Here is a 72089-nt window from a genome sequence, read left to right as displayed (position 1 = left end):
ATACTTACATCGTGACGCATCTATGGAGATGCGTCACGGTGCAATGCCCTGCGCCACATGAAACCTGCGTCAGGTTTCATGTGGGCGTTTCCACGCAGAGGGGGGCGTTCCGTCACAAGAACACCCCTGAAAAGTGACTCAGTGAAATCTACAAGATTTCACTGAGTCACTTTCCCAACGCTGATGCGTCAAAACCCTGCGCCTGCTTGAAGCAGGCGTAAGGCTTGACGCACCACGTTAGAGATAGGGCAAGTTGGAACAGTGCTGGAGTTGCGTGCAGCACGCAGCACAACTTCAGCGCTGCGCCAACTTCACGCCCTAGATGCGACACGCATCTGTTCATTCCTGCGCCATGGTGCGCCGCATTGTAAATGCGGCGCATCATGGGTGGCGCAGGGATGAACTTGAGTGCCGTATCTTTCCTGGCGCATCTCTGCAGATTTGCAGAGATGCGTCAGGCAACATATATCTGCCCCAAAGAGTATAGATGAGATCTCGAAAGTGGCAGAATACAGTAGTGATTTGTTTGATGCAAAGTAGAAGAGGTTCAAGGAGAAGCTGATTATTGCTCAAAAAAAGCAACTTGAGAGAAATGACCGAAATCAGTAAATGGGTTCAGATATGGGATATGTTCAATGACTCAGATGCAAGGCAAAAGAAAGGGAAATGAGCAAATAGGTAAATGCAGATAAAAGGGGGTAGAAAAGACATGATGGTGAACAATCTTGGAATTAATATAAATTCTGAAAATTAACACCGCTTGTAACATCAGTGGTAAAATTGGGAACTGGAAACAGGAATGTAGGCAACATCCAGATAGGATTTAGAATGAATTTGTTTCCCAAATGCACAAAGAAATGCATTGTCCATGGTCCCTTTCCAATTGACGACTGTGCAGTGTATGCATGACCAGAAACTGTTTCAAATGGCAATGCCTTCTGTTCCAGTGCTGCAGCAAAATATTAAGAACAAAATGCCATTTGGTGCAGGATACCAACATAATCTTTTGATTCTGAGTAATGCTTCTTCTCAGTTTTCTCCAGGGAGTAATTCACAATGATGTTGCCTGAACGATGAGGAGGATTGTGTACTTGGAGCAGGATCAGAGGTAGACAGGAGTGGTTTATGCATTCATGGTGAAGTCAATGGTCTCCCCATTTAAGTATTGATTGATACGTGGGCACCCGTTTTTATCATCAATAGTTTGCCCTCTAAAAGTCCCAAACCCATTTTTGTGGTCAAGTCTACTGCCCATAAGGCTAGAAAAGATTTGGTGACTCTTGGAAATAACAATGCTGATCATGTTGCAAGATATTGTGCACTTGAGGATGAAACAGTGGGCAGTGAGAATGATGATTCAAGAGTACACTATACAGAATGTAGAAAATGTGAAAATGTTATTTTTAAATTCAATCCAGACCTTACTGGGTGAGTTAAGAGAGCTTCTGGAGGAAGCTACAAATGATGAAAAAATAAAATGGGAAAAATTGGGTTCCAAGAGAAATCATCAAGATCTGTATAATGCCTCTTAAAATAAATATATTCTCCCTGATGCTTTGCTATATCCTATTCCTAGGTATTTCCACAACCAATCACCTCCAGGGCAAGATAGTATGATTCATACATTTAGAAAATATTGAAAAAATACACATTTTGGAAATGTTGCTGAAAATTTGTGCCTTGGGTATTTGAAATGTCAGTTAAACAATCAGTGAAAAAATACATTGGCTGTGATGAATCATATTGGCAAATCAGAAGACCCATTTAAAAGACTCCAAGTAGACTTTGTTGAAATGCTAGTTTGTAATAGCTTAAAACATATCTTGGTCATTGTCTGAATGTTTTGTATATGGGTTGAAGTTGAAGCATACCCCACCCGGAGGTCAGATAGCCTTACAGCTGCTAAACCTTTGTTGAAGGAATTACTACCTAGATTTGGTCTTCCAACTTCTATTGAGACAGATCGTGGATCACATTTTAAGAACGAGGTATTGTGGTACAGAATCTCGTTTTCTGTCATTACTAATATGACATTCTTAGCCTGATGTAGCTGCATACACGTACATTCATAGTTATGTACCATTTAGTGTTAATAACGAAGAGTAGCTTTTGTTCCTTCTTATAGGTTAGGTTGCACATTAGTTAGAGAAACCACACTAACGCCATTTCGCATTTGTCGACTCAGGCCTGGGTAGTGATCACCCGTTGTTTTTCATATTACCGAGTGAGTCCCAATTAGTTGAGTTACAAGACAGCTGAATTCACAATGTTTTTCTCTGCTCTAAGGCCCAAGGTCGCATCTGGCTTTAGAGGTGATAAGCACATTCTTGCCGGCGCCAGGCTGTTACTCCCATGTACCGAGACGAAAGGAAGTTACCCTTTCTGACCTTCCCCATAATAGCAGAAACAGACTTCTGAGCAGGCTTTGTGTGCCATATATGGTTCTCCCTTAAGATCCTGTACCTATTGGGAGGTTGCCAAACATGGTTATTTCATGTAATGTAACTAAGGTATAAATGACTTGTCTCAAGTGTAAATCGTCAGTCTTCTCGGCGCACTGATTTTGGTATGGACGAGGGGGCTCCTCTGCGCAGAAAACGATTGCTATTTCTTCACTGCCAACTGACTGGTGATTTGGTAATGTTATTGGGCTATTGGTAAGTGTGGCCTTTCTCAATATTTTTCCAGTACTACAGTATAACAAATTATCTAGACTGGCTTTTCAAATCAATCCAAGGTTTCATTATAGCTATTCTCCTCAGTCTTCTGTGTGGTTGAGAGAAAGGAAACCCTCAAGAACAAATCGGCAAAAATGTGTTCCTCAACTGGTTTAAAGTGGCCTGATTCACTTCCTCTTGTGCTAATGAACATCAGATGTACCCATGAAAAAAGACCGGTCTATCACCGAGGGTAAGTGATCATGGGCAGAGCAAAGAGATCGACATATATCTTCCTCTGCATTAGTGTAAAAAACTGATGACATGCTGCTAGATTAATGCAAAGAACTGGCTAATAAGGCACAATCTGTCTCTCACCTGGTAAAGGTGGCAACAGAGACAATAAAAGACCTCTTATGCCACGGACTGAATCCAGAAGACTAGATAGTGGTCTGAAACCACATCAGGAAGAACTGCTTGGAGGAGCGATGGTGTGGACTCCATCAGGTAATCTTGACAATCAACACTCCAGTTAAGTGTGCAAGAATCCCGCCGTGGATACACACTGCTCATAAAAAAAGAGTGAAGGCAGCAGACGAGGTGGTGAAAATAACCACCGTTTAGAGTCAAGCAGCTCTGTGAGCTAAGTCAAGCAGTATGGATCCAGAGGGGAGCGACAATTCTGGTGAAAATGTTGAAACTGGTGAAAATTAAGTCATTAAAGTCCAGATGAGTAAAAGTGAGAGTTCTGGTGAAGAACCTGGTACGACTACCAGTGGTGAAATATTCCAGTTTCAAATCAGGGATCAGAATGAAGAGCTGTTGCAATGTCAAAGGCATGAGGGGCAGCAAGAAGAAGTAGTCTCTCATCCAAACAGTGAAAAACTGCATTTGGAAATTTGTGTCATAGGAACTATAGTGAATCACGCAATTGAGATTAAACCTTGTTCAATTCCATCAGTGAGTGAAAAATGAAGTGAAGGAGATAAAACAGAAGACAATAAGTCACTGAAAAGAACCTCCAAAAAAAAGATTGTCAGCCCGAGAAACGAGAGAAACTAAAACCAGTCAATGAAAGTCCTAATGCAATTGAGTTAGGCTCAGAAAATAGCAGAAGTGAATCACCTTTTGCTATACGACCAGTAAGAAATAGAACACCAAAGCGAGAGTATCCATCATGTCAATGGCTATATCTAGCTATAGTGTCAGAAGAAGAAGAATCAGAGACAGAGATCTATAGCCCACAAATCATTGTTGGACTCGACTTTGATTGTCTGTAACCTTTTTTGGAGAACCAAGTTCTTGGTCTGCATAGGTCCTTATAAAGGCCCCTGTTGTTCATTTGAATTGTGGTGTTCCACAGAGTTCTTCCTCATCTCCGCATCAGTTTAACATCCAAATCAGACCCCTTATTCAGGGCCTTGGCAAACTGAATTGTAAAATATATAATTATGCAGATGACTCAGCGCTTTTGTTTAGATGAGATGGCTCCCTCTTCTCTCAGAGAAACTTCTAAAATACCATGCGTTTTATATGGGATTGGATGAGAACAAACTTTCCAAAACATAGTGCGGAAAAAACATGAGATTGTTATTCTGAACAACAAAGTCGATATTTGGAATCATTCCTTTTGGCCTACTGAGATGGGGAATCCTCCTGTCCCCAAAACGTCTTCAAAATGTCTTGAAGTCATTATTGATAACATGATCTCCCTAAGAAATCAGATTGACTCTGTGATTTTGTCCTTCTTCTTTAACCTTCAAATAATTAAAAAGATCTCTAGGTTTCTCACCCAGGAGGATCTGATTTGGCACTTATGGCATTAGTAGCCTCCAGACTGGATTGTGCCAACTCCTTATATATTGGCCTTCCAAGAAATCAATGTGGAAGTCTACATATTGTTCAAAACTAAGCAGACAGAAAATATTTAGACAACACAGAAGTTGCCATATTACTCCTGAACTGAGAGATCTTCACTGGCTTCCACTGGAACAAAGGATTCTTTTTAAAACTTGCTATATCACTTTCAAGCCCTATTAGATGAGTGACCTCAACTCATTTAAACCAGATTCAAGAACTACATCCCAGCCCACAAACTCTCTCCTCCTCTTCTAACTTACTGATTATCCCTAAATTCACAAAGAAAAAGATGGGAGGTATTAGATTTTCTATGCAAGCTCCCATGATTTGGAATTCACTGCCCTTAACAGTAAACAGTTTGATGGACTATTTGAAATACAGGAAAGAACTTAAGACCTGGCTATTCTTGCAAGCATTTCAGCTCAATTAATTTGGATTTTGGCTCATGGATTGGATATATAACCTTGCTGTGCATCAGCGCCAAGAAACCTTATGGTAAATGTGTGATTTACAAATTCAAGGTAACATAACATATAACATAACATAAAATTGTCAGTAAAGCTATGAAAGTGAGTTTGAAAGAGAATCAGAAGTACAACCATCATAAAATGTTTAATGACTGGAAAGATTGACATTTAATGAAAGAATACTTATTGAGCGAGAGCAATGGAAAGACTTTTAGGAACACCCACTCACACATATATGTGGAAAGAAAACTATACCCCAGAATTCAAACAGACCAACATTTACCTTATCCAGTTTTCCTCAGATTAAATTGTGCATTAGGGCACCCCTAAACATCAATTAGCTAGTAACACAGACCAGGGAAGGACAGGTAAGAGACAAGTAATAAAGAGGCAGCTGAGAGAGAGTGGGGATACAGGTGTAAGAGGTTAAAGACTAGTGAAAAAGATTTTTCAGCGAGAAGAGTCAGAGGGTAGGTTAGACATTCAGAAGAGGTGCAATGTAGAGACAATGTTGAGAGTGAGACAGAGAGAGACAGCTCTGGGAGAAGGGAATACAGGTGTGGGATACAGTCACAATAAACAGGCAAGTTAGACGGACAGCTGTGAGAGATGAAGAGGTGGAAAGGTGAGAAAATTACAACTGAAAGGGAGACAATTGAGCGAATAGTGATAAAGTGACAGAGCCAAATGAAAGACAGGGTGGTTATGCATTGTAGAGTGAGAGGGATAGAGTGGTGATAGGACAGAGATGTGTTAGATAACACAGCTGAGGAAGAGGTGGGGAGAAGGCATGGTGAGATATATAGAAATTATATTAATACTGAGACATGTGAGAAAAAGAAAAGGGAGTAAGCGAGGTGAGAGGCAAGTGAAAGACAGGTGAAAAAGAGACAGAACAGGTGAGATAGGGGAAAATAGTGAGATATTGTAAGACGATCAGCAGGAAAAACAGTTGGGCTAGACAAGTAGACAGGAGGGGTGAGAAAGAGTGACATGTGAGAAAAATAGATGAGATAATACAAAAGGCTGAGAGCTGTAAAACAGACAGATGAGGGGAAGGTGAACAAGCCAAAAGTCATTTTACACTATCTTCTGTGATGTCATCAGAAAAAAAACGACATGTGATGCCACGTCCGCTAACCCTGGTAGTTTGGTGAATTGAACTGGCCACTAAAAAGAGACATGACTCAAAAAAAGAGTTCTCACCTATCAGACAGTACTTGGGCGCTGACTCTGTTAGACAGCACAGTAGCTTTCTGATGGGCGCATAATTAATCTAGATTAGATGAACAACTCAAATTGAAACAGAAGTGGGCATTATAAGAACTATAAAAATGATATTGTGGTCCCACTCATCTTAAGTGGATGTACGGTGAAACCCTGCAAGCATTTACGACGCATGCCGTAACAACTCCGTCTCTACCTTGATTTCGACATTAGCACGCATTCCATTACCAGGCAAGTCATTAAAAATGATTTGTCTTGGGGGGGGGGGGGGACACTGGGCTTTGTAATGTAATGTAAATGTAATATAAATAAACATAAATCAGTCAATCAATCAGGGAATTGTGAAGCACGCTACTCACCCGTAGGGGTCTCAAAGCGCTTGAGGGTGGGGGCAGCTCGGGTCTGTCGAAGTGCCAGGTCTTGAGTGTCTTCCAGAAGATGTGAAGAGTGGGGGCGTGTCTGAAGTTGATCAGGAGCTTGTTTCAGGAGCGTATTTACCCGAAGCTGTTTTGGCGCTAGCGTTCAAAAAAGAAAAACCACCAGAGCCTACATCAGAGCTGATAATATTATTCATCTATTTTTGAGAAAAGCCTGGTCTTGAGGAATTTTTCTGAAATAGCACACATTTGACTGGGATCTTAAGTTCAACAGCAGAGTATTCCAGAGTTTGCTAGCACAAAAGGAAAACCTCCTGCTTTTATCTTGCTTTATTTGTTCTGAGAACAGCCACTGGTCTAAAAGACCTTTATCTGAGCATACAACCAAGTGAATACCAGATTTTATTTTTTAAGTATTCTGGTCCTGTCATATGAAGAGATCTATGGCCCGATGTAGGAGCCCTAATACTGGTCGGAAACGGCCGATTTCGGTCGTTTCCGACCGGTATTAGGGTTTTCTAATGTAGGAGCATGCTTTACAGAATCGGTATTTTACCGAATCTGTATTTACAGATTCGGTAAAATTACCGAATCGGTAAATACAGACTCGGTAAAAATACCGATTCTGTAAAAGCACATGTAGGTAGCACATCTTTGAGTGCCGCAGGCCTTTCAGATTCGGTATTTTACCACCCAATCCAATTGGGTGTTAAAATACCGAATTCAGGTGTGCATGCACATGTGTGCAAGCACACATAGCCATGTGACAGACAGACATGCTCTTAGGGCATGTCTGTGTGCCACATGGCGCACATGTCAATTTCTGGGGTGCCAGAGGGTGTCAAAGTGACACCCCCTGCACCCTTGCAGAATTCGGTATTTACCGATTCTGTAATTACAGAATCGGTATTGCCCATTGATTCCTATGGGCTTCAAGGCCCATAGGAATCAATGGGCAATACCGATTCGGTATTTACAGATTCTGTAAATACCGAATCTTAAAGATTCGGTATTTACAGAATCTGTAATACCTACATCTCCCCCCTTCATATTTACCGACTCTTAAATACCGAATCGGTAAAATTCGGTATTTAAGAGTAGGTAAATATGAATTACCTACATCTGGCCCCTAGGCACAAAAAATAGTGCTTCAAATGAATCCTTTCCCTAACTGATAGCCAGTGGAGGCTCTGCAAGTATTGAGAAACAGAGGCACATTTTAGAATTTTCAAAAGCAGCCTGGCAGTTGCATTTTGAAAAGATTGACTTTTTTTACCAGATGCTTCTGAGAACCCGTATACAAGGCATTACAATAATCAATCCCTGTAATGACAGGTGCCACAATGACAATTTTTAGTTATGAATGGAATAATGGTCTTTAGAGTCCTAATCAGGAAGAAACACTAGACAGTGGCATGACTTATTTGTTGTGAAAATATTGTGTGTCGTTTGCATAGAAGATAAGTAAGTATGGGCTGAAAATTCGGGAGTTGGCGATTTTTTTTGTTTTGTTCGCGCTTCAAAAATACAATCTCGCGCGCGGAGTTGACTTACCGTGATTCTGAGTTCGCAGAGTTGTTTGATTTGGATCAGAATAACTCCTCAGATTGACATTTGGCTGCACTTTTTTGTGCAAGGAGTCAATTTTTATTGGGGGGGGAGGAAGGAAGTGCCCCAGTGTCTCCAACTTCCTGTTCCTGTCCAGCAGGCTCCTCCCAGTGCTTTGTCCATGTCCTGGTCACTTTTCATTTGGATCTGGAGCTTGAAGGATTACTCTTTGTGGCTGCTGCTGGATATTTGTATTTGAGGACTTTTTGTTTGGATCACTTTTGGATTTGAGATTTTACAAGTAAGATGGTGTTGTTTGTTTAGGGCATTGCAGTTGCTGCAACTACAATTTATACAATTTTTCACAGCTTTAAAAAATATATATTGTGGGTAGCCACAGTATCCAGTAGGCCATTGGTTAGTCATGGGTGCATGATACAACTGTTTCTGTGAGTTTTGTTGAACTTAAATATCATTTACGGGCTGGCATGGATGGCATGGAATTGAATAGCTCACTGTTATTTATGGAAGTTTTTTTTTTATTTTGGGGTGCGTGTTAAAGCCACCCTAGCCAGAAGGCCCAGGAGTAGTCAGTGGTGCATGGACCAAGTCTTTCTGTGGGGTCTCTGAATTTAAACATCATTTAGGGCATGGGTGGCATTGGATTGGATTGAGGTGATTTTTGTGTGTATTTCGATTTTTTGGGTGTTGTTGGGGCCTGGTCCAGGGCCTGGCCGTGTGGGTGGGGACCATTTTGAGGCCTGGTCCAGGACCTGGCCATGTGGGTGGGGTTCTAGGGGCCATTTTGAAGCCAGGCAGTGTGCTTTGTGCCATAGGCCTGCACCCAGTCTGCCTTGCTTTCATCCATTATGCCAAGGGCAGGGTACTCAGTAGTGCATGGACCAAGTCTTTCTGTGGGGTCTCTTGAATTTAAACATCATTTAGGGCATGGATGGCATTGGATTGATGTGATTCTTGTGTGTATTTCGATTTTTTGGGTGTTGTTGGGGCCTGGTCCAGGGCCTGGCCATGTGGGTGGGGGCCATTTTGAGGCCTGGTCCAGGGCCTGGCCATGTGGGTGGGGGTCTAAGGGCCATTTTGAAGCCAGGCAGTGTGCTTTGTGCCATAGGCCTGCACCCAGTCTGCCTTGCTTTCATCCATTATGCCAAGGGCAGGGTACTCAGTAGTGCATGGACCAAGTCTTTCCGTGGGGTCTCTTGAATTTAAACATCATTTAGGGTAATGAAGGCATTGGATTGAGGTGATTTGTGTGTGTATTTCGATTTTTTGGGGTGTTGTTGGGGCCTGGTCCAGGGCCTGGCCATGTGGGTGGGGACCATTTTGAGGCCTGGTCCAGGGCCTGGCCATGTGGGTGGGGGTCTAGGGGCCAATTTGAAGCCAGCCAGTGTGCTTTGTGCCATAGGCCTGCACCCAGTCTGCCTTGCTTTCATCCATTATGCCCAGGGGTACTCAGTGGTGCATGGACCAAGTCTTTCCGTGGGGTCTCTTGAATTTAAACATCATTTAGGGCATGGATGGCATTGGATTGAGGTGATTTTTGTGTGTATTTCGATTTTTTGGGTGTTGTTGGGGCCTGGTCCAGGGCCATGGCCATGTGGGTGGGGGCCGTTTTGAGGCCTGGTCCAGGGCCTGGCCATGTGGGTTGGGGTCTAGGGGCCATTTTGAAGCCAGCAGTGTGCATTGTGCCATAGGCCTGCACCCAGTCTGCCTTGCTTTCATCCATTATGCCCAGGGCAGGGTACTCAGTGGTGCATGGACCAAGTCTTTCTGTGGGGTCTCTTGAATTTAAACATCATTTAGGGCATGGATGGCATTGGATTGAGGTAATTTTTGTGTGTATTTCAAATTTTTGGGTGTTGTTGGGGCCTGGTCCAGGACCTGGCCATGTGGGTGGGGGGGCATATTGAGGCCAGGCAGTTTTCGCCATAGGCCGGCAAGCTTGCGAGCCAGTAGGCCTAGGGTTATGAATGGGTGCATGAAACAACTCTCTCTGTGTGGTCTCTCTTCTATTAATTTAAACATCCATTTTTGATTAGAATTGCAATGTTTATTTTGGGTTTTTCCGTTTTTGGGTGTGTTGTGTTAATAATAATAAATGCCTAGTTGCAATAGTATTAATTGAAGCACGACATATGCAACATTTATTTAACAGATTTGCTCTGGCTTCTTTGCTTTTAGGTGCACAAAGACTGAGAACTAGGAATCATCCTCATCATCATCACTTGTTGTAGTGCCAGGAAGAAGCCCTGCTGCGGTGTGTGCACAACATCACGTGACGTCACGTGTGGCCACAGACAACTCTGCAACTCGTGCAACTGCGTCCTGCTGTTCTCACATCTGAAGAAGATGGGCCCAAAGAAAGGTAGCCGTAGCTCCTCTACCAAGAAAGTTACCAGCGCCACTGCCAGTAAGAAAGAGCAGAAGAAGCAAGTGGCACCACTTACCAAGGAGACTGGTGTGCCGACCGCCACTTTTTTGGGGAAAAAAAACTATGCCTGCAGCAGCAGTGTCCGCCGGGGACCAAGCTGGGAGCAGCACCTCTGCTTCATTGGTCTCAGTACCACCACGCCAAGTTAGGCCCGAGCCCATGAGTGCCGCAGAGGCAGCCACTTTAATTGCTCTTTCATCATCGACCAGTGATGTTGGCGTTGACTCATTGCAAACTAGCATCCAATCAACGCAGGGTGTAACTCATCTGATGAGTGTTCAACCACAGCCGCAACGACAACCACAGGTGCAACAAGGAGAGGCGCAAGGAGAGGCTCAAGGAGAGGCGCAAGGAGAGGTGCAAGGAGAGGCACAAGGAGAGGCACAGGAGAGGCACAACTGCCCACAATACTTGTTCCTCCAGAAGTAGCGGCACATCAGGAAATTTTGATTCATGCGGAGGTATCAGCCGAGCGAGCCACTCCTTATGATCTATTGTCTTCCAGATCCCCATCAAGGAAAAGGAGGTCTAGTACAGCTTCTTCTTCAAGCCCCCTTCCTTCTGATGATCTAGGTCTTGATTGGCACCCACCAATTCAGTCTGAGAGGGAGGCACGCCATGAGCCGACAAAGCTAGGTAATAGGAAGGTTCCCGCAAGGCTTTCAGTTATGGGTGATGACGAAGAAGAAGTAGAAGTGGTGTATTCTGCTGCTGATGAAGAGTCTGACGATGACGACCCAGTCTTCACAGTCGTCACTCTAGCCCCAGCGGGCATGCAGCAGACAGACATTTTTACCCTATCCCGAAATGCTGCGCGGGAAGTGGGCGGCGTGGCACTGGCACCACCTCCAACACAGGTAACTACTACACCAACACGACCTACAACTTCCATATTTTCTCTTCAGAAGGGCCGGCAGGGACCTCCATCCAGCTCGATCTCCATTACCTCAAGTAGTGGTGCTGTAGGTGCACAACAAAGTCAAATTCTGCCACGCCCATCCTCCACTTCATCTGGCATTGAAAGTGGCACCTCCACCACCACCACCAGAAATCTCAACTCCCCAGTTTGGGATTTTTTTAGTATTAGCAAAAAGGCAGAAAACCAAGCTATTTGTTCAATTTGTAAACAAGTAGTTAGTCGGGGTAAGCTTGGTACCACTATGGTACCGGAGGCCAGAGAGGTCATCTCCAAAAACACCACAGCATCCAGTGGGAGGCGCTCCCAAGTAACATCCAGAAAGCCAAAAGTACAAATCCAAATGTAGCCATTGATATTGCATCTGATGACGAGGAGCTGATCGTGCATGGGGGAGGTGAAGAAGCAAGAGACATTTTTTCTGGTACACACAGTACCCCTGGCAGCAGCACTGCAGTGGTAGCGCCCATACCCTCTACCCCAGCAACATCTAGGTGGCACAGTAAGAGTCTGGTAGAGACACCAATGCGAAAAAGTACATCAATGAGCCTAACTGGGCTGAAGAAGTCTGGATCATCATCACATATGAAAACGGTCCAGACCACATTTAAATCATGTTTTGGTCAGAGGCGCCATTGGAACGCAACCACCCAACGGCATGTATAATGTATAATGCAATGCTGGCTAAAAAGTTAGCGCTGGACCTTCTCCCTTTTTTCTATCGTGGAAGGGGTGGGTTTTCTAGAATTCGTGGCAACACTCTGCCCTAAATGGAAGGTTACTAGCCGGTCCTATTTTGCCAGAGTTGCGGTTCCAGCACTACATCAAGATGTGCTGGACCTGATTGGGGCAGCTTTGCAGAAGAGTGCCGTTCACACTATCCACCTGACCCCAGACATGTGGACCAGTAGCCAAGCCGTTGATTACATGTGCACACTGGGTCTCTTTTTCGGGGGTTAGAGAGAAGATAGCTGCAGGTGTTGACAGTGTCACAATTTTTCAAGCTACTCAGAAACATGCAACAGTAGCCATGTTTGCCATGGAGAAATCTCATACTGCAGTAAACATTTTGGAGGAGTTTAACAGTAAGGTCTTTGAATGGCTGCAGCCAAGAATGACTGGTTATGTTTCCACGGATAATGGCAGTAATATAGTTAAGGCCATGGCTGATGGTGGCTATTTCAGAGTGCCATGTTTGGCGCACAGCAGTAACATTATTGTTCAAGATTTCTTGAAAAAATAAAACACAGTCAGCAAGTTACTGACCACCTGCCGAAGAATCTGCACACATTTCAGCCATTCTTTTAAGGCCCGGAAGCAGCTGAGGATCATTCAACGTGACCGTAGAGTGCCAGTCCAGGAGGTGGCAACACGTTGGAACTCAACCTTCTACATGCTTGACCGTCTGTTTGAGCAGTACTTGGTAATCAATGAGTATGTCTCTCACGCACGGGGTGCTTCTATGAAAGACATGAGGCTAGAGGTGGAGGAATGGGAGCTAGTTAAAAGCCTGACAGACATGCTTTGTCCTTTTGAGGTCTTCACGAGTGAAGTCAGTAGGGAGGACTGTACTTTGGGCAAAGCTATCCCATTGTTGCGCATGCTAGAGCACCAACTAAAGGCGGTGTCTTCAACGTTCCGAGTTGATGCTGAAAAACAAGACGCATATCAGTTGGCGGAGAGCTTATTAAGCCGCCTAGTTGACAACGCTAGGCTTAAAGCAATACATTCAGAACAAAATTACATTTGTGCCACTATTCTGGATCCACGGTACAAAAAGGCACTGGCCAGCAATACATTCATTCCTTTTTCTGAAGCAGATATTTCCAAGTACAAACATTGGCTAGCTCTGTCAGCCACTCAGTTCGAAAAAGAGCGGCAGGAAATTGAAGGAACCATCACAAGTACTACTGAAGCAGCAGGCCATCCGGCGCCAAGGTCCACTTCTGTGGCCGAAGGCAGTCACTTTCCCTCAGAGCTGTTACCGACACCAGCAACCGTATCATCATCACCTGCACCAGGCCCAGCCATAATATTGTCGGAAGCTGATTTGATAACTCATCAAGGGTTTGCTCGTTCCATTGTTGATGCAAAGGCAACAGATGGTACGCAAAGTGGAGCACCCCTGGAGGACCTTGAGTGGATGGTGCAGGCCTATCTGGATGACCCAACAGAGGTCTTCTTTGATCAGAACCCATTGGTGTATTGGTAAGGGAAAAGGCCTCAATGGCCACTGATCACCAAGCTGGCTATAAATTATTTGGCTTGCCCACTCGCAGGCGTGTCTACTGAACGTGTTTTCAGTGCTGCTGGTGCCATTGTAACTTCAAAAAGGACCCGGCTCTCACCCAAAAATGTTGAGAGGTTAACAATGATCAAGATGAATCAGCACTTCATTCCACCAGATTACAAAATACGTGAATCCACGCAGGAAGAAGAGGACATCGACTTAGGTGACGGAAGTTCTTCTCAGTTAGCTGACCTACTCCTGGTTCAATTCACAGAGTTTGAGGACGAGCTTTACTTCCCTGACACCCAGGCTTGAAATACTTACTTTTTTATTTCCGTCCTTATTCACTTTTATTTCTGTATGTCTTTCTTTGTTTTGCAACTTTTAGCACAACAAAACTTTAATCACAACAAATCTATCAGCAGCACTATCTTCGTCTTATTTCCATATTGAAGGTGCCGCTGTCTGCATTCCTGAAGTTCACAAGTTCACAACTCAGTCATGCTCCTCTATCCTCCTCCTCCAGACTCCCCCTATCCATTTCCCTCAAGGCAGATGGCCAGATTACGCAGAATCAAGAAACTGTTGCTTCATAGACGAGTCCCCTCAAAAGAAGTGGGACTGAATGACTGACTATGCTGACTGTTACTTCTGAAATTGACATGAGAGGCTGCCCTGTGGCCCTTCACTTAAGAATAAGATGCTGACAGAAAGTGGAACAGGTAATGAATGATGAGATGGCATGCAGTGGACAACACTGGCTGCCTGGCTCTGATGAAAGCAATTGCTGTTTGTTTGTTGTGCATGAAATTAATCCTATGTGTTCTGTTATTCTTTAATCTTTTACACACTAAATGTAACTCAAGCCTACTCTGTTTACCTTGTTTAACACAAATTGTACTTCTACTGTAGGGACCACTATGTTGCATTTTTTAATATGGGGAATGTCCTTGGACTCACTGTGTGTAGACTGTGACTGCATGAACAACATTATGTTTGCCAACACCATGATGATGATGAGTCATGATGACCAAAGTTACATATTATCTTCATAGTCACTCACTGGGATGGATGGATCATCATCGTCGATTTACAGAAGAACTATGGCCATTTCGTGAGTGGCAAACAGGTAAACAAATCAACAACAACCACAGCAGAATTACATGTCTGTCTAGTCGTGGTACGGAGTGGTCAAGCCAGTGTAGTGATATGCCAGAGTCCAGACAGCGTTTCATGTAAAATTGCGGCTATGTGGCTTGCTGTATAAAATTAGATCTGTTTTGTCTGTCTGTGTCAAAGAGGTATGCTACATGGAGGTTGGTTCACTCAGTGGTGCTGCCTTGACCGTCTGCATGGCCCTGGCCTGCTGTGTGCTAATTATTATCCTGGAAACAGAGACTCAGAGTAGGCCCTTTAGAAATGATGCATGTATGTAATACTGTCGCCGCTGAAAGTGAAAGTGATATTTTTGCACTACACACCATACCTTATATTTTTCCTCCGGTGTGTTTTAATATCCCTTTCTGTTTTTCCATCTACAATTACAGGCAGGCACTTACCCTGTGCGATGGGAAAAACATTAACTCAGGCTCACCATAGCAATCCGCAATTCCGCATCCGCCAGGCAGGCAATGGACAGTGTGGTCACCAAGATTGATCGACGGAGCGCTCGATGGAATGGAGGAGTACCGCGAATAAGAGGAATGGCTGGATGCATGTAACTTCCCAATTTGACCAGGACAACTACAACATACAGTTACGTTATCCACTTCACTTGTCCTTATCTTTTAAATAATGTTATTATTGTGAACTTCTATGAGTGTGACTGTGCGTTTGCTCTCTGCTTCAAATTCATCCCTACAGCTATTTGATAAGTTTCTTTGCTATTTTTAAAACTAATGTAATATACTGCTAAGTGTTTATTCTCTCTGAGGGCAGATAGGCAAGTGAAATTGCGTAATTACTGCAGCCCTTTACTGTCTAATTGTTTTGTACTACTTACTTGTAGTAAGTACTACTTTTCAGTAACCTAACCATCCATTTAGCAAGCAACTTCATGCATGCACTTCCTTTATGTCCCTTAAAAGATTTATGGATATCTTCGTATCCAAAGATTTGTTTTTCTTAATTTGTTGTTTGCCCATGCGTACTGTGGGTTTTTTCTCTCTCCAAAAAACGTTCCCAAAGACCCCTATTCCCATCCATTTTTCAAACCCTAACCCTCTTCTCCCGGGCTGTGTGGTGTGTGACTAAATGACACCAATAATTCCACACGCTTGCTGGGGAGGATAAGGTCAAAAGCAACAGAAAATCAATTTCAAGGCAGGTCAAGGAATCCGAGGATATATTCTTATTCTGCTTGACACACACCCATGAGTATTTGCAAATCAATTCAGAATTTCATGTCCGCCATCGAGTGGATTCATCATCAACAACATCCTCCTACACGTGACTAAAGCTTACGCTGCTGTATCCTTCAGTACTAGTTCTTGTAGTAGCCATAATCCATGCAACTAGTAGTTAACTTTTGATTGAATACTTTAGCATTGCTTAGGCTACAATTTAAGGCACTGTTCTTGTGCACTGTACTATGGTACTGTTCTGATGCTCCTCTCAGTCATCATCAACAACATCCTCCTACACGTGACTAAAGCTTACGCTGCTTTATCCTTCAGTACTAGTTCTTGTAGTAGCCATAATCCATGCAACTAGTAGTTAACTTTTGATTGAATACTTTAGCATTGCTTAGGCTACAATTTAAGGCACTGTTCTTGTGCACTGTACTATCGTACTGTTCTGATGCTCCTCTCAGTCACTCACTGGGATGGATGGATCATCATCGTCGATTAACAGAAGAACTATGGCTCATTTCCTTTTTTTTCATATGCTGCTACTGCCAGTGTGTACCACTACTACTACCACCACAACGATGCAATTTCATCCGTCCAGGATTCCATAGCCAACCTTAATCGCCATTTTCCATGCAGCCAGCCCTGTGCCTAGCTCTATTCTCAAATACGAATCACAGGTAAGATAAGCATTTTGGGGGAGGAAGAATAATGGAGTAGGAGGAGAGGAGAGACTGACGGTAGTACTAGTAAAGTAGTAGGACAATTGAATTCAGTAACTCTGTCAGTGGCACTTTTGTACAAATGTAGGCGATTACTTAGACAATTTCAATAACCAGGCAGTTAAGTTTCAGGAAAACAAACGTACAGTTAACCCCCCTGCCTCCCCCACAAAACAGTTAAAACGCGTATGCTATGTTTATGTGGAAAATAAATAATTATTTAGACCCTAACAAAAATAAACTATCCCACAAGACCCGACCCACCACCCTCCCTAACCCCAACCAATGTCCATGAAATAAATGTCCCCAAAAGTTCAAAAACCCCAATGCCCAATTCCCCCCCCCCCCCGAAAGTCTTTAAAAAAGGGGCAAGGGACAGTCTCTACTTTGGCCGGTGGTACCCTGTGGCCAGGTGGTCCCGCAGCTCTCTCCGGAGGGCCTTGAGCAGGACTTTCTGCCTCTCCACCTCCTGCTCAAGGTAGGCTACTCGCAGGGTTAGGTGGTGCACAGGTACATTGCAGGTACTGTGGGGGGCAGCTGTTGGTTGGGCTGCTCGGCGGCGGCGGGTGGCTGCCAGACCACGGCGTCGTACCGCTGGAGGATTGTGCTGGCTGGATGACCCAGGGGTAGTGGAGGAATATGCAGCTGTTGTTGTACTTGACTCCTCCTCCTCCTGAGCCACCTGCCGCCGATATTCGGCGACAATTGCTTCCAGCTTCCGGCGCCTGGCCCCGATAGCCAACTCCTTCCTCGATGGTTTCGGAGTATCTATATGAAGAAAGAAAAAAATACTGTGACCAATACTCTTTAAGATTAACACAAAATAATTCAACAGAAAGTTGTGTCACAGTAGCACTAGCAACTTGCAAGCACAGCACATAACATTTGTGGCATGTATCTATCTAACCTCCCACTTCGTCGGCCTCTGTTCTAACATTAGTGGGAGTTTCAGGAATTCTACTAGCACTATGGACTCACTACATTAGACTCAGACAGTACACCAGTCTTCTTCTTCTCTATTGTTTAGCGAAATTAGTATGTTAACTTGTGGAAGCCAGCATAATGCCAGCGCAGTCAGCTTGCACCCAAGAAAAACAGACGCAAGCCATGATGACGCAGACTCGCGTTACTGTTACCAGTACATGCAGGTGGGGAAGCTCTTACTTTTCTATTACGGGTGGCACTGGCCATACTCTGTTACAACAAGGGCTACTGCTCAATTAATTTAACTTTCTCCCTGCCCTGCCCCTGACTATTACAAAATGAAAATGAAGAAGATAATATGATCATCTATCCCTTCACATGATATTTGCTTATATAAGGGATGACGTTAGGTGCTTTGTTTTTATTGATTGATTGAACACCGATAGGCCACTCATGAATGACAGAGTTTAACAAAAATTATGAACATAGGTAGTGAGTGGTCCCCGTAATCGCCGGAGGAAGGCACTTGTGACTTGACTTGATAATGTGAACTATACAATATAGATACACAATATATGCTGTGCTTGCAAACTACTGTTAGTCAAGGGAGTATTCTGAAAAATTACAACTTGTACTTTCCTCGGCTTCGCTACTCTGGCTCGGATGTGCGGTGTTGCATGCTCTTCAAACTAACACTCTTCATCCAGTGACCGTCTACTCTGTCTACTCTACATACACCTATGCTATCTATGGGGAAGATACCATCCAGGCATCCATCCATTCAAAGTAAATGTCAATCATTCTTCTTAATGTCTCAACTGGACAAACCTTACTTTTTCTCACCGACAAACACCCTTTTTATTTTATTTTGTAAACCACCACCCATGCATCCGTGCTTGACTTGCATTTGAATTTGACCCAAAGGATATATTGCGCACACATACAGTTTCTGTTTCACCCACCCAGGCAGTCCTCTTTTCCTTCTCTTTCCACCCATCCTTGCTTCAACCGGCCATGCATCAGATTTCTACCAGCCACCTTTGCCTGCTTTCAAAAACACGTATCATTCTTTGCCAGTCATTAATTTAACTTGCTCGTCCTTCCTCCTTCCTTACACCCTTCTTTCCCTTTTCGTTCATCCCATCCATCAAGTTCATCTCTGATCTGACTTGGCTTCGCGATAAAACTTTCACAGCTGAGTTGAAGTCAAATTTAGAGGAGGCCATTGGTTACTCGTCAACTGCAGCCTCTAATGCTATTGCTAATGCGAAGTCAAGGGTGACTGTCTTCTGCCTGGTTGACAAAAACTTAGTTCTAAATTTGTAAGTCTTCTTAACAGTAAAGTGTACTTGTACTGTACAACATACACCCCTGCAGCGAGCCTACTCTGCAATCTCAATAAGTAAGGAATATAAAAGCTTACCACTGCCCGTCACTACCGAGGCATCCCCCACAGCAGTTCCTGCTGGCACTGGTGGCGCCGCATCCACCCCTGGAGTGACCACCTCCGCCCTGGCCCGGCACTGGTGGTTGTCTCCTGTGTCGATGGTGTTCCGCCTGGAAAAAACATTTCATATTTTTAGATGCCATATACACCACTCCCTATTTTGTCTAGGAATGAAAAAAAAAGTTACTACATAAACAAATTTAATTATTTGTGACTCTCTAGTCTAAACTAAAAATTCCCCTTTCAGAAGGGGAGGGTGTTTTTATTTATGCTTAGCCATAACATGCTACAATATTTGGCACAACTGATGAATGCTTGCTTTTTAACGTGCATCATTTTTCTCATAACAGACAGAAGATTCCCTTCTACGAACAAGAGCAATATGTTACTCATCATCATCACCACCAGTACTTTATGTTCCAACCAGGTGAGGGGTCTCCCACAATTTATGTGAATTGAAAGGCTTTATTTCGATACGTGAATATCTTAAAAGCAATACATTACAAAATACAATTTCAAGGATAAAAAAATGACATGCAGTTATAATTCATAAAACAGTCAGATAAAAATACAATAAATAATTAAAATAGGATTAAATTAAAATGGAAAGCCTTTTTGCTCGAATCATCCAAGCCCATTTTAGGAATTTGGAGACGGCGCAGACAATAAAAGGGGAAGTATCAGTTAATAAAATGCGGAGGGCCACCAAATGTTGTCTAGTGCCAAGGAGCCTGCATAGAGGTGCTAGCCAGCGCTTCCTTGGAGCACGATAGTCAGGACATTCAAAAAGGAAGTGTGCCACTGTCTCAACCCTTGTCAGACACACCGCACAGGAAGATGAGGGCTGAGATGTTGGGGATCTCCACCTGGACACCAAGTCAGCCAGAGGTAAGGTGCCCACTCTAAGTTTGAAATAGAGGGCCCTATCCAGGGGAATGGAAATTAAGTCCAGGTAAGGCTCAAGTGCTACTACATCTTTGATTCGTAGAAATGCAGCAGTTGAGTTGCAGTAGCGGGGATTGCAAATGAGTTTGTTGGTTACCCAGTCCCAAAATATCTTTTTCAGGGTGGCTTTTGGAGGGGCAGAGCGGGTGGCCCAGCAATCTTCCAAGCCCAACGCCACCAGAAGGTTCTTAATGTCTCTTAACCATTTTATTCGATGCCATCCTTCCATTGCAATTACTTCAGAGAGGCCAGCTGCGTAGGAGGCTAGCTCCGGGACCCTCCATAAACGGGCCCACAAAAGCAGAGGCCGCAATCGCGCCTGGTCCATGATCGATTTACAGCCCGTATCGAGAAGGACGGGGACAGTAGGTGTGCTTGTTGGAAGTATCAAAAGATCTTTCAAAAATTTATTTTCTGCTTTGCCCAGTGCCTCCAGGTTTGTAGAGCCCCACAGCTCCGCCCCATACAGAGCCGATGGAACCCCTCTGGCTTTGTAAATGTCTATTGCTGGGGAAATACAATGTTTAGAGGAAGAACGATGTTCCCTGAGTATGGCGCCAGTCACCCTTTTGTGATTAAGTAACATCTTATTAATGTGAGGGGTCCAACTCATAGAGTTACTAAGGCGAATCCCCAAGTAGTCGAACTCGAGGACCCTTTCTAGCGCGACAGAGTTTAAGAGCGGGGGTGGCCCAGGGTTTTTTGGAGGGTTCATGGATAGAAATTTAGTCTTGTCCACGTTAATTAAAAGGCCCCTGAGGGAGCAGAACTCCTGGAAACGATTGAGGAGCTTCTGGAGACCCTGCGGTGTTTTGGCAATGAGCAAGGTGTCGTCGGCAAAGAGCAGGGTTGGTATCCGGGTGCCCGCCAGGGACGGGGCGTCTGCAGGTTCCTTGAGCAGATATTCAACCACACCATTCACCTAGAATGAGAATAGTGTGGGGGCCAGCACACAACCCTGTCGGACACCCCTTTGCACTGGGATTCTGTTGGTTTTCTCCCCGTCCTTGCCCCACCGCACCTGTGCATAGTTATCTGAATGGAGTTTGACGAGAAGCGACAGGATGTAAGCGGGTAGTCCCAGCTCCTGCAGGACCCTCCAAAGCTCCTCCCTTGGTACTAGGTCAAAGGTAGTCTTCAGGTCAATAAAGGCCAGATAAAGACTGCCCTTGCCCAGCACCACCACCTTCCAGTACAGGAGGGTCAGCCTAAAAGCTTGTTCTATCGTCCCCGTGCCTGTGCGAAAGCCCGCCTGGAAGTCTGACAATATCTTGTGCTCCTCAGCCCATTGGAGGATCCTCCCCAAAATTGCCTTCCCTGCCACCTTTTGAGAGGAGTCAATCAGGCTGATTGGCCTGTAGTTGGCGGGGCTGTCCCGACATCCCTTTTTGTAGATCGGGACAACCACCGCCCCCTTCCAGGAATCAGGTACTGATGCACCCCTCATAATTGCGTTTAGTAAGGTGGCAACCAGTTTGCCCCATACCTTGGGATTGGCACGGAGCAGATCGCCGGGGATCCCGTCAGGCCCCGCAGCTTTTAGTGGGACCACAGACTTGATTACTGCTTCAACCTCCCTCTCAGTGAAGTCATCCATATCACTGACCATTAGATCGTTCACAAGGGAAAAGGAATCATTAAGAGCGCCTACAGGGTGGGAGTAAAGAGCCTCAAAGTGAGTATACCAGAGCTGGGCGGGGATGTTGCAAGTAACAAGCGACCCATCTGGCCTATTCTTATTCTTAATCAGACTACAAAAGCTCCTTGCGTCCTTTCCCTTGCTTGCGGTCAAAAGATCTTCCCAAAACTTCGCCTCCCATTCATTTTTAGCCGCCTTTATGGTCAGGGAATAGTCTTTCCTGGCTAATCTGACTGCAATTGGGGACTTAGATTTAACTGCCTCTATCAGGGCCGTTTTCTTGTGCCTGCATTTAGTTGTATACCAGCCCTGTTTTGTCCAGGGATCTATCCTGTTGGACGTACTCCGGGCGCCGCTGGGTAAAACAAAGAGTTTGCCCAGTGCACCAATTAGGGCACAAAAGACCTGCGTAGCCTCCTTTGGTGCACTAGGCAATAGGGTCAGTTTGCTCTGGGCCTCGACCAGCAGGACCCCTATAGTAGAAAGTTTCTCACTGGGCAGGGCGATTTTGGGCCATTTTAGCCGTCTCTCACAGTTAGATACCGTAAATCTCGGGGTATTAGGTGCCAGCAATGATCGTTTGGACCTATCGATATCCCTAAGCCACCCTGGAATCAGATCGAGAGACAGGAGATTATGGTCACTATTAATACTCTCAATAATCTTCATATCGCTCAGGGTACTCCATAGACATACATCGAGAAGAATATAATCTATTCTCGATGTATGATTGGGCCTATTATATGTGTGTGCGCCCTGCACATCCGATTTGGACCTCCCGTTTACTGCCCTTAGATCAAATTCCAAATTTAGTGCATTGATCTGTAAAGCCACTTGCGTCCATTTCTTAATGGGGGGCAGGACCAAGGCCGGGATCCCCCTTTTCGCATCCTCCTCCTCTAAGCCCAACACATCGTCAAGACCAAGGGGCTCGAACGTGCAGTTAAAGTCACCCGTCACCATAGTGCTCGAATTCCTTGGCCGTTTTCTTAGCAAGTCTTCCAGGAGTGCTATGGTGTCTGATTGCACTCCCCCCCTTGTACCTCTGGCATAGACGTTATAAATGTCTAGCTGGATGCGACCCCGGGAATCCTTCAACATGATGTTGAGTATGTATGGGGAGTTTGTAAAATGCTCCTCCACCCTGCAGTCCAGAGAGACTGCAACCCAGATGAGGAGACCCCCCGAGGGGCGGCCCCTCCCTGCCAGGGGCTTGACCGCGAGGATAAAGTGTGACGAATAACCCACCTTGTGACGGGGCTCCAGGGCCCATGTCTCTTGAAATATGCAGATGGAGTAACCCTCTACGAGGGCACTCCATTCGGGCAACTCCAGCTTCCTATCAATTCCGGCGATGTTCCAGCTGAAAATCCTAAGAACTGGATCCGTCACAGCTGTAGCAGCGCCGGAAGTTGGTTCGTTCTCACCCGCCACAGGTTCCTGTAACACTAGAGTACTAACCCCTTCTTGCTCGGCTCGAGCCTGGCTTCTCTCATACATGGGTGGGGGGATTTTTCTGCGTAAAAGGGGAGTATCAGGGGCAGCAAGCAGTCCACTCGAATCGGGGTCTCCCGCAGCAATGTCGTCTCCGACCAACTCCACGGGATTTGGTTCGTTTCAGTATCCCAGAGGGCTCCGCCCAGTTGGTTGCCAGGCTGCCCGAGGATAGAACAGAGGTTTGGTAGGGAAGTCAAAGTAATTAAGGCTGTTGTTTTGCCCTGACCCAAAGTCTCGACCAGTCAGAAGTGGGGTTATTCTTGGATAGAAGAATGTTAAATCCACTAAGCTGATTCCCTGCCCCCCAAGATTAGGATTTGGGTCGCAAATGGATTGTGCTACTCTACTGTCTCTAAAGTTAACCACCACACATTCACCTTCCACTTTCTTTTGACCATAGCCCACCCAGTTCACCCTTCTTGCTCCTATGATATGGCCATCAAGGCCCCTAGCTAGGGGTTTATTAGATTCGAGCCAGTGCATAGTTTTATCTATTAATGCCTGGGGGGATTCATTGGTGCCAGCCTTTAGTGTGGGTACGTTAATCAGGGCGGCAACATATGGGTGGCAATCTGGTGGCAAGTTGACTGGAGGAGGTTTGGGGATAGTTTTAGACAGTACACCTTTATGGACAACCTTAGATGTTGGAATTTGCGGTCGCATTGGGGGATTGCTAGCGTGTGAGGCTGTAACAGTATGGGCATACGAGGTGGTTTTACTTTCGCCCGACCCTGTAGGAGTTCCCTTAGTTGTTACTTGATCGTTCCTCCCCGGCAGCTCTGCCCGACCCGATGCTTTAGGGTGCTTCAGGATACTTGGAGCAGCTCGCACTGCTTGACCAGTGCTACCCACAGGAGAAGGAGCCCTTCGTGACTCAGCAGGTGCAATGGCGACCGGCTGCGATGTTGTTACATTGGTCGCGAGTGCTGTATCTGGAAGGGCGAGCTGAGACACCAGGGTGGAACTGTTGAAGGAGCTCTCTCCCTGCCCCTCCTCCCTCGTCTTGAAGTGTAGTTTAGTCAGAGCTTTCAGCGAGAAAAAGCTGTCCAGGGTCGATTGTTCGAGCCTGTCTAGCCTTTCTCCCATCCCTGCTACTTTATCAACAATCGGGACCAAGAGAGATTTCAGCAGCCCCTCCATCTGGACAAAAGTAACCGGGGCACAGAGAGGCAAGGACTGTGGGGCAGAAGAGGGAATGGCACTGGCGTTAGCAGCAATGAAGCCTGCCCCCTTAAATACAAAAGGGGTGTTAGTTTGATGCTTAGAGAATGAGCCCTTCAGACCCCGTTTCCGCAGTTTCCTGTACCATTTCATGGAGCTCTTTTTAAACGGGCTGACAGTCCTTTTCCTTTTTGTTTTCCCTGTGGTCAGAATCCTGGGGTCCGGCATTGGTTTGACCGAAGACCCCGGATCTCTTGCTGAAGCTGGAGGAACAACAGGGCTTGTTATTATGGGGAGCGGTGCCTCAGAGCCGGCAACCTCAGGGTGGAGAGTAGACGATGCAGCCAAGTTTTCCAGTCTATCGATGCTGGCCCTTAGTGAAGCAAGCCGAGGTTCCTCATGTATATGAGGAGGGGTTAGCGGTTGGGCAGGGGAGCTCATGGGGGAAACAGCACGAGCTATGGAGCCCAGGGATGAGCTCTTCGACGGGTTTAGGTCCAACGAAAGCCGCCGCTCCGTCATAACGATCTCCTTCTCGATAACGGCAGCAACCCGGGTTATGAATTTGTCCATAGTGCCTATTGCGCCGATTGAGCACCCTCCACTTCCTCCCCTTAAATTCTTCCCTGAGCGGGTTGTCATTAGTCCAGGAAACAGGGGAAGAGCATATACTCACGCTAGAGTTTGTGTTTTCACCGGCGGTACCCGGGTAACAAATCACAGGGGGGTGGCCCAGCCCAGCGCTAGACAGCCCCTGACTGCCACAGACTGCCCGCCCTTTGCCCGGGCTTCGCTCGGCGTCCCGCACGCGTCCCGCTGTGCGCCAAGCAGCCTATTAAGTAGCGGCCGTTGTGGGCGGGGGGCGTGTCTCGCTGGGGGCGCGGCCGTGCGCACCTGAGCGGCGCAGGGTCTCCTGGTCTTTCGAGTCCCTGCTTGTACACGCCTTCCTCCTTGCTGCCTCCTCAGTCAGCCAACAGCCTTTCAAACTGGCCCCTCGCTGCAGCCCGCGAAGCGGCACCCGCAAAGCGGGTGCAGCGAGCGGTAGCGTGGGAGCAGCGGTATCCAGCAACACAAAGGGCGACAGGTCAGCTCCGAGGGTCCGTGAGTCCTTCTCCTCTCCTCTCCCGGGTGGCAAACAGCAGATAAGGCGTCCCGCAGGCAAGAGGAAACACACGCCTTTTAGTTCTTGGTTGGGCGGGGGCGTGTCTCGCTGGGGGCGCGGCCGTGCGCACCTGAGCGGCGCAGGGACTCCTGGTCTTTCGAGTCCCTGCTTGTACACGCCTTCCTCCTTGCCGCCTCCTCAGTCAGCCAACAGCCTTTCAAACTGGCCCCTCGCTGCAGCCCGCGAAGCGGCACCCGCGAAGCGGCGCCCGCGAAGCGGGTGCGGCGAGCGGTAGCGCGGGAGCAGCGGTATCCAGCAACACAAAGGGCGACAGGTCAGCTCCGAGGGTCCGTGAGTCCTTCTCCTCTCCTCTCCCGGGTGGCAAACAGCAGATAAGGCGTCCCGCAGGCAAGAGGAAACACACGCCTTTTAGTTCTTGGTTGGGCGGGGGGCGTGTCTCGCTGGGGGCGCGGCCGTGCGCACCTGAGCGGCGCAGGGACTCCTGGTCTTTCGAGTCCCTGCTTGTACACGCCTTCCTCCTTGCCGCCTCTTCAGTCAGCCAACAGCCTTTCAAACTGGCCCCTCGCTGCAGCCCGCGAAGCGGCACCCGCGAAGCGGCACCCGCGAAGCGGGTGCGGCGAGCGGTAGCGCGGGAGCAGCGGTATCCAGCAACACAAAGGGCGACAGGTCAGCTCCGAGGGTCCGTGAGTCCTTCTCCTCTCCCGGGTGGCAAACAGCAGATAAGGCGTCCCGCAGGCAAGAGGAAACACACGCCTTTTAGTTCTTGGTTGGGCGGGGGGCGTGTCTCGCTGGGGGCGCGGCCGTGCACACCTGAGCGGCGCAGGGACTCCTGGTTTTTCGAGTCCCTGCTTGTACACGCCTTCCTCCTTGCCGCCTCCTCAGTCAGCCAACAGCCTTTCAAACTGGCCCCTAGCTGCAGCCCGCGAAGCGGCACCCGCGAAGCGGGTGCGGCGAGCGGTAGCGCGGGAGCAGCGGTATCCAGCAACACAAAGGGCGACAGGTCAGCTCCGAGGGTCCGTGAGTCCTTCTCCTCTCCTCTCCCGGGTGGCAAACAGCAGATAAGGCGTCTGTAAATCAGCCACTTTTCAGTTTTCATGAGTTCACCGTTTCCCTTCTATGAAGTTGATTTTAATAAATGTTATTATATAATGCACAATTGAAAATTAATATACAGAGTACACACAGAGCTAGTTGTTTTACTTTTAATAAATCTTTAAAACTTACATAGACTCTGTGGTTTTTGGTTATGAGTGAGTGAGCGAAAGGGTTTTCAATTTGCAAGCATGATTCCGTGACTCTGAGAGGTCGGGACTCTGACTCCGTAGTCTTATGTTCTGGGTTGTATAATCATTGGGGATCATCGCTGCGTTCGGGAGCTAAATAATGACTCTGACACACTAGCTAGTCAGTAAGGAGATCGGGGGTTCAACTTCTGTTATGACTGAGTTATGTGGAAAGTCTAACTGCGCCTATTATCACCAATGCTCTATTTCTTGTCCATAGTTCTGTATGTGCAGAATAGTCCCTGCAACAGTAGTAGTATGTCCTCCTATCCAATCAAAAAATGAACTAGTATCTTATTCTTGGTGGTCATTGACATTTTATTGTTGGGAATTGTCAAAGCATAAACATTAAGAAGACTTCAAAAGACATTATGGACATCCCAGTGGACTGCACTCATGTGCCTAGAGGTATTACTGAATAGGAGTTTTGTTTAACACCTTTTGCCAACTGTGCAAGCTTAGCTACCTACACAGACAGACTAATAATAATAAATAGTAGTAGCACAGAGAGTCATAGTAGAGGCAGGATAAGAATTTAGAAACAGTCTACAAGAAGATCAAAGACGATTTAGGAAAAAATAGAATTATGATGAACATTTGGAATAAAAAGGTGCTGTAAAAGTTAGGCAAGTATAATTATTATTATTAACAGGAAAACTTACTGGGGCCAGCAGAGGAGCCCTCGGTGAACCGATCCTGGCCTTCCTGCTCCGCCGGCACCGCTACGTATGTCTGTCCTCTTGCCCCTGGGAGGTGCTGAATGTACATGAAAGAAAGACACAAACATGGATGATTGTTGTCAACGAAATCAAACATTTCAAAAAAACAATAACAGATTATTTCAGGGAAATAAACAACAATTGCACTAAATGTATTGACCTATCTGATGTGGTCTACTAGGATATTAGTATTGCTGGATTCGTGGACCGTCTACTTGGAAAGTTATGTAACTCACTAAACCAACTACAAAAAGGTTCTACTAGGACTGGCAGCACTCAGCAGCACGCGAAGTGACAGACACAGTCCGTCATGATTGCAGACCACTAAAAAATTTCTACTAAATAACAAGTCATAATATACTCAACCTATCAATCCACCACCACTATCTCTTCTTAGTGGCAGGAGTACAAAGGAAGGATTGGACTTGAGTCTCTAGTCTAGCATTACGCAGTTCTGTAAAGTACACTCATATATAATCACTCAGGCCAAATGAGCACAAAATTGAAAACAAGTAAGCATAGTAGCACCGCCACTGAGCAGGGGAGCACCTGCAATCACAGAAGCTTTTGAAACATAATTTACCTTCAATGTAATCGGCAGCATTCTTGCTCTTCGGAAAAAACATATATTTGCAATATAACACAGAGCAGAAGAAAACAAAGTAGTTATTAAATAGCTACTAGTACTCACCAAGCCCAGGGATCTCGACGCCAAGCAGGTCGAGCAGGTCTTGTTCCCGGTCCAGTATGTCTGACAACCTGTGCGACACCTGGTTGTAGGTGCGCCGGACCCCTGACTCCCGATACATGGCCCGGCACACCATACCCCATAGCTGGCGACGCTCCCGGAGGCCGTACCCGATACTGGCCTGCCACCTGCTGCGATGGTCTTGGGGAGGTGGCGCTGCACAAAGAAGACAAGTGCGGCCACCTCCGCCGCGCTGAAGATCTCCCTGGGACTTACAGACGCCCCCCCTTAAACGCCCGCAACGGAGCCGGCTGCGGGGTGTGGGACTCTTCCCCTTCGAGTTCTTGCCGGCTCCCTTTGCCATGGTCCTGGGTTAAAGGAAAAATAATTAGGAAAGAATAGGGAAAAAGTACATAGTAGAAAAGAGAGAGTTAAAAAAAGTCGTTATTAAAGTAACTAAAAGTAGAATAAAACACAAAATATAGATGTACAAAAATAGAGAGATAGATAATGAGTAAAAAAGATTTTAAAAAAAGTTCAAACAAACAAAGGATTACAAAGATTGAAGCAGGATAGAAAAAGCATGCCCAGAACCATAGCAATGAATGAAAAACAAGATGGCCGCGCCCATTGCAACCGCGTGGGTAAATTTGCGCAATATTTTCCTTGCGAGCACGTAAAAACGGATGCGAACACGCAACTGCGACCCGGAACAGGAAATGCGCATCGCGAGCATGCAACTCGCGGCCGGAAATGGATATACGCAACGCGAACAGTGAAAAACAAGATGGCCACGCCCCTATACGACCGCGTGGGTAACTTAGCGGTAGCCGCAGTGAAAAAAATCCTGCGAACTCGCAAAAATAAAAAAATCCGCAATCTCACGAAAGTTCACGTATTTTGCGAACCGCGAGTATGCTTTCGCGTGAATTCGCGTACCGCGAATTCGCAAAATTTGCCCATACTTAAAGATAACTGCAAATCGGTAGCTGCGGATAACATTGGCCAGGGGGTGACATAGATATTAAAAAGTGTGGGGCTAAAGGAGGACCCTTGAGGCACCCCTAACAGAAGATAACAAGCATTGGCACAGCCAATAGGTCTCGCCTTTGTGACCTTATAAGTGTTTAGCCATGCAACACTTGCTGTTGTTGCACCAAGGATATTGTGCTGGATAACTAAACACTTATAATGTCCCAAAGGCAAGACCTATTGGCTATGCCAATGTTTGTTTTTCTAGGTCACCTCTTGACGGATCATCCTGAAACTTTCCAGACAGCTTCTGAAGTGACTGGCAAACTAGTTTTTAAAATTTCGTGAAGATTCGTTAAACAGCAATCAAAGTTATTAGCAAAACAAAAAACGAGTCTCCCATGGAAATTAGATCTTATCTAGAATGACCTACTGGCAACCACCAGTAGGTAATATACATATATATATGTTCACTGAAAAAAACCATAGGTTTCAGGCAGGTTATAGTTAGGCATTATCATTTAAAAAACCTTAGAAATTCACTAAAAAAACATAGGTTTCGGGCAGGTTATAGTTAGGAATTATCATTTAAAAAACCTTAGAAATTAATTGAAAAAATCATAGGTTTTAGGGGTGTTATAGTTAGCTGGACATTTCACTCATACAAAACCATTGAAATTCCTCCGTTATAGTTAGTTGTACTAACTGTAACTCTCGCGCCAGCAATCCACTGGTGATGATGTCACATAATACATTATTCACAACATGGTCAGTGACATCACTGAGGACTTCACTGATGACATCTCAAATGACATTACTCCAATGACTGTGCCTCCCCCCTCCCCCGACCACGCATCATCGCAGGGTACGCACACGCTAAGCGCCAAAGGTACTAATAACTCAATGCACCAAAAATCATCACCACATGGCCTTACTAAGGCAGAATTCACAAGACAAAAAACATTAATATCAGTACAGCCTGCCCGAACCACGCATCATCGCAGGCTCCACAGAACCTTGTTGTTTCAGGTGTCACTAACTCAGTGCACCACTTATCATCGCTGGTTGCACACACACTAAAGTACTAATACTGTGCAGCTCTAGTCAACATCACGTGGCCGTGGGCTCTTGCTAACCGCAGCCTCCTGCCTACACTGCGGTCATCAGAGCTCACAATTAAATAGACTGTTGATTCATTATTTGCAGAGTACAATACCAAACTAGGTATAACACCTATCAAACCTATACAATATCCCTTAGTATGCTTCCTTCAAAAACTTTTTTTATATCACTTATAGATTTAGTTGAATAAATAAAATTCACGCTGCAAGTGCAAAGGCACACTTAATGACAGTCTACACTGCGGACAGCATAGGTCACAATTTGAACCTCACTTTTTCTTCATTTGTTTCTTTTTTGGAGACAAAAATGGCTACACTACTGGAAGAATAATCTGATTCTGATCATTTTGTTACTGAAGAATTGATAACCATCGATGGCACTTTTTCTTTCCCCCTCAAAGTACATGCAGTTCAGAATGCAACAGTCAATGCTTTGAGTGCAGCCTGTTCAGACCACGCATCATCGCAGGGTGAGCACACGCTAAACACCAGACGTACCACTAACTCAGTACACCATAAATAATCGCCACAAGGCTTTATTAAGGCAAAATTTAGTAGTCAAAAAACATTACCCCCAGTTTGGCCTTCCTGGACCACGCATCATCACAGGTTATGTACACGCTCAGTCCCAAAGGTACTACTAACTCAGTGCACCATAATTCATCGCCACGTGGCCATATTCAGGCTGAATTCAACTGACTCTTCATTTATTATTTATAGAGTGCAGTACCAAACAAAGTATAACGTCCCTCAAACCTACACAATATCACTTTAGTTGCCTTCCTTCAAAAACTTCTTTTATTTCAGTTCTACGTTTAGTTGAAAAACAAAATTCACGCTGCAAGTGCAAAGGCACACTCACTGGTAGTCTACACTGCAGACAGCACAGGTCACAACTTGAACTATAATGTCCCTGAAACATACATATTACGACAATGTGTTCCATACATGTTTCATCTTTTATTTCAATCGTGATTACAGATGATACAATCCAGTAAGCAACATGCTGAGCACCATACGTACCACTTACTCAGTGCACCATAAATAATCACCATGTGGCCTTATTAAGGCAAAATTCAGTAGCCAAAAGACATTCTTACCAGTGCGGTCTGCCTGAACCACGCATCATCGCAGGTTCCACACAAACCGACCCTACCTTATTGCACCACAACTCATGAAACCTTTACGATAGAATTTTTTCACATATAGTGCTCCTACCTTTGTACAGCAGAAGTCATAAACTGTTTAGGATTGAATATCTGTGTATGATATCATGATTACTATTCTACTTGTTACCAATAGCAACGTCATAAAATGGAGTCGAGCACACATGCCCGTACCCACTTCAACTATATATCTGTGTCTGAGTATTTATTATGTTTGTAAATGCTGCTCCTGCAACCTACCACATTATATTGTACTGTAAACAGCGTATGCAACCATCTTACCTTTGCCAGTAACAAAAACTTCGATTATACAACCTTCTCTCACTCATTCTACAAATACAAACGTACAAACTGGATCATTACAATACTGCAAAGAAAGTGTATAGTACATTTATGTGTGTGCTATTTCTCATTTTTTTAGCATATTTATATAGCGCGAAGGCGACCCAAAACTATATCAGCAATTTACTTGAGCACCGTATTTACAGTACATTTTCAGGCGCGCGTAGATTACGTCATTTCTCTACAATAACAGGATGTGGACGCGCCTCGAACACTGATTTTCAGCACCAAGTTCTACAGTATACCCGAATGGCCACATACGTATATACATTAACTGCCCTTCATGTGCCAAAAATTGCTACCTAAATCTTTCACAGCCCTGTATTACTGTAGCTGCAACACTCCACTGAATGTACAACAAAAATTCATATTCACAGAAATGCGTCATGACCACCATCTTTTATGTGTGCAACTATGGATGAATATAGGGTCAGTGATATCCTGTACCTTCCATGTTGTGGGACTTTACAGACATAATGACACATTTGCATTTAAGACCCGGGTGACGGCAGCACTACAACATGGACACCGAATCAGTTGATTTCTCATATAGCTCACGATGGAACCATGGCCATAGCTCCGAAGTCATCGTTCACAGCCTCGCACAGCACTGGCATATGTCAGGCCAGCCCACTTCGCTTACGCTACCAGGAAAACACAACAACGCTACATGGTCCAGATTTCCATTGTAGTGATTTCTTAGTTCCAGGTCTAGTTGTCAGAACCGCACATACATACTCCCTCATGGCTGGTATACACCCACACCACACCCATCCAGCACATGACCCTACCGATAAAAAAGACAGGGCGCATGTGCTCTACGCCATTTTAGAATTGCTCCCATCGCAAGCGTTGTGATAGCCCGTCCTAGTGGTTTGGACGCCTCATGTAGGCCTGTACTACGGAACAGGAGGGCCCACTACCACGTGCGTGGCCTCTTTGGTCACTGAGTTAGTGGTACTGCAAGTACTGAGCGGGTGAGGAAACTGCGATGAAGATAGGTGCACGAGTATGTCCTTTGCCATAGTGATATCAAGACTCAGCGCCAAATGTGAGACTTCTCGGTGGGCGGAACTGCATGATGTAGAACGTACACTGTCCATGAAAAGGTGAGCAGTGAGGCCTGGCTGCGCAGCAGAGGGAGTAGATAGGGTAAACGGTGCACAATCTTATCTTCCTTTTTATGTAACAGGTTGTGATTTACAAATTGGCGTCCCCCCAACACCGCCAAAGCTCAATGTTTGAGGATTCTGCGATGATGCGTGGCTATCATAACAACACTTGAGAAGGTTGCTTCAACACGTGCTGGACCCTCTTTGAATCACGCCAATGGCACAAGGTGAGCAAAGAAGCTTGTTTCCGAAGCAACGAGAAGTCACCTGTGGGCGGAGGGAGTGGGTAGTGTTCAGCAGCTTGACTGCCTAGCAATGTACAATTACCTCTGGGCAGTGAGAGTGGATAGGTGGGAACAATCTGGGTGCACAAGAAAGGGCACTCACCTCCGGACTCTGGGAGTCAATGGGGTGCAACAGGCTGGGTAGGCAGTAATAAGAACTTACCGCTATGCAGTGGGAGTGCATGGGGTATAGTACTCTGGGAGAAAAAGAACGCACAGACACCACCTTGCAGTGGAAGTTGATGTAATACAGTATCCTGAGTGTCCAAAGGCATAACACAGAAATATACGTGTGCAGTTGTATGTACTCTGCTATTACTAACTCTATACTATCTTTCAGATCACTAAACTTGAGGATGCACTATGAACCGACTCGTGCTTGGACACACAACGGAGGCAAAAAGGTGAGCTACGAAGATTTTCTCCAGTATTAACACTACCTCTCCTGCTCCATCTATTACTTTCTCTCTCACACACTTTCAAATGTCGTTTTTTTTCTCTTTCTCTCTCTCCCTCTCTCTCGCATTGTTTCTCTTTCTCTTTTCAAGTTATGGACGCTGCTGTCCACTCTGCAGATAAATAAATCAAGGCTGAATTTAATATAGTCTGCAGTGTAGAAACAAAGCAGACTTCAAGTTGTGAACTCTGTTCGACACAGTGTTTACAAAAGGTAAGCAGAGAGGCCTAGATACACAATGCCTCCAATGAAATGCTTTGCAAATAAACGATATTGTCCTGCATAATGACGTGATCTCTCACCTAATTCTGTCTTATCTCTGAATCATTTTAAAGACCTGCTGGACCATACTGTAGATCTGACGCAGTAGGCACTTCCCTGCAGACACCTCTTCAACATGGGCCTATGAGAGGGGTGGGATGTATCAGGCACACTGCAGACGTGCAAATAACCAAACATTGACAAGTGTTATGTTATTTTGTGAACTATGACCTCATTCAGTCACATCGATCTAATTTTAAACACTTATTTTCATTTTTGTTTTGCAGGTTACCTACCCTCCTACCATTGGAGTCCATCTCACATTTTGTTTATTATATTGTTATGTTAAAGTTATGTTTCTAGTTATTTATTATATTGTTATCTTAAAGTTACGTTTCTAGTTATTTATTTTCGTTTTAATAAAAAATAATTTTTTAAAAGTGTATACGTCTTCTTTTTCTGACATTCCACAATTATTTAGTGTGATAATCATATGCTTAGAGAAGATTTAACAATTAAAGTAGAAATGATGTTTCTAACTAGAAGTATAATACTGAGGCTAACTCTTTACCAGCTCTTTACCAGAGTCTGTAGCTGCGATTAACGGTTCCTATGGAAAAAATTTAAAACTCCAGCATAGTTACTGTTTCGATTAGCAACATTGCGTGGTGAACTTGTGACCTGTGTGCTCACTTAAGTGTTCCATGAACTGTTACTGTGGTAACAGGCAGTAAGCAGTTTTGGGGTAGGGTTGAAAGGTACTGGCTGTACAGAAACCGTTATGTTTACCCAGGGTCCTCTACATGACAGAGGGGAAAGCAAACTGAGACAACAGAACAATGTGGAGCAGGTTTACAAGCCCCTTGTGCCACTTTCATGTCACTTTTCCCATGTTAAAAGTGACGCAATAGTAGAGCAAGGGACTTGTAAACCTGCCCCTATGTACAATACGAGCAAAAGTAGTACTCAACTCTTCGAATTCTTTAACAATCACAATTAAACGGTGTTGCTTTATGATTCACAATGCACTTCACTAAATACTTTGTGCCTATTTAAATGGGAGACGGGATTGTCGACATTACAAAATTTATCGCCGCTTTAACGGCAGCAAACTACAACTAAAACGGCGATAACGGACCTCAAAATCCTTTGTTATCTTACGAAAGATTTTTTCAACACTGCGGTTTGCTATGGCAGGGTGAGAGCAGAGGCTCTCGCCCTGCCATAGCAAACTTGTGGGTCCATTAGGATGGCGGGCGGGCTTAGTCCGCCCACCATCCCATCGGTAATTGGGACCGCCTGCCATAAGGGCGGGTGTCCCGGGGGTGGCATTAGGATGTGCCCGCCACTGTGGCGGGCACATCCTGCATTTCTAGCATTGTGGCGGGCGGTGCTCCCTTTATACGTTTTGAATACTTGTCCCACTAATTTCTAGATCTTCGCTTCTACCGAGGCACACAATGGCTGCCAACACTTCCTGGTGATCGGGACGGTGCGCTTAGAGTGCGCGCAAGTTGCGCGGATCCACAAAGGCCATAGATATATGTACTTTTAATTGTAATTTTCTCAGAAACTACTGATCGGATTTACAGCATTTAAGCAAAAGGCGTGAGTCTCAACCAAGGACTACCACTTTGCCAAATTTGGTGTAATTCCGTTCAGCCGTTCGGGCTTTAGCCGCGATGAACGGTTCCTATGGAAAATTGCATGGGGAAAACACGTTTTGGGACCCCCTTTTTTCTCAGCCCCCGCTTCACAAATCACTCTAAGAATTTCAGGATAGGAGCGGACCGGAGCGCCCCGGAGCGCCCCACCAGTTTTGAACATTTCGCGAAGATTCGTCAACGGGCGCCAAATTTATTCCAAATAGAATGTTGCGAATTTCCTATAGAAAATAGGTACTATCGCTACCTGCTGGTGACCGCCAGTAGGTAATATATATATATTTTTATTGCATTGCTGAAACGAAGGTTTGGATGACATATATATATATATATATATATATATATATATATATATATACATATACATAAATATATATATATATATATATATTGCGCTCTTCACAATCCCAAAGTCCCGGGAAAGAGATGACAGCACTCGGGGGGTATCTTACTCACACAGTAGTTTATTAACTACAAGCTCGCCACAGACGCGTTTCAGCACTTGGCCTTCGTCAGTGTGTGTATTTACACATGAAAAAACCGGTTCACTTAATATAGGTAACATGGTACAAAGGTTACACCTCTCAGTCGACATCGACAGAGGACTGCAGAACTCCCGGGACACGCCATCTTGTAATGGTAAAATATATACAAATGTACACTTATATACACATTATCGACAACGTATAATAGATGTTCTTAACGTATTCATACCTATAGATAGGTAAATGTGCGTGTTGAGGGAGATATCTTGTGTGTTATTAATGGATATTATATACACTGTTTGATATAGCAGTGGATCGGCAATGGTCCTCTTAAACTAATGAGAGGTGACATACTATATACAACCTATGTACACAATCTATACACTATAATTACCAAGGTGTACCCATGTCAAAACAAATTGCGAAAAATGTGAGGTGCCAGAAAAACTATGAAGATGTGCCAGTGAAAAACGATCTGGTTAATGTTAATTTAACATATCACCTAAGGATCAAAGAGCCCTTTGATCCATTGAATTACCACTTGTTTTCGATAGAGAGGGTGTGTGTACATGGAACTAATTTCTTCCCATGAATACCATGAAGTCAGTAAGTCTGTAAGCTGGAAATGAAGTTTCTCAGTTTATCTTAATTAGTTCCCCTTGTAACTATACGACAACATATCATATATATACACATCCATACACCCAAGTGATAATATACACAGTGCTATATACAGTGTTAGATATCATGATCCACAACAAATCCATTAGAACAGAGTACATATAGGCTTGAAAGTAGCAGAATTACTGTTTGCCTAGATGAAAGACCATTTCTTCCCCACTGTTCATCCCTTTCGGCCACTTCGTGGAGAGATCTATAATGTAGCGTGACTCAAGCCTGCGTAGACGTCGCAGTTGGTCCCCCCCTCTAGCATTGGTTTTGATGGTATCAAGTCCGAAATATTGGAGCTGGCTGCGATCCCTATTGTGTTTTTCGGCAAAATGCCGAGCGACCGGATATGCTTGGTCGGCCTTATCAATGGCCCTTAGATGTTCTAAGATCCGCAACTTTAGCATGTTAATAGTGCTCCCTATATAGCGGAGGCCACAAGGGCAAACCAGGCAATACACTGCTAGGGGAGTGCTGCAAGTTATAAACTGTTTTATATACAGTTTCTTGCCCGTGTCTTGGTTCTCCACTGTGAGAACTCTTCTGCTTCCAGCACACGCTTTACATTTTCCGCAAGGAAAAAATCCACTCATCGATTTTAGGGTATTACTCTTCGGGAGTGGTTTTTCTAAGTGGCTGGTCACCAGATAATCTCTGAGGGATCTAGTTTTGTTAAAGGTTATGAGCGGGTGGATAGGTAGATCATCTTTGATGGTACTATCAGTAGTGAGAATATGCCAATTTTTTCGCAGCATTGATCTAAGATCCTTTGCTCCAGCCGAAAAGGGAGTTATGAGTCTAAATTTCCCTTTCCCATCCTCACCTTCCTTGATGGCAGGTTTAGGGGTAATTAGGGAGTCTCTGGGGATGGCCCTTACTTTCTTTAAAGTGTTTCTCAAGATAGACTCTCCGTACCCTCTAGCCTCAAATCTCTTCACACATTCCTGTGCTGCCTTGTCAAAGTCTTCCAATCTTGAGCAGTTCCTACGGAGCCGGAGTAGCTCACCGTACGGAATACTCTTGATTAGTTGAGGGGGGTGGCTGCTGCTGGCAAAAAGAGTAGAATTGCCTGCGGTTGACTTTCTATGTAGTGCCGTGTGGATCTGCTGGTCTTCTGAAAACACTTTCAGGTCAAGGTATTCTGCTGATGATTGACTTACCGTCCCCGAAAAGTGTAAATTATAGGCATTCTCATTCAATTGATTGATAAAGGCTTGTGCTGTTGCCAAAGAGCCCCGCCAAACAATAAACAGATCATCAATATATCTGTACCATCCCTCTGTCTTTCCCTCCACTCCATCCACCATACAGCTCCTGGGCACCTGCTCCTCCCACCAGCCAACGAATAGATTCGCGTAGCTGGGAGCGAAGCAGGTACCCATCGCCGTCCCAGACACCTGTCTAAACAATTGGTCCTCGAATAGAAATATATTATTGTTCAGACAGAAATCAATGAATTCGAGAATCATGATATTATGGGTTGTAAACCTCAATTGTCTCAAGTTCAGAAAGTGCTGAACAGCCTCGAGGCCCTGTCGGTGGTCAATGACAGTGTATAGGCTTGTAATGTCAAGTACAATCAGAAGGCAGTCCTTGTCCCAATTCACATTCCTTATAGAGTTCAGGAAATCCTTGGTGTCCCGTACATATGAGGGCAGTGTTAGTACCATGGGGAATAGAAACTTATCTATGAACCGGGACATACTTTCGGTAAGGCTGCCAATGGATGACACAATGGGACGGCCTGGGGGATGTAAGCTGTCCTTATGTAATTTTGGCAGGTGGTAGAAGGTTGGTGTGAGGGGTTGAGATGTCCGGAGGAAGAGAAATTCATCTTTACTCAGCATATTTTGATTATGCCATTTCCCTATCAGTTTGTCATAACTCCGGATACTTTCCAGGTATACCTCGTTGGTGCATTTGGCGTAGAACTTGGTATCAGATAATTGGCGTAATGCTTCAAGTCTATAGTATTGTCTGGTGAGAATTACAACATTGCCCCCTTTGTCTGAAGGTTTGATGATGATTTTTTCATCCTTCATGAGATTTTGTAGGGCCATTTTTTGTTGTTCTGTGATGTTATGCTGTATAGGATGGTTTACTTTCCTGTACCGCATCAGATCTTGTGTCATGGCTTCAGAAAAGGCGTCGATCGCGTCCCAAGGCATCTGTGGAATGAATATTGATTGGGGTTTGTATCCACTCTCTTCACGATCTTGTTCAATACCCAAGGCGAGAGCTCTTTGTCCTCTATTCAAGATCTCAGATGGATCCTGTGTGTGGACCTCTATATATCCAGGCTCCAGTTACACCAAAAAACGAGTCACTCTTGGAAGCGGGTGCTGTCACGCGATGTGTCCGCGTGTAGAACACAAGCTCCAATTTCCTAATAATGCCCAGCCGGGTTAAGGAAAAGACAGCACTCACGGGTACAGCAGCATATCAGCAAAAGGGTTTATTCAGAACAAACGCGTTTCAGGAACAAAATCCCTTCGTCAGTGTTCACATCGGAAAACGCTATGCGGCGCCATTATGTATGTTTGTAAAGCTTAATGGAAACAAACAATGGACTACAGCACAAGCGCAATATTACGCGCCATCTTTAAATGTGTTATCATTAAACAAACATCAAAGGAAAAAACATTTGGGCTATAAACACCGTGATTCCAGCCGTGTATCGGCAAACAAAATTTCATTCATTTCTTGTTATGATCTACAGGACAGAATGTGTCCAAACTAAAAACAAGAACAAACCTCATGCAACATTGCTCGTTAACCACATGAGAACCACAGTGATGAATAATCATGGGAACATAAATCTTGCCGTGGATCGGCCATTGCAGCCATGTATTGGCTGCTGGATGTTGGAATTTATAAAAACCCAGACAATTTCCATTTGATGCAATTAATTCAAATCTAGGCGCAGCTTTAATACAACAAACCCATTCTATTAATCATTATTATATACCAGTCCACATCTTGTATCATGAAACAGCACATTTATACTGATATCTATCCTTCAACCTAAGTGAGATGACAGTTCTTCCCCCATATTTAGGCCCCTTGGCGCCCTTGTCTCTAGATCGACAATGTATCGAGATTCTAATCTCCTGAGTGTTTGCAATCTATTGCTTCCTCTCGGGTTCTCACTAACGTGGTCCAGGCAAAAGTATCTCAGGAGATTCCTGTCACTAATGTGCTTGATTGCGAAATGACGGGCCACCGGATAAGAAAAATCCTTGTTTGCGATGGCCCTCATATGTTCAAGCACCCTCAATTTGACAGGATTAATGGTGCTTCCGACATATCTTAAAAGGCAGGGGCACATCAGACAGTAGACCGCATGATCGGTATGGCAGGACATAAATTTGTTGATTTTCTTGCCACCTCTACAGCCTGTTACTTCATATGTTAGTGTTCTCTTACTGGCTGTGCAGGCTTTGCATTTTCCACAAGGGAAAAAGCCTTTAGCGTCCTTCAAAGTCCCTATTTGTTTTTCCAATGGCGGCAAATAGCTATGGACCATCTGATCACGTAGTGATCTTGCCCTCTTGAACGTTATTAATGGCACCTCGGGATGTCAGGCCCTACTATCAAATCAGATTTGAGGATGTGCCAATGTTTGGACATGATGGATCTCAATTTAAAGGAATTTGCAGCATAGGGTGTTATCATGCGGAATTTTCCATCTGATGTGGGGAGAGTTTTTTTAGCAAAAAGAGTAGTACAGGGTAGTTTCCTGACTTTGCTCAATGTGTCCTGATGGAGTTGCAAATTATATCCTCTCATCAGGAATCTCTCTGTGCTTTCAGTTGCAGCCTGTTCAAAATCCTCAATATGACTACAATTACGTTTAAGTCGTAAGAACTCCCCGTAAGGGATGTTATTGATGAGTTTACGGGGATGACTACTTGAGGCGTGCAATACACTGTTTCCAGCCGTCTGTTTGCGGTAGAGTTGTGTGCAGATATGTCCCTCTCTGACACTCACTTGTAGATCCAGATAATTCACACTCTCTTTATCTACATCCCCAGTGAATCTCAGATTACACTCATTCTCATTGAGTACTTGTATGTACTGATTAGCTTCTTCAATAGACCCGTCCCAAACAAGGAACAGGTCATCGATGTACCTGCACCAAGTCACCACTTTGTTGTTCCATGCCGCGTTCCCGGGGGCCCAGGCTACCTGCTCCTCCCACCAGCCTACGAATAAATTCGCATAGCTGGGGGCGAAGCAGGAGCCCATGGCCGTACCAGAGAGTTGGCAATAAGTGGTGTCCTGAAAGAGAAAGATGTTATTATGCAAGCAAAATGCAATTAATTCCAATAGCATCTTATTATGCATTGCGTGCTTCAATTCTCTTTTGTTTAGGAAATGTTCCACAGCATGGAGACCCTGCTCATGGTCTATACAAGTATATAAGCTTGTAATATCCAAAGTAATCAGTACATATGAGGGTTGCCAGGTTACAAGTTCCACTCTCTCAATGAAGTCCGTGGTGTCCCTAATATAGGACTTCAAAGATAGCACAAATTCAAAAAGGTAGTAATCTAGAAATCTTGAGAGATTTTCAGTGAGACCTCCCATGGAAGAGATGATGGGCCTCCCAGGAGGATTTTCAATGTTTTTATGAATCTTAGGTAGATGATAGAAACAAGGCAAAGTGGGGTTCATAGTCTTTAGAAAAAGGTATTCTTCAAGATCTAACATTTGCTTATCATGCCATTTCTTAAGCAAGGTGTATAAATCATCAATGCTTTTCAAATAGTCTTGTTTTTTTATTGGGATGTAACAAGACCCATCCTGAAGTTGGCGCATGGCTTCTGCAACATAATTAGTCCTCGACATGATTACGATGTTTCCTCCCTTGTCGGAGGGTTTGCACACAATGTTTTTGTCCTCCATTAGTGTTTTGATTGCTGCTTTTTGTTCCTTTGTGATGTTAAAACATTTTCCCTGTTGATTCTGTTCTCTTCTCATGGCCATCAGGTCCCTAATGACCGCATCAGAGAAAATGTCTATGGCATCTATTGCAATCTGGGGAACAAATTTTGATGCCCGTTTAAATTCGCTCTTTGGTGCTTCTTGATCAATATTAATATTAATCAATCTCTGTGTGAGAGTGTTACCACTTACATCAATATCCATGTCTCCTTCTCGTCTTAAATTTTGCAGAACCTCACACGCTGTCAGGTCATTGACAGATAAGAGGTCAGTATCCTTTTTGTTGTGTCTTAGTTGTTTCACTTCTTTCACAGTAGGTTTGGTCTTAAAAAACTTGTGAAGTTTGACCTTCCGAATAAATTTGTACAAATCAATACGAGTCTGAGTGTACTCCATATTGTTGTTAGAACAAAATGTGAGTCCAAGCTTTAGAACGGACTCCTCCCCTGGTGTCAGTAATCTTTGGGACAAGTTTACAATGGTTAGCTGGTCAGAGGCTCTCACCATCTGCCTCTCCTCTTGCTTCTGGTTATTCTTGGAGCTGTTCCTGTTTGTACGTTGCCTCTTCCCTTTCCAGCCACCGCGTCTGGTTTGCCTAGATCTTCTGGGGGCTTGTTCGTTCCACCTCTGAGCCAACTCTCTCGGATGACTTTGAACTCCTGCTGAAAAGGAGTTTTTGCTTTTGGTGCTGCTGCTGCTGCTGTTCCAGGGGTTTCATCTCCTGACAGTTCACTAGCAGTGAGATCAGATTCCGAGGTTACGGCTGGTGATTCTGCTGTAACATTAGGCATGTGGCTCTTTCTTGCAACTTCCTTGCGAGGCTGATCATATTTTTTAGAGAACGTCAGGACCCTCCTCATTGCATAGTCCCGTTCGTCCCGGTCAAATTTTTCTTGTTTTCTCTGTTTGATCTTGTTTTCGTATTTTTGCAGTCTCTTCTTCATATTCGCCCTCAGTTGTTCTTGTTCCTCCTTATCAGTGTTCTGTGCAATTAACTCTTCCAGAGCTTCGATCTCCTTCACAGCTTTATCGCGGTCACTCCACGCAAACTGGATTAAAATCTCCAACATGCCTTTGCATGAATTTGCTATGTGGGCAGCCCAGGTTTCTAGCAGGAGGGGATCCGGGTTCTCATACGCAGGGCCAGTGAAGATTCGCAAGCCTCGAGGTACCCTCTGTACCTCAATATATCCCTGCAAAGATGTACCCTCCCACCATTTGCGGAGTTCACGTTCATAAAGTCGTTCTAACTTCTGAAATTGAGTTGTTAAAGTATTTGGAACTGTCCCGCTAGTTGTAGGTGGCGGTTTGGATATATCTGGGTTCTTGTTTTTAAAGATGTCGCCAGCCGCATCTCTGCGTTCCGACATGTTGAACATGTTCTGTTTCTTGTGATTTCACTTTGGTCACCCGGTCCCGGGGACCAACAAACGCCCTATGTTTGCTTGCTGCTGACACTTCGCTTCACCGTCCAAAACAAACAATCACAGCATCAAAGGATTGTAGTCCAATAAGCAGGCTTACCAATTTCATGCAAGCCGGCTTCCACACTCCCCGTGTACTGCTCCGACCTGAACTTCAACGCGAGGAAATCATGATTCACTCCTCATTTCAAAGAGGTCGGCGACGGTGGTGCACTCGTTCAACAAATCTCCAGGCTCCAGTTACACCAAAAAACGAGTCACTCTTGGAAGCGGGTGCTGTCACGCGATGGTGTCCGCGTGTAAAATACAAGCTCCAATTTCCTAATAATGCCCAGCCGGGTTAAGGAAAAGACAGCACTCACGGGTACAGCAGCATATCAGCAAAAGGGTTTATTCAGAACAAACGCGTTTCAGGAACAAAATCCCTTCGTCAGTGTTAACATCGGAAAACGCTATGCGGCGCCATTATGTATGTTTGTAAAGCTTAATGGAAACAAACAATGGACTACAGCACAAGCGCAATATTACGCGCCATCTTTAAATGTGTTATCATTAAACAAACATCAAAGGAAAAAACATTTGGGCTATAAACACCGTGATTCCAGCCGTGTATCGGCAAACAAAATTTCATTCATTTCTTGTTATGATCTACTGGACAGAATGTGTCCAAACTAAAAACAAGAACAAACCTCATGCAACATTGCTCGTTAACCACATGAGAACCACAGTGATGAATAATCATGGGAACATAAATCTTGCCGTGGATCGGCCATTGCAGCCATGTATTGGCTGCTGGATGTTGGAATTTATAAAAACCCAGACAATTTCCATATGATGCAATTAATTCAAATCTAGGCGCAGCTTTAATACAACAAACCCATTCTATTAATCATTATTATATACCAGTCCACATCTTGTATCATGAAACAGCACATTTATACTGATATCTATCCTTCAACCTAAGTGAGATGCCAGTTCTTCCCCCATATTTAGGCCCCTTGGCGCCCTTGTCTATCTAGATTATTCATCACTGTGGTTCTCATGTGGTTAACGAGCAATGTTGCATGAGGTTTGTTCTTGTTTTTAGTTTGGACACATTCTGTCCTGTAGATCATAACAAGAAATGAATGAAATTTTGTTTGCCGATACACGGCTGGAATCACGGTCCCAAAGATTACTGACACCAGGGGAGGAGTCCGTTCTAAAGCTTGGACTCACATTTTGTCCTAACAACAATATGGAGTACACTCAGACTCGTATTGATTTGTACAAATTTATTCGGAAGGTCAAACTTCACAAGTTTTTTAAGACCAAACCTACTGTGAAAGAAGTGAAACAACTAAGACACAACAAAAAGGATACTGACCTCTTATCTGTCAATGACCTGACAGCGTGTGAGGTTCTGCAAAATTTAAGACGAGAAGGAGACATGGATATTGATGTAAGTGGTAACACTCTCACACAGAGATTGATTAATATTAATATTGATGAAGAAGCACCAAAGAGCGAATTTAAAACGGGCATCAAAATTTGTCCCCCAGATTGCAATAGATGCCATAGACATTTTCTCTGATGCGGTCATTAGGGACCTGATGGCCATGAGAAGAGAACAGAATCAACAGGGAAAATGTTTTAACATCACAAAGTAACAAAAAGCAGCAATCAAAACACTAATGCAGGACAAAAACATTGTGTGCAAACCCTCCGACAAGGGAGGAAACATCATAATCATGTCGAGGACTAATTATGTTGCAGAAGCCATGCGCCAACTTCAGGATGGGTCTTGTTACATCCCAATAAAAAAACAAGACTATTTGAAAAGCATTGATGATTTATACACCTTGCTTAAGAAATGGCATGATAAGCAAATGTTAGATCTTGAAGAATACCTTTTTCTAAAGACTATGAACCCCACTTTGCCTTGTTTCTATCATCTACCTAAGATTCATAAAAACATTGAAAATCCTCCTGGGAGGCCCATCATCTCTTCCATGGGAGGTCTCACTGAAAATCTCTCAAGATTTCTAGATTACTACCTTTTTGAATTTGTGCTATCTTTGAAGTCCTATATTAGGGACACCACAGACTTCATTGAGAGAGTGGAACTTGTAACCTGGCAACCCTCATATGTACTGATTACTTTGGATATTACAAGCTTATATACTTGTATAGACCATGAGCAGGGTCTCCATGCTGTTGAACATTTCCTAAACAAAAGAGAATTGAAGCACGCAATGCATAATAAGATGCTATTGGAATTAATTGCATTTTGCTTGCATAATAACATCTTTCTCTTTCAGGACACCACTTATTGCCAACTCTCTGGTACGGCCATGGGCTCCTGCTTCGCCCCCAGCTATGCGAATTTATTCGTAGGCTGGTGGGAGGAGCAGGTAGCCTGGGCCCCCAGGAAAGCGGCATGGAAAAACAAAGTGGTGACTTGGTGCAGGTACATCGATGACCTGTTCCTTGTTTGGGACGGGTCTATTGAAGAAGCTAATCAGTACATACAAGTACTCAATGAGAATGAGTGTAATCTGAGATTCACTGGGGATGTAGATAAAGAGAGTGTGAATTATCTGGATCTACAAGTGAGTGTCAGAGAGGGACATATCTGCACACAACTCTACCGCAAACAGACGGCTGGAAACAGTGTATTGCACGCCTCAAGTAGTCATCCCCGTAAACTCATCAATAACATCCCTTACGGGGAGTTCTTGAGTTTGAGTTTGAGTTGGGATTTATAAAGCGCGTAGCTACCCTCGGGCATCCCAGCGCTGACAAGACCTTGTATCCAGGGGAGAAGAGAGGGAGTGAGATGGGATGAATTACGGGAAGAGCCAGGTTTTCAATTGTTTCCGAAAGATGAGGAGGTTGTGTTCACTCCTCATGGCCAATGGGAGGGTGTTCCAGAGTCTTGGGGCATTGTAGGAAAACAAGCGGCCTCCGGATCTGGCCTTTCTTATCCTTGGGATGCTGGCAAGGGCGAGGGAGTCAGATCTTAGTTGTCTGTAGGACTGATGGGGTTTCATCAGAGGTTTGAGAATTGGGGGGCCTTTATCGTGCAATATCTTGCGGGAGATGCATAGGGTCTTGAAGATAATTCGCTCCTTCACTGGGAGCCAGTGAAGGCTTTTGAGAGCTGGCTTCGCCGAGCATCTTGCTTTAGTTCCCGTTAGGATTCTGGCCGCCGCGTTCTGAGCCACCTGTAGTCTGTGAACAACTGAAGCGGGGGCCCCCAGGTACAAGATGTTGCCATAGTCCAATCTGGAGTTGACCAGCCCCTGCATCAGTAGCTTCCTCGACTGAAAGGGGATCAGGTGGAGAATCTTTCGGGACATGCGGATAAGGCCGAAACAGGTGCCTGATGTTTTTCTGGCCTGGGTTTTAAAATTCAGGTCCTGGTCCATCCAAATGCCAAGACTTTTGACCTCGGTTTTGGGTGTTGGGGGAGTTCCCATACAAGATGGCCAGGAGAGGTTGGTGGGAAGCTTGTTAGGGTTACCCAGGAGAAGAATCTCCGATTTGTCTTCATTAAGTTTTAATCGAGATTCACACATCCATTGGGAGACCCTATCTAGGCAGCTGGCCAAGTTGTCTAAGCTGTTACTCGACTGGTTGATGGAGACCACCAGCTGGGTGTCGTCGGCGTACATTACTGTTTTGATGCCGAAGGGGGTAATAATGTCCTCAAGGGGGGACATATAGACGTTAAAAAGTGTGGGGCTCAGGGATGATCCCTGAGGAACCCCACACTGTAGGGGGAGGGCCTTGGACGTGGTGGTGCCATCTGACACTTGGAAGGATCTTTCCTCGAGAAAGGATTTGATCCAGGCCAGGGCGGAGTCAGCGACTCCAATCTGACTTAGCCGGTGGACAAGAATAGCGTGGTCCACCGTGTCGAAGGCAGCACTCAGGTCAAGGAGGATCACTGCCACTGATCCTCCTGCGTCAATGATGCTTCTCGCCTCTTCGACCACGGCAAGCAGGGCGGTGTCGGTGCCCTGTCCCGGTCTGAACCCGGTCTGGGAGTGACGTAGTAGGTGGTTAGCCTCCAAGAAGTTGGACAGTTGACGGTTAGCGATACGTTCGGCCACTTTGCTGATACCGGGGAGAAGCTATATGGGTCTGAAGTTGGCAGGATCCATGGGATCTAGGAGGGTTTTTTCTAAGAGAGCTTTGACAATAGCTTTCTTCCAGTTAGCCGGAACAGAGCCCTTTTTAAAGGAGGCATTAATGAGGTTGGTGATGGGTGGGGCTACAGTGGGGGCGACCAGTTTTAACTTGCTGATGGGAGCTGGGTCTGAAGGAGAGCCACTTTTTACAGTTTGTAGGGTGGATAGGAAAGTCTCAGTGGTAATCTGGGGAAAGGATCGTAGGCATGTAACTTCTGTAAGGGGGGTGAGGGAGTAGCTGTTGATGGGGGGGTGGGGACTGGAAGTGAGGTCAGAATTTTCTCGATTTTTGCAGAGAAAAATTCGGCCATCTGATTGCATCTGGCACCCTCTGGGTCCAGCGGGGGTAGGGGGTCTTGAATTTTAGTGAGGAGACGAACAATGCGGTATGTTTCCTTTGCAGAGTTAGCTGCTGCAGCTATCTTTCCTTCAAAGAAGGTAGCTTGTGTACTTTTTATAGAGTTTTTATAGAGCTTAATGGCAGCTCTATACTCTTTTTTGCATTCGGTCGTCCAGTTTTTTCTCCATACTCGCTCAAGTTTTTTGCAGCTTTTTTTTAGATTTCGTAGTTCCTGAGTGAACCATGGTGATTTGACCGTTTTTTTTCTACTGGGGAGGGGTTTGAGTGGCAGAGTGGAGTCTGGAGATTGGTTGATCCACTCGTGTACTTGGACATCAGCTCTGGAGGGATCTGAGTCCAGTATAGGTATAGTGGAGGATAAGGCTTGGGCCCAGGAGTTTATGTCCAGGTTTTTCCATGGGCGAGAAGGGGGTTGAGGTGGATGCCTTGCGAGGGCCTTAGCCAGGGTTTGTAATTTAAAAGGGACCAAGAAGTGATCTGACCAGGGAAGAGGGGTGGGGGGTTGAATTGTAAGTCTCGTGAGGTTGGAGAAAACAGGGTCCAGCAGGTGTCCTTTGACATGAGTAGGAAGGTTGCTTAGTAGTTCAAGCCTAATGGAGCCCAAGTCTGCTTTAAGGTCAGCAGCTGGTTTGCTAGAGGGGTCGTCAAAGTGGAGATTTAAGTCTCCCAGTAGCGTGAAGTTAGGGGATACGCAAGCGAGGGAGGATATGGATTCAATTAGGGAGTCGTTAAAGCATCGTACCGGCCCAGGGGGGCGATACACTAGTAGCCCAGAAAGGGTGGTCGAAGGCGGACGGTGGATGGAGAAAAGAATATGTTCGCAGTCTAAAACAGGGCTTTCTTTGAGTTGGCAGGACAGATAATCTCGGTGTATAATCGCTAAACCCCCACCAATACCCACGGGTCGGTTATGATGTTTTAAAAGGTAGCCCGGTGGGAGTGCCTGGATAATGTCTGGTTCTGAACCTGACGTGAGCCAGGTTTCTGTAAGGAAGAGTGCTTCTATGTCCGAATCCTTCAAGAGTAGATTGATTTCGGTGTGGTGCCTCGGTAAGGATCTGCAGTTCAGCAGGGCCATGTTGAGGCAGATAGGTTTTGAAGGGGGGAGAGGACTGAGCTTGTAGGGGCAATTTAAGCATCGAGAGTGTCCCTCCTCTAGGGTTATAGAGCCGTTACATGGGGCCGCTGGTAGGTCTCTTAGTCTATGCAGGGTACTATTAGAGTAGTTGATGTTGGTTTGAGTGGGAGAGGCAGAGATTATGGGCTCTGGGCGTGGTCTGGTGCGGACAGGCGCAGACGGGCTTGCCCTAGGCACGCCGTCCGCTGCGCTTCCGCCCTAGGCACATTTTATAGGTGCTTACTGACCGCGAAAGGGGGCGTGGCCTAAATTGGGGGCATGGCCTGCGTCCTCGCGGTGCTCGTCGAGGGGGGAGTGAGCAATGTCAGGCAACGCGGTAGCGTTCGAGTCCGCACCCCGTGCCTGGTGTTCGGTTCAAAGGTAAGTTTTTGTTTTTAAAAAGGATTTCAAAGGTTTCTCCACAGTGCACAAGATAACAATAAAAACAAACAAACAATTTTTAAAATCACAGGTGAGGTCTCCCGGCTTCCGCCTCAGGAGTGGGGTCAAGTCTAGTGCCCGGCGCTTATAGTCAGCGCATTTAACCTGGTGTTGGGGGCGTGGCCTAAATTGGGGGCGTGGCCTGCATCCTCGCGGTGCTCGTCGAGGGGGGAGTGAGCAATGTCAGGCAACGCGGTAGCGTTCGAGTCCGCACCCCGTGCCTGGTGTTCGGTTCAAAGGTAAGTTTTTGTTTTTAAAAAGGATTTCAAAGGTTTCTCCACAGTGCACAAGATAACAATAAAAACAAACAAACAATTTTTAAAATCACAGGTGAGCTCTCCCGGCTTCCGCCTCAGGAGTGGGGTCATATATATATATATATATAACCTACTGGCGGTCGCCAGTAGGTAGTTATAGTTAGGATCGTTTTCCATAGGAAATCCGCAACATTCTATTGGGAATAACTTTGGCGCCGAATGAGGGATCTGCCTGTAATTTTCCTTAACTTTGCCTCAGCTCCTTCCGTGAAAGTTTCGGGGGGATCCGTCAAGCGGGGGACGAGATAAAAGGGGGGTCCCAAAACGTGTTTCCCCATGTTAATTTCCATAGGGCGGTTGGACTCACTTTTAGACCGAACGGCTGAATGGATTTCCACCAAACTTGGCAAAATTGTAGGGACTGGTACCCCGATGTGCCTTTGCTATGTCTCAAGATATATGCACCAGTGGTTTTTATGAAAATTAACTTTGAAAAAATATATATTGGGCTACATTGGGCTATATATATGTTAGAGCCCAAATGTAGCCCAATGTAGCCCAATGTAGCCCAATGTAGCCCAAAGATGGCCCCCAGAGACAAAAAAAACAAATTTAGCCCAAATATCAGCCAGATGTAGCCCAACTATAGCCCAATGACAGAATGTCCCAGAGTGTTCTAAAGAACAACTAGAGCGCTAACAGTCTTACTTATGACAAAAGTATGGCACACCTGAAGTCATCTTGATTGGAATAAAGTGTTAACACTTAAAACATTTAATTTGCAAAGGAACAAAATGAGGGGATTCATTTTGCCATAGAAATTATGATTAGTGCTGAAGAAAGAAAAATTAGGGCACATTTTGAGTGACTTCTCAAATCCTCTTATATTCCATTAAAAATATTCTGATATGCAGTCTCCCAAGATGGCCACCAGAGACAAAAGAGCCCAAATGTATCCCAAATATCAGCCAGATGTAGCCCAACTATAGCCCAATGACAGAATGTCCCAGAGTGTTCTAAAGAACAACTAGAACGCTAACAGTCTTACTCATAACAAAAGTATGGCACACCTGAAGTCATCTTGATTGGAATAAAGTGGTAACACTTAATACATTTAATTTGAAAAGGAACAAAATGAGGGGTTTCATTTTGCCATAGAAATGTTATATATATATATATTCACTGAAAAAACCATAGGTTACACACCAGTTATAGTTAGGAATTAGCATTTAAAAAACCTTTGAAATTCACTGAAAAAACCATAGGTTTCACACCAGTTATAGTTAGCTGGAAATTTTACTCGCATAAAACCATTGAAATTCCCACGTTATAGTTAGTTGGACTCACTATAACGTCTGCAATGCACTGCTGATGACTTCACATATTACATCACTCATGACAGTGTTTTAAAAAAAAAAATTGATTGGTTAACTGGCTTATTAAGTGTATCTTAGTGAATACATATATTAGCGAGTAATGTTTAAATATTTAAATATATGCATGAGTGATGTAATATGTGATGTCATCAGCAGTGCATTGCAGACATGCAAGTTATAGTGAGTCCAACTAACTATAACGTGGGAATTTCAATGGTTTTATGCGAGTAAAATTTCCAGCTAACTATAACTGGTGTGAAACCTATGGTTTTTTCAGTGAATATATATATATATATACACGAAAGAATATGTCACTCCAAGATGGCGCTCACTTCAAACAACGTGATGTTAGTCCCTTGTCTATGCTCATTAGCATCAAAATGCTTTATTAAAACATGTTAGTAACAGATAGTGTGAAATACACACTGACGAAGGCAGCACGCCGAAACGCGTCTGTGTGAGCCCCTTCCGCGAAGAATAAACTAGCGTGACTGGCATATCTTCCTTTCGAGTGCTGTTTTGTCCTTTTTCATTAATTGAGGAGGAGTTGGAGCGTTATATATATATATATATATATATATATATATATATATATATATATATATATATATATATATTATCGCTCCAAAAGTTGTCCACCTTTAGGTAGCACACGACCAGCAGCTTGATTTATGTGTAGGTAAGGACGGGGATCCGCTTGTAGATGCCGCTCCGTAATGGATTTGCCTGACGCGTTTCGAAGCTCCATATGCTTCTGTTCAGAGGCTTTAACGGAAGCGGTGTGCACAATCGCTGACCCACTTCACCATTTTCCATATTACACACCCACCAATGGGAGGCTCAGATGAGACTGTGTATTATGGGAAGTGTAGTGCGGAGAGCACACAATCAAGTCCTGTATGGACCCTGCAAGTGGGCCCGTCCTCGATCCTGTATACGGCTGCTGTGTCACTTTGGTGACCCCCAAGAATTACGGGGTGGTGCATACTCCGCGGCTGGACGGGCGCATGTTAATTATCGCTCCAAAAGTTGTCCGCCTTTAAGTAGCACACGACCAGCAGCTTGATTTATGTGTAGGTAAGGACAGGGATCTGCTTGTAGATGCCGCTCTGTAATGGATTTGCCTGACGCGTTTCGAAGCTCCATATGCTTCTCTTCAGATGCTTTAACGGAAGCGGTGTGCGCAATCGCTGACAGGATCGAGGACTGGCCCATTTGCAGGGTCCATACAGGACTTGATTGTGTGCTCTCCGCACAGCCAGGGGGCTGCGTTGCAGAGAGGTGTAAAAGGAGGCATGGCCTCAGAACACCTCTCTGCATCACAGCCCCCTGGAGCATACTGGAGGTTCCTGGTGGGCTAGTTGGCCCCCAGGGACCCCCAGTATGCAAGGGGAATTAGTTCCCCCTCTGCAAACACGCCAGGGGGCTGTGTTGCAGAGAGGTGTAAAAAGGGGCATGGCCTCATTACACCTCTCTGTAACGCAGCCCCCTGGCGCATACTGGAGGTTCCTGGGGGGTTAGTTGACCCCCAGGGAGCCCCAGTATGCAAGGGGAATTAGTTCCCCCTCTGCAAACGCACCAGGGGGCTGCATCTTTCAGCCCACTACTGATCCTGAAAAGTATTTCTAATCATAGTTACAGTAATTCGAATTTCCTTCCATAGGCTAACATTGACTGGTTTCACTTGGAAATTTTTCTAAGTGTGGAGTTTTGAAAGTTTAAAAAATTCCTCAAAAATCAGCCGAACTACGATTTCCGATTTACTCACCTGTTATCAGGAGAGACCTCAGTGCTGCATCTTTCAGCCCACTACTGATCCTGAAAAGTAATTCTAATCGTAGTTACAGTAACTTGAATTTCCTTCCAAAGGGCTAACATTGACTAGTTTCACTTGGAAATTTTTCTAATTGTGGAGTTTTGGAACTTAAAAAAATGTCTCTAAAATCAGCCGAACTACGAATTCCGATTTACTCACCTGTTATCTGGAGAGACTTCAGTGCTGCATCTTTCAGCTCACTACTGATCCTGAAAAGTAATTCTAATCGTAGTTACAATAACTTGAATTTCCTTCCATAGGCTAACATTGACTGGTTTCACATGGAAATTCTTCTAAGTGTGGAGTTTTGGAACTTAAAAAAATTCCTCTAAAATCAGCCGAACTACGAATTCCGATTTACTCACCTGTTATCTGGAGAGACTTCAGTGCTGCATCTTTCAGCTCACTACTGTACCTGAAAAGTAAATTTAACTGCACTTACCAGTAACTTGAATTTCCTTCTATAGGATATCATTGCCTGCTATATAATATATATATAAATTAAAAAAATATAAAATACAAATAAAATATATTACAATTTAAATATTTTTAAAAACATTTTTTTTCAATTTATGTTAAAAAATAAAATATCTAAAAATAAATACTTTAAAACAATGTAGTATACATATAAATACATTTAGAAATTATCATTTACAAAACCTTTGAAATTCACTGAGAAAACCAGAGGTTTCACACATGTTATAGTTAGCTGGACATTTCACTCATGCAAAACCATTGAAATTCTCCTGTTATACTTAGTTCAGCTAACTATAACTTGCGCGCCCGCAATGCACTGCTTATGACGTCACATATTACATCTCTCATGACATGGTCAGTGACATCACTCATGACATCACTGATGACATCTCAAATTACATCACTGATGGCATTTTTAAAAACATTATAGTCCACTACATTGGGCTATGAAGATAAATTATACCTTGCACATATAAGTGATGGTTTAAGGGTTCCTAGTTTTTTGGGGCACCAATAATTTACCTGGATTTAAATACTTTCTTAACTCAGAACCATACTTGATATTTCAGTGTGTTGTAGCATCAGTGATGCATCCCAGCCACATGCGCTGTGATCGACACGTTCTTCGTTTGTTTTAGCCTGTTATCCTTAACTGCGTCACAAAAAACACGCAAGGGCCGAAGGGCAGAATTTGAAATGACATTGACAGCAGCTGTGCATTTTAAAAGTAAAGTGTTATAATGTGCAACTGATGATTTTTATCTCTTTCACAAAGCAAATTGTTGTGACATAGTTTTACAGATTCCTTCCACGCACGCACCTCCCAAGCATCTCTGTACACACACACACACGCAGCTTCCACACTATACACGCAACCTTCAGCACATCCTCACATGCCAGCACTTGTCTCCTAGGAGATGTCACCTTCTGTAATGATGACTCTTCGCCCTGTTTAAATATCCGCAGTTAAGGCGCTCAAATCATTGTTCACTGAAGGTTTTCGACTTGTGACTAGAAAACTAAATATAAGCAAAGCACGAAATTTAAATGTGTGCATATCATACGCGTATATACGCATGTCTTTGTCCCTTTAGTAGCCAATGTTTGTAGTATGTTTCTTTTTGTAGGTCGAGCCTATCCCATTCTGCAGGAATGGATAGGGGAGAATTTTAGTGGCTAAAATAGGTTCTCAAACCAATGGCCGGATTTTAAACAGTTCACATGAAGACAAGCACGCGCATTTCCCCACATCAAAGCAATCAGCCTCCCTCCCACAGGCTTCCCCAGCGTGCGCAGTGCGCGCTGGCCTTAATTCTCCTCCCCCCTAATTGATTTTTTTCACGGCCGCCAGGCCGTGAGCTACATCAAAGGGTTTGGCTCCCCGCCCCTGCTTCACGGACGCTTCTCAGGCCACCAGCCTGCCCAATACTTGTTTTTGTTGTTGTGCATTTTTAAGTATCGCAAATGTAACCCGAAGGCATCAGAGCGCTTTACGTGAGCACCCGTTACATTACCTGCCCAATACTTGTTTTTGTTGTTGTGCATTTTTAAGTAGCGCAAATGTAACCCGAAGGCATCAGAGCGCTTTACGTGAGCACCCACTTACATTACAGAAGGACAGATTCTTTATAGGCACGCATAGATTAAAATAATTAATAATGTGCCTAGAATTACATTGATTCTGAGCTGACGTGAAGATTCAAACCGGGTTCCTGTTTCCAAAGTCGGCAACTCTGGCCGTTTCCCCACATCTGCTCCTTAATCTTTAGTAGCCTAATGAATCCTGGGCGTCGTAGTGCAGCTGAGCGTTAGTTCATCCACTGGAACTAACAAACCTGGAAACAATAATGGGTAAATTAAAGGCCCAGGACTGAAGAGGTACGTGTTTGAGTTTATTGTTTTGCATACGTGTGCTGTGAGCAGCTATGAGAGGCCCAAACTGGATCCAATCAGAGTGTACTATCAAGGGGTCAGTGAGTTCGCTACTTCCTTATTGGCCGCTACTGCGGACCAGGCTCATTCATACACGCAAGGCACTATATTAGTTAATCAAAGGATCTGCCATTAATCAGTTGCAGCCTTGGTGTATTTTTTTTGTTGTGCATTTTTAAGTAGCGCACATGTAACCCGAAGGCATCAGAGCGCTTTACGTGAGCACCCGTTACATTACAGGAGGACAGATTCTTTGTAGGCACGCATAGATTAAAATAATTAATAATGTGCCTAGAATTACATTGATTCTGAGCCGACGCGAAGATTCGAACCTGGTTCCCGTTTCCAAAGTCGGCAACTCTGGCCGTTTCCCCGCATCTGCTCCTTAATCTTTAGTAGCCTAATGAATCCTGGGCGTCGTAGTGCAGCTGAGCGTTAGTTCATCCACTGGAACTAACAAACCTGGAAACAATCATAGGTAAGTTGCAGGCCCAGGATTGAAGTTGTGCGTTTTTAGCGGCATTGAGCCATCTGGTAACTTTAACCCTACGCAGCTGACTGTAGCAGTATTTGTTTTTGCATTCTGTGCTGTGAGAAGCTATGAGAGGCCCCAACTGGATCCAATCAGAGAGTACTACCAAGGGGTCAGGGAATTCGCTACTCGCTTATTGGCCACTTCTGCGGACCAGGCTCATTCATACCAAAACACGCAAGGCACTCCTCTTTTTTTCTTTAAAAAAACTGAGTTTATCTTTCACGCTTCTTAGAAACATGATATACAGCTGGGTTCTTGGAAAGCGCTGCCCCGCTGGGAATTTCTTTGACTTAAAGGGGAAACTCCAGGCAGATGTAAACATTCCATAGTATTCGAGTGTTATTCTTTACTTCTGGCAGCCATACTCCTTTTAGTCAAAACCTTTGCTGGCTCCCCTTGTCTTCTCTATCCGATGGACTAAATTCCTTGAAACCAGAGGCACCCCCAGTCTAAATACAATAAGCATTGGCAAAGCCAATGAAGTTGGCAGCCTTTTGGTTTTGTAAATGCCTGAATAATCCATCCCACTCCATCCATCCATCCCCCACTCCATCCATCCATCCATTCATCCCACTCCATCCATCTCTCCCACTCCATCCATCCATCCCCTCCATCCATCCGTCACCCGACTCCATCCATCCCCCCACTCCATCCATCCATCCCCCTACTCCATCCATCCATCCCACTCCATCCATCCATCCCACTCCATCCATCCATCCATCCCACTCCATCCATCGATCCCCCCACTCCATCCATCCATCCCCCCACTCCATCCATCCATCCCCGCACTCCATCCTTCCATCCCCGCACTCCATCCTTCCATCCCCGCACTCCATCCATCCACCCATCCATCCCCCCACTCCATCCATCCATCCCCGCACTCCATCCTTCCATCCCCGCACTCCATCCTTCCATCCCCGCACTCCATCCATCCACCCATCCATTCCCCCGACTCCATCCATCCCTCCCCGCCCCACACTCTATCCCTCCCCCACCCCACACTCCATCCCTCCCCCGCCCCACACTCCATCCCTCCCCCGCAACACACTCCATCCCTCCCCCACCCCACACTCCATCCCTCGCCCCACACTCCATCCCTCGCCCTCTTGCCCTGCCTCTACCTCTCACCCTGCCTCTATCTCTCGCCCTCCCTCTATCTATCTTTCGCCCTCCCTCTATCTATCTATCGCCCTCACTATCCATCGCATCACCACAGCATCACTCAAGGGGCACCACAACATCACTATGCGCTACTACAGCATCACTGAACGCCACAGCATCACCCGTCGCTGCCACAACATCATCCAGAGCCACCACAGCATCAATCTGTGCAACCATTCAACAACAACTGATTCAAATATGTTCTCTCAATGTTTCAAACTTTATTACAAATGTCACAATTTTTTTTTAATATTTCACTTCTGTTCTTGTATTTTCATCACAATAAAATACACTAAACATAATCTTCCCAAAAATTATTTGCAAAAGTTTAAGCTATTGACATTATAAATTAGAATAACTTTTATTTAAGTATTAATTATTGAAAAAAATACAACCCATTGTTATTTTTAATATTAATACATCTAAGTCATGTAAATACAACACATATTGCATTACAAATGCTATAGGTGTCACGTTTGCAAAAGTTAACACTATTGGCATTGTAAATGACAAAGTTAATAATTTCGCTATTTTCAAAACAAAAACATAAATAAAAAATGTGTCATTTACAATACTAATACCTCTAACTTTACTAATGAGAGACCTATTGCATTGCAAATGCTTGTTTATTGAGGTTGGGTTTCATATCGCTTTAATTAAATGTTTTCAACTTTGCATCTCTCTTCAGGCCCAGTTTGTGCACTGACCTGCCACAGCCGCATAATCAGCATGTTCTATGCGTTCTAATGCACTCACCTCCCCCATATTTTTTTATGATTTTTCCTTTGATTCGCAGGATGCAGTCACAACACCGTGGACCAAAGCAGACAGGGTGCAGGGATATGCAAATAACTCCTAAAGTAGTTCCCTCAAATCTCACAGACATCTGTTCCGTTCTTTGATTGGGGGTGGGGGGGTGGTGTTGGTTGGTTGGGGGTTGACTGTTGCTATGAACTGTAGCGTACGGTTCACGTGCACTCTGAGTGAAGAGAAGCTCAAATCAGAATGAAAATTAGTGGGAATCCCGTGGCTTGTGAGCAAATGCCAGATGACTGTTCTCGGAAGCACCTAGCGGGATGGTGTCAGTCAGTCAGTGTTTGTTTAAGGAAACGTCCCCATCAAACTGTAAACGTGCCTGTTGTTCATCTGGACAGCCCTAGTCCTGGGACCAAAGAGAGAAATTAGTCAACCAAGCGTCAGATAGTCACAATGTACTCAGCTGTTTCATGAGTAACGAGAAACATCTCCCCTTCCTCCTCCAAAACAAGCGCGTTCCTCGCACTAAAAGGAGGCAGCAAGGGGAAGGGCGGGAGGAGGGGGCGAGTGCTAAATAAAAAAGTGTCGGTGAAAGTGTTTCACTTGCGAGAGCGAGCAGCGCCAGGAGCGATAATTGCTACCATATGGCGCCACACGCTCCCGGAAGTGAATCGCCACACGTGCACTCGTTGTCATTGAAGGCAATGGAACGCGTGCACGTTTTTGGCTGAACAGCCAAAGCGATCGCTAAAGGTCTTCTTGCCTATGCAGCGCATGTGCGCTGCATAGGCAAGACCTAAAAAGGAGCCAAGAGGAAGTCTCCCAGAGCCACCCTCTGCTACCTATCACATAAAAAAGAGCAAACAAGGCCAATGTTGAGTTCCTGAAGCTAATCATCTCAAGCCATTTGATAAGAAGTGACTGGTTGACAGTGTCAAAGGCAACAGATATATCTAATAAAATCAACGCCGCCTTCCCACACTTGTCAACCACCATTCTCATTTCCTTAGTGGCATCCAATATGGTTGACTCTGTACAGTGATTTGGTTTAAAGCCAAACTGCGAGGAATCAAGATGATTTGAATCCCAAAAAGTAAGAATTTACTCATTCATAGTCCTTTCCAGCACCCTGGCTGGCAGAGGGAAGCGAGAAATGGACCTGCAGCTTTTCACATCCTGGCGATCTAATGAGTTGTTTTTTTTTAACCAAAGGGAGTATTGAAGCTTTTTTCCACTGGAAACTGTCCTGTAAGCAACATTTTATGTTGTAATTCTGTAAGGTAGGTAGACACTGTCCTGGAAATCTCATGTAAAACATGAGGAGGGCAGGGCTTGGATAATAGTATTACTTACTATTCCAACTCTAGACTACGCAACAGTAAGGAAGATGATGGACTTAAGAATCCAATACCAGTCCAACTTTGCGCCCCCTTAAGCAAGTCATTGTAATGGACTTGCATGTTAAAGGAATGCGTGTATTGTTGCAGTTGGGGTTGTGACTGCATTATAAAAGCAGGTAGTAGTATTGACTGCATGATAAAGGATGTTACCCCTTTAAAATATGTGGAGGAATTATGCTCCTGGGGCAAAGAACCAAAGCTCATTGTCATAATCAGACAGCTTCAGATAAAAAAATAACTCTGCACTTTATTCAGTTAAGAGCTGAAGCTCAGGGCCAACCACAGTAAACAAAGGCTAAGCGGACCCTAAACTAAATTTATGAACTAAGCTTCATTACTAAAGAGTAATACTACACTGTCACTCTTCTGTGAGCATACCAAATGTTTCTGCTGTCTAAACCCATCAGTAACCACCGTTTACAGTAATTTTAGTAGCCACACTTCATCAAACCATTTCGTGCAGAACACACATATCATAGGGCTTCTAACTAATCTTTTTTGTAACAAATATAAAACAGCCCTTCAATTGGTAAATGGCTTCTTCAGCCAAAGTTTAGCTCCAGAAATACAACATTTCAGTTGATTATGCCAAGGTTGTGAGAATAGCCAGGCATGTGCACCTCCAAAATTATGGAGCATTAACGAGAGGACCCAGATTTGGATTCATATAACCATGAACTAACATGTAACATGATGTTTTTGAAGAACATCAGCATAGGAGAGACAGAATGTTACCATGCTTGTAAAAGTAGAATAGAAAATCAATTTCAGAAAACCTGACATTTTATTCCACATTATTATTTTCTTGTGTTATAATTTGTCCAGTGAGGGAAAATAGCTAGCACCTGAAAGTACCTTTCAACCTTAATAAACATTTTGCAAACTCTAAGCTCACATGGGATGCTTACATAGGTTAACAGTAAATATGGGTATAAGTATGTTCTTTACAAATAGGGACAGACAATGCATCCTGTTAATACATTGCATGTCTTTGCAGCTGCAGAAGACAGATTAGTGCCTGTAGAGAAAACAGTAGTACGACCTGCTATCATGGAAGAGAGATACACAAACTCAAGGGATAAAATATTGTTGCAGCACCAATACCTATTTAGAAGCTGCCACAAAGGCTAATTCAAGAGCATTACACATGTTAGATGTAATTGCTCTCTACTCAATCTGAAGCAGACATATAATTCCAGCATGAGGTTTTACTCAGAAAGAAAAGCTTTTACAAGGCCATCAAGCTGTTCCAAGCATCCGCACAATGTGCCCCCAGAATCATAGTGGTGAGTTGATTCAGTCTGCCATACACACTCAAATGCATCTGTGGCCTTTGACAGGAGTTTTAGTGACCCTGGGCTGCATTTATGAGGCCCTACCGACACTTTTGCGCTGCCGGAACGGCCTTTTTCTGATGTTCCGGTGACGCAGTGTGCCATTGGCATATTTATACGGCAACGTAAAGCCACATTACGTGGCTTTTCATGGCCTTATAAATATGTGTCCCATTCATGCAGAAAGCTGCGTGAAAGGGGAGTTCTATGGGTGGTGCTGGGGGCGTTCCCAGCAACATCAATGGTTTTTTGACACTGCCCCAGATTTACGAGAAATCGTAAGTCTGCGGTAGCGCCCAAAACGTACACCTCCCAGGGTAGGTGTAAGGGAGGCACAACGAGGAGAAATGTCAGTATGGGCTTCATTTATAAAAACTGTTGCATCGCTGAGACAAAACAGCGATGCAACAGTTTTCACTGCACCCTCCTTGTGACACGATGGATGCGCCGTATTTAATGTAAGGTGCACCATGTCGCAAGGAATTTAAGATATGTCAGAAATCCTGGCGTATATGTCGCCGCAAAAGTCAGGCAGTGCTGAAGTTGTCGCAAGCACGATGCAACCCAGCAATGCATGAGGCAGGCCTATATACATAATACTGAGTCACCCTTATGCCTGCTATGAGGCAGGCATAAGGTTTTGATGCAGTGGCATCCTAGAAGTGACGCAGTAAAATCTGATAGATTTCACTGCTCCACTCCTACTAAGCTTTGTTGCGTGGGAATGCCCATCCCGCATACAATATAGCTGACGCAGGTATAATGTAGTGCAGGGGTTTACAAGGTGAGGCATCACTTTGCAAACATGGTGCAACATAGCACATTGTTTATGCCGCCACTGCGTCATGAATAGTGACGCAACAGAAGCGCAAAAGTGTCGCTAGGGGCTCGTAAATAAGCCCTAAGTGTGCTGCATTGTGCAGCACACATAGAAAGAGGAAAAAGCCTCTTGTGATTGTTTTTGTGCAGGAAGGTTTTCCTTCCTGCACAAAAACAATCATCTCCGCAATGCAGGCACCCTTGCACCATGGTGCAAAGGTGCCTGTGTTGGTGCATGGCAGTCCATTGTGCACCGGCACAGGGGAAAAGGACAGGTATGCGTCATATCTAACACATATGGCAGAATCCTGCCCTTTTCTTTTGCCGTAGGGCAGTGCAGCAGCAAGACCTGCTGCGCTGCCCTATGGCAAAAAACCCATAAATGAGGTCCCCTAGACTTAAGAACTTGTACACTCATGCTAAAACCTTAGGTGAACCTTATGGGCACTAGACAAGCAGCTCCACAAGATTCCACTTTTATTGTTTCAGGCTCTGCCTTCCTTGTTTGGGAATATAATATTGACTTGAAACACCAGTAGCAAAATTGTTGCAGCGACTCTAAAGGAGAGCTGACTAAACCCAAGGGCTTTGACAAAAGGTAGATCTACTACAGTGTATTCTACCTGTAAAGCATGTGCAGCATACTTTGAACCTCACAAGAAATGTACACCCTCCAACGGGAACGCCACAACTAACATGGCTGCGAAGGTGGCAGTGACAATCTTCAAGGGTGCAGCTGTAACTAGGTCACAAACGAAAATCTATCCAGATACCACATTAGAAATAGGGGCTTCTTTCACCACATAGCCTTAAGCCTTCTCCCCTCGCCACATCCCACCCAGTGATTATGCCTTTTTGGACATTTGTGGCAGATTGCACTTAAGGCTTATAACACTTTTTCAATTAACTATAAGCAAGCCAAATGTGTATATTTGTATATCTTTTTCTCCACATGTTGGGGAAATTAAAGGTTTTGATTTACACTGAAAAGCCTTGAGAAGGTAGCAAAAATATGACAAAGCATTTTTTACATGGGTAAAATGTTCTCTGCAAGAAAGTGAGAATCAACAAAAGGTTTGGTGTACTAAGATTACCCGCTTTCCATCTTTCGGAAACATGCAAAGGAACTGTTTTTGAAACTTTCTAAGTGGTAGTCAAAATTTCATATTTTTTTTATCCAGAATGCTTTTCCTGAAAACGAGACAAAACTCTAAATTCAGCAAAGGGACACTTGGGCAAATTGCTTAAGGTTTTCCTAAAGTTAATTGCTGAAATAATACAATTGTGAATGTAAGATGGGGAAAAAGAGAAATAGCCAACAAGGCTTTCATCTGTAATATTTTGCACTAGTGAACATTTCCTTTTTTGAAAATGTAGAAAGCTATACATTCTGAAAACTAGATTAACCTCTGTATTCAACAAAGGGACAATTGTGTAGATGGCTCAAGGTTTTTGCAAAGCTATTTGTTGAAATAAAAAACTGTGAGTATAAAAAGGAAAAAGGAAATAGGCAACAAGGTTTTCATGTGTAACATTTTGCACTGAAGGCCAATCTATGAAATTAATTATATGCCACTATGTCTGACATGCTCTTCCATTTGAAGAGATAAACAATGTTTATAGGTTGTTGAAAAACCAGAATACCCACAGCTAACAACCTAGCTGTGGCTTACAATGTGTTTTTCATTGTGTACTGCCCATGTGTCACATGATAATTAAAACTTAGATAAATAAAAATTGAGTTTGAACCAATACTATGTATGTATGAAATCTAAACACAAATTTGAGTTTTGAAACAGAGTTCATTCGTACAACTCCAAATTTAGTATTATCATTATTGCTATGAGTTTTATTTTTAAAGAAGACATGTTTACCGACTTACATCAGAAAACAAAAGATATAGAAAAATGCAATAGATAGCAGCAAGTGTTTGGCCCGATGCCAAGATTTGCACAATCGCCTCCCTTCCATGTAAATGTTTTCAAGTGGTGCATTTTGCCTCTGAGAGAGCGCAAACTGACCTAAATGTATGAGTGCATCACACTTACCTGTAGTAAGCACAAATCATGAGGAGAAATGCCATGAGTGCTAATAGTATCTGCAATTATATTCTGAATGTATAGCTAATGTAGAGATTTAAGTAGAAGTGGAACTAATACAGAAATGTGTGACACTATATGATTTATTAGATGTGATTATTCCTGAATCCATGTCGTGTAGCTGTTAAAATGTAAGATGGTATGTGGTTAAACGCAGAATGTGGTAGGCCTCAGGGCCAGAGCTAGAAGGGAAGGGGAAGGTGTTTCTTTTCACGACATAGATTGAACTAATGTTTTGGTCATTGCATTAATGGTCCATGATTTATAGATGTGTTTACTGAATAATAGAATAAGAGTATTAACATGCTTTAATTAATGAAGAAGTTGAATGCTATAATTATTATGAGAAATGCTGTAGGCCTGAAATGTTTTAACATTGATTTATACATACATGTCTGGGCCAAGAAATGTTGCGAACCTTTTTGGAAGTCTATGAGAGTTGGGATCTTGGCTGCAGATGTCTGTCTGCAAGAGAAAAGGGGGAATCCAATTATAAATAAAATGAATAGAGGTCTGTTCAGTAGACGGCCCAGACATGGAGGAGGGTTCCGGAATGTTTAAGGGGTATCAGCGGGCCGGAGAAGAGTCTGAGAAGCAAGGTCAACTCCAACGTATGAGGCCCAACACAAAGCAGCATGGAAAAAGCCAGAAGCTACACCACGTGAGGGGCGTCTCGCGAGGGGCGTCTCAAATGTTGTTGACTGTTTTGTATTAGGGACAGCACCCCTGGGTGGAGTTAGAGCAGATACCTGAGGACCCTTTAGAGAGCGGATGGGTAGGCAGAGAGGGGTCATGACTGGAGAACTATAGGTTTTCACCAAGAGACTTAGAGTGAGTGACTTCCCTTGGGGGTCATTCACTGCTGACACCTTTGTTAGGTTGGGATTTGGTTAAGTAGGGATACCATCTAGAGCAGGGTAGGGACAGCCTAACCTGTGCGTTTTCCTCCAACTTAAATGAAGGAGAGATATGCGTCAATGCTGATAGCTTTATTATTCTTAGAACTTGTGTTAGTAATTTCCGTTGCTCGTCTGAGGGCTTTCAGAGAGCACATGTATGTAGTTGGACCTGTGTATCTCGTGAATCTCATTCTGAGATGCCTGTATTTGCAGCTTATCCTATCCTTACAATAAACTTTTGAAAGCTAGAAGTTGTTTGTGATCTTTGGGAGCGAAGTCCTTTATTGGGTGAACTAGCTTGGTAAATAGATGCACTTTCTTCCTCAAAGACAGGCAACAAAGGTTCAGTCGACCAGATCGAGGTTTGGATCAATAGTGATAAGGTATCGATCAAAATCTCGCCCTTCCAGTTGGTAGCTATAGAGGATGGTTGCCTTCTTGAGGACGGTGACCTAGGCCAGGTTAGCTTACCCCAAGGCCCCTAGAAATCGATGATCGGAAGAACCGCCCGCCGAAGAAGATCCGGATGACTTGAGACAGAAAAAGCAGCAGTATCGGTCGAGAGTGAGTATAAAGGGTCATGCGTGTTAGATTGCGGTGTTTTTGTATTGTATCTATGTTGTAATGTCTGGCGGAGTTGAATGTCTGTAGAGTGACTGTGGAACAGGTTGTGAGCGCGCGCAACCGGTGGAAATCTTAAGTTCAAGGAGAGCTTAAGTGGTTCGGGTGTATCGGACACCCAGAGTAATTGTTAACTAGTGTGAAGGGGGTCATGAGGTACCATTGATCACCCGAAAGACCGAGATAGGGGGAACGTAAGAGTGAGTGCGTGAGTAACGGACGCTGGTCGGAGGTTACTGTGTGTGTAAGCAACCTATCAGAGAGACGATAGACATTTCGTCAGTTGTGTTGACAATTACATATAGACTGTGGACGTACAGTCGAGGGAAGTGACCGCTTGGTCGGAAGTAGTCATTTTTCGGTGTATGAATGGGACGCATGCATGACCGGGAGACGAGTTGAGAAAGGAGGGGTGCTGCTGCGAAGCGGAGAAAAGTGACGTCAGGAAGTGTCGCGACGTGATTGGCCGACAGGAGAAAGACCGCGCCGTGATAGGCCAGCTAGCAAAGACGTCAGAAAGTGTCGCGACGTGATTGGCCGACCGGAGAAAGACCGCGCTGCGATAGGCCAAGTTAGCAAAGCCGCGACAGGATTGGTGGATTGTCATCAGGAAGTAAATAGAGTAGCGAGGCTGGATATTGTGCGCATAATTATGAAGTGTTTTAAATGGCTGAGAGCGGTGTTTAAAAAAGAGAAGCGGGGATCGTATGAAGGGGAAGAAGCCCCGCCGGAGGGTACGCCGGCTCGTTACATGGCAGTGAATGTTGGGTTGCATACGATCCTTTGGATATCAGAGTGGAGTAAGATTACGGAAGGAAATGAGGAACTGACGTTCCCGAAGTACGGGACGTTCAGATTAGAGGTGTTACATCGATTAAAATCAGTCATGACCTCAATGAGACCCTTGCCTAGACCGACCCAGTTTGAAGCTCTTGATGCATGGATTAGGGCAGCGCATGAAAAGAATATGAACAGACGACAAGAAAGGGTGAAACGATCGGTAAGGGCAGTGCAGGATGCCAGGTGGGATGCGGATGCTAAAAGATGGAGAGTGCATAACATGGAAGTCAATAAACTGTACCCAGTGTTAGAGGTGCCCGGTAATAAAAGCCCCCTAGAAGAAGATGATGAGAGCGAAACAGAGGATAGCCTGATAAACAGATTATTGACAGACAGGCCACCCCCGTATAATAAAGCAGGGGGAGAGGTCGAGCATAGTGAAGGAGAAAAGGGGGGCAATGCAGGGGAGCATGGACCGCTTCCCAGTTCAGAGTGGGATCCTGAGGCAAAGAAAGAGCTGTCCCAGCCTAGTCAGGTGCAACAGGTAGTCGGGAGGTTTGTGGTACAAAGAGCGCCGGAAACGGAGAGCGCCACATCCTACGCATTACCAGATGCACTACAGGTACCTGTTACCATAGGTCCTATAATATCGATATATGACCAAGAGAGAGCAAGAGGGGAAGAACGGGTACGGAAGGACAGAGAAAGAGCAGGGACGGCAAGGAGGAACGATACGATTAATTCCCCAAGTCAGATGCCGATACCAAGAGAGTGGAGCACCCCGATGCACACAGCAGGGGATCCAGGAGGGGACCCTGGGGGCCCTAGATGGCCAGTGGATCTGAGGGGATCTGGACGAAAATCCTTTCAAGAGCTAAATGAGTACATGAAGAAGTGGGATGAGGCAGTGGAGGCTCACAAGAGCATCATAGCTGCAGAAGCTGAAAGGGAAAGTCAGGACAGCAGAGCTCGGACTCACTGCGGGGCTGGGGAGAGTAGCCCGGAGTGGGACTGTAGAGAGAGAGATAATAGGGGAGTCACCCATTGGGCCCGGAGTGGAGGTAGAACAGACCTGGAAAACGGGGGCCCCGGGAATGAGAGGGTGGCGCGCCCAATCCTCAGTGAAGAGGAGAGGAGAGCGCAAGAGTACAGAAACAGCTTTAAGTGTCCACACTGTGTGCCCGGCACCAGAGAACTGAATGGGAGTTGTGAGAGGTCGCACCATAGTCCCTGTGATGACGGAAATGAGCGCAGCCCAGGGAATATGGGGAACCAGGAAGGATCGTATCGGATACTGAGCGATACTAGGCAAAGGGAGAGTAGCGACCAGAGGGAAAATAACAGAGAGGCGTACGGTGAAAGGAGAGAAGAAGAAGAGAGTGGGCAGAGCAAGAGTGGGGGTAACAGGCCCGTGTTCCATCACCTTCCAAGATCGGATGGCCGAGCATGGGACCTGGAGAGATGGGAGCAAGGGAAGGCACTCATTAACTCTCCCGAGCCCAAACGTAGAGCTCGAAGTTGGGATGGTAGGGAGACTAGTGAGCCCCCTTCGAAAGACATATTGCGAGCTGAGATAAAAGCTAAGAGACTCGATGTCGCCAGCTTAAGGTCAGACCTGGATGACATGATAGATGGTACCCTGCCTTTAGAAAGAATGGAAATGTATGAGCAAGATGAAATACTGTATATGGCAAAGGACATTACTCGAAAAGCGAGAGCAATCCATGAGAAGTTAGTCGAACTAGCAGGCAAATATATGGTGGACCTGTCAAGAACCAAAGCATTACAGGGTAACCACAGGCTACATTACACAGATCGAGACCTAGATGAGAGGAGAACGATTGGGCTGAAAACGCACATAAGGGAACTGATCACTGGAATAAGGACATGGAGGGCTCTAGATAAGTGGGAAGAGAGGTGGTCCAAGAAAGGGACCGTCAGGAGAAGCACGCTTGGTATGACACCAGGAGGACTGCAGGGAATAGAAGCATACCCTTTGCGTGAAGTCGCAAATGGGAACTATGTGCATGTCCCTTGGAGTAGGGGAGATTTAGCTGCTTTTACCACCTCCTTCCCCAAATTGCGGGAAAACCCAGTGGAGTGGTACAAGCAAGTCGAGAGATTTGTAAAAATCTCAAAGGTCCTATGGATAGATCTGAACACGCTGTTTGACATTGTAGTACCAGGAGATCTGTGGACAGCATGCAAGGTTAGCGCTGAGTGGCCCACAACGGAGCCAGAGAGAGATGCTAAGACTAATGGGCCGTCCGAGATTGTGATGGCAAAATTCGAGAGAGTGATGACTTGGCTGAAAGAGAAAGTGCCAATGCAAGACATAGATTGGGTCAGAATAGACCGAACCAGACAGGAACCTAAAGAGACAGTCCACGAATATTACGAGAGATTGCTGAAGGCGTTTAAACAGTATAGCGGCTTGGATGTAATGGATCCAAAAGACATAGGGCAATTCGTGTCCAAGTTCGTCCTGGGACTGAGACCGGATATTAGTTTAATGATTCAGCAACACTCGATTTGTTGGCAAAGTAAACCCCTAGACGAAATACTGAGATATGCCAGGTACTGCTGTGATGAGATAGACTCCAAGGCTAAGAAACTAAAAGAAAAGTTGATGGTGGTACAGATGCAGGCAGCAGGAAAGGGGGGACAGCAGCAACAGCAGCAAGGAACAGGTACAGGAGGAAAGAAGCAGTACAGTCAGAACAAGGGCAATGAGGAGAGTTCCACCTTTAGACCCAGATTAGACATAGCTGCCTTGAAGAAAACGACTAGGTGCCACCAGTGTAACGAGGTGGGGCATTGGAAACGCGAGTGTCCCTACAATGTAGAGATAGGAGAACAAGAGATAGAGGAGGAAGAGGTCCAGAGCGCGCCTACAAGAGGGGTGACGCCATACCAGGGAAAGGTGCTCAAAGGGGGGGGGGCTCCTCCCCGAGCCCAGTTCCCGCAACCTCCTCGGGTAGGGACTATGGGTAAGACCTATAGACAGATGCCCCTGTTTGTAGAAGGAGAAGAGTGCTATTATGTGGACCCATTAACCGGACAGAGAGTGGAAAGAGAAGACTGCACCCTCGGGGCAGCCTTGGAGGTGGACCAGAGGGGACCCTATGTCGAAGCAGAAGTAGCAGGGTGCCCTACGACATTTCTGGTGGACACAGGAGCCACTAGATCCACGATCAGATCAGCTGCAGTTCCAGACCTGCCCATGTCTGGAGAGACCATACAAGTGGTAGGGGTCGCAAACAGGAGAATAACCAGCCAATTGACAGAACCGGTACAGGTGAAAATAGGGAAGTACAGCGATGAGCACCAGTTTGTGGTTTGCGATTCAAGTCCTGTGTGTTTGCTAGGGAGAGACCTGTTGTGTAAATTGAATTGTACTATATACTGTACACCTCAGGGAGTGGAGGTATTGACCAATGATGATGACGCAGATTTCAAAGTTGCAAATTCAAGAATATGCGTGGAGCTGTACCCTACTTTGACAGTAGATGAGCTCCCCTGGGACTTGAGAGAGACAGTGGCACCAGAAGTATGGGATTTCACTGGGGAAGAGATAGGATTGGTCAAAGGGGTGGACCCAGTGAAAATTGTAGTGAAACCGCATGCTGAGTTCCCAAGAACACCCCAATATAAATTGACTCCAGAAACGATTGCAGGCATAAAACCCGTGATCGAGTCCATGATTAAACAGGGAATACTGAAAGAAATCGTGGGTAGTCCATGCAACTCCCCGATTATGGGTCTGCAGAAACCAAATGGGAAATTCAGGATAGTGCAGGACCTTCGAAAGATTAATAACATAGTCGTTTCGTGTTGTCCAGTGGTACCGAATCCATCAGTGATACTGTTTCAGATTCCATTCCAAGCTGAGTGGTTCACTGTGATTGATCTTTGTCAGGCTTTCTTTTCGATCCCTCTGGACGAAGAAAGCCATTTTCTTTTCGCATTTAAGCTGGAAGGTCGCGTCCTAACATGGTGTCGCATTCCTCAGGGGTATACAGAGAGCCCATCGATCTTTAACCAGCTTTTGAAGAAAAATCTTGAAAGTCTAGTGCTGCCCCAGAAGTCAGTTCTGGTCCAGTACATAGACGACCTCCTCGTGGCGTCAGAAACAGAAGAAGCTTGCAGGGAGGACTCTATTGCTTTGTTAAATCACCTAGCTGCCAATGGGCACAAGGTGTCCCCGGGAAAATTGCAGTACTGCCTGACAGAAGTGCAGTACTTGGGACACAGAATAGAGAAAGGCAAACGAAAGGTGTCACCAGACAGGATAGAGGCGATCATGAAAATGAATGCGCCTAAGACACAGAGAGAGGTCAGGATGTTCCTAGGGATGGTGGGTTATTGCCGACAGTGGATCGCGAACTTTTCACTGAAAGCAAAGCCCTTGCAAAAACTGACGCACAAGGAGGTGAGCGATCCGGTACCATGGGACAAAGACTGTTTGATGGCATTCCTACAGCTGCGAGAGGACCTGTGTCGTGCTCCGGCATTGGGAATGCCTGATTACAATAAACCATTTTTGCTTTACTGTTGTGAGAGAGAAGGTTGCGCGTTGTCTGTGTTAGTCCAAATCCATGGGAATGCCCGTAGACCAGTTGCTTATTTCTCGGCTACTTTAGACCCAGTAGCCGCAGCGTTGCCCGGATGTCTCAAATCCGTTGCTGCAACGGGTGTCAGCATTGAGAGATGTGAAAATATCGTCATGGGGCACCCGTTAGAGGTGTGCGTGCCCCATTCTGTTGAACTGTTGATGACCAGGACCAAAACACAGCATCTGACCAACAGCAGGCTCACGCGCTATGAGCAAGTTATTCTTGCTGCAGAGAATGTGACCCTCAAGAGATGCTCTGTTTTGAACCCTGCCACCTTGATGCCACTCCCAAATGATATCGAGGATGATGATGAATGTACAGACCATGACTGCCTCGATGTGACTGAACTATGCACCAAACCCAGACCCGACATCGTAGATGAGCCACTGACCGACCCAGACGAAATTTTCTTTGTCGATGGCTCATGTGTAAGAGACGAAGTTGGGCAGTTGAGAGCAGCTTATGCTGTTTGTACAATTACTGGAGTTGTGGAAGCTGGGTGCCTGGAAGGAGTACACTCCGCTCAGGTAGCCGAGATTATTGCCTTGACACGTGCTTGCTTGGCAAGCAATCAAATTCGAGTCACCATATACACCGACAGCCAATATGGTTATGGGGTGGTTCATGATTACGGGCAGTTATGGTCTCAAAGAGGGTTCATGACCTCTTCAGGCTCTCCCATTCGCAATGGAGAGTTTGTGCGCCTGTTGTTAGAGGCGTTGCAATGCCCAGCAGGTATAGCAGTTGTAAAGTGCACCGCACATACCAGAAATGAGGACTTCGTTTCGAAAGGCAATAGATATGCTGATGAAGTTGCGCGGTATTGCGCGGAGCAAGGGTACTCTTTCACAGAGGTGGAAGTGGGTGGAATAAATGTAAGGACTGAATTAGCCATGATATTGGAAACTGTTGATACTTGGGATGAACTGTCAAACATGCAAGAAAATGCTCCTGATTCTGAAAAAGAAACATGGGAAAAGGCAGGATGTGTAATGGGTGAGTCCCATTTTTGGGTCTCAGCAGACGGCAGAGCAGTGTTGCCCAATGAGATGGTGAGTCCAATGGCCAGACTCATACATGGTCCCGTACACTTAGGGAGAGATGCTATGCTGAGAGTGTTTAGACAGACTTGGTACAATCCTAAGTTTAGAATAGCAGCAGAAGCAGTGTGCCAGCGTTGTGTGACCTGTCAGCAGCTGAACGTAGGGAAAAGAACACCAGTTGCACTGAGTCACATAGGAAGGTCTGGAGGTCCATTCAATCGAATGCAGATAGATTTCATTGAAATGCCAAGGTGCAACCGCCTCCGCTATGTCCTGGTGGTTGTTTGTGTATTCTCCAGATGGGTTGAGGCATACCCTACACGTAGGTGCGACACCCTCACAGTGGCTAAGTTACTGCTTAGGGAACTCATTCCGCGCTTCGGGGTGCCGGCCTTTTTGGAATCAGATAGGGGAACGCATTTTAACAGCGAGCTTGTGAAGATGATTTGTGCAGCTCTGAATATCGATCAGAAGTTGCATTGCAGTTACCGACCAGAAGCCTCAGGAATTGTGGAGCAGATCAATGGCACGATCAAAGCCCGAATTGCAAAAGTGTGCTCCTCAACGACCCTGAGTTGGCCTGACGCCCTGCCATTGGTCCTCATGAGCCTTCGTAGTACCCCAGACAGAAGAACGGGGTTGTCACCACATGAGGTGTTAATGGGGAGAGCAATGAGGCTGCCATCTGTCCCAACTACTGCACTGTTAAATATCACAGATGATATGATCCTAGACTATTGTAAGGGGCTGTCTGACGCCATTCGTTCTGTGTCCCTTCAGGTGCAGGCTGCCGAGGTTCCATCGTGCCAGGGCCCGTGTCATGACCTGTATCCTGGGGACTGGGTCCTGGTGAAAAAACATGTGAGAAGAAGCTGCTTGGATATTCGTTGGCGTGGGCCCTTCCAGATCATCCTGATCACGAACACGGCTGTGAAGGTGGGAG

The sequence above is a fragment of the Lissotriton helveticus genome, chromosome 5_1 (genome assembly GCF_964261635.1).
Source record: "Lissotriton helveticus chromosome 5_1, aLisHel1.1, whole genome shotgun sequence".
Classification (NCBI taxonomy): Eukaryota; Metazoa; Chordata; class Amphibia; order Caudata; family Salamandridae; genus Lissotriton; species Lissotriton helveticus.
The sequence above is the reverse complement of the archived record's forward strand: the minus strand, read 5'-3'. Positions refer to the sequence as shown.